Source organism: Alexandromys fortis, unplaced genomic scaffold, assembly GCF_014885135.2.
Source record: "Alexandromys fortis isolate MF-2015 unplaced genomic scaffold, M_Fortis_MF-2015_v1.1 scaffold_43, whole genome shotgun sequence".
NCBI lineage: Eukaryota > Metazoa > Chordata > Mammalia > Rodentia > Cricetidae > Alexandromys > Alexandromys fortis.
This window is the reverse complement of record NW_026067928.1, coordinates 3117287-3169938: the sequence shown is the minus strand read 5'-3', so window position 1 is coordinate 3169938 and position 52652 is coordinate 3117287. Positions and strand designations below refer to the sequence as shown.

Genomic DNA, 52652 nt, shown 5'->3' with positions numbered 1-52652 from the left:
AGGAGAAGGAGAAGAAGAAGAAGAAGAAGAAGAAGAAGAAGAAGAAGAAGAAGAAGAAGAAGAAGAAGAAGAAGAAGAAGAAGAAGAAGAAGAAGAAGAAGAAGATATCTAGGCTCCACCAGGAAGCAGAACTGACACCAAGAGAAATCCGCATCCCTCCTTGCAACTCTCCGTTCATATCACAAGACTATTGTGACGAGAAGAGACTAGTGCAGATGATGCCCACGCCCTTCTGTCCTTATGGGTGGACACACAGTTGACAGTCATCTATAAAGTCAGAGAGCTTGCTTGAGCTGGAAAGGAGGTTGAAGTAAAGGTCGGGGAGACTTACCCCAACACACAACTGAGCAAACAAGACACCAGGTAGAGGTTCTTAGATGCTCCCTCTATCCTAAACACTCCCATAAATTTGACCCCCATCGTAGAGGACAAAGAATGCTAGTCATGTGACATTGCTCGCCTCTTAAATGAAGAGTATCATCCAAAGAACACATAGTTTGCTGTAAGCCACTGGGCGATTTCAAAGTCTTCACAGAAGGCACACTGAGGATACAATAATCCCTTTTTATAATTTGGAAACTGAACCTATCTTCTTTTCAATTTTTAAAAAAAGATTTCATTTTATTTTTAACTATGTGTCAGCATGTGAGTCTGAGTGAGGCTATGTGCACATGAGAACAGGTGCCTTGGGAGGCCAGAAAAGGTCAGTGCATCCCTTGACATTGGCATCATAGGGCTTGTGAGCCATCCAACAAGAGCACCACAAAATGAACTTCAGTCCTCTGTAAGAGCCATCGTGTCTCCAGCCTGTTCCTTTCAGTTTTTCTTCTCTAGTTGGTTGTCAATCCAGTCGGGCTCCCTTATATGTCAGGTATACAGAGAGCAGCAGTTCTTCCTACAGGAGAGACCCTAAAGTTGTAAACAAACACATTAGAGCGTGTGTAGAGTGCTCTGAGGAAAGGAACTAGAAAATGATGGTGGCACAATGAGATCAGGGCAAGTAAGTGGGCTTTAAAACCTAGGCTCCTTGGATACTATTCCAGCACTTCAAACAAGAAAACATAAAGCTCAGCAAACCAGCCTCTTACTGCAATCCCTTTCCTAGAAGAGTCTCCTTTAGCTATTTGATATTTATAAAAGTCATCCTGGACCGTGACGTTGCCTCTCCTGTCTGAGCACACCCTTCAACTATCCAGATGATGAATTAATGTCTCAGTGTGTCATGTGACAATTACTTAGGCATCTACCGTGTTAGGATGATTTGTGTCTTGATTGTCACATCATGAACCAATAGTTTAATGAGCATCAAGCCATCCAGAAAAATCTCAGTCCTTGGGTAGAAATAGCTGAGCCTTTTGCTTGTTATTCCATTCTTAGCTCTTTGGAAAGAATTCTACAAGAGTTCGGGTACGACATCTAAAATAAAAATAAAAGCCACTTTACTGATCCAGGGAAATTTCACATCAGCATATCAAATTATATCCAAATAGCCTGTATGAAAATTGCTACCCAGATTTCATAGCATAATCAAACAATAACAAGAAGGGGGAAAAAGGTTCTTCAAAATATGACTGAGGTAAGATAACCAACAATGTTTATCTTCCCCTGAGCTATTGTGATGATTAATAAGATAATGTTCACAAAGACTTTGAAGGAGTAATGCAATGTTCTTTGAAGCATTATCATTTTTTTTTTATTAATGAGTTTTGACTCTGACAGCTGCCAATTGCGCTGCAGCCATGGTATGCCTACTGATGCCCCACTGATGGAAGGGAAATAAGATACAAGAGAGCAGATAACACTTGCTCTGGGGGAAAGCCAGTTCCTGCTAGATACAGAAGTCATTGGCAAATCACTCAGAAAACCACGGGCACGGCCAGATGCCACTAGGATGGGAGGGTGGCTACCACAGAAAGAAGTGCACCTCAAAAAAAATGTCCACAAAGAATCAGTACAAGCAGAGAGCCCAGAACTACCTACACCAAATTTACTTCACTTGCACTGACACATTCAGTCCTGGACCATGTATACCAAATATCAACACCTCTATCTCCTAGGTGTTGTGGAATAATATTCTTGAACACTGTGAAGATGCACCTTTGCCAAGGTGCCTTCTGATTGACTGAATAAAGAGTTAAATAACCAGTCACTAGACAGGAAATATAGGCAGGACTTACAAGCACAGAGGGGACTCTGGGAAGAGGAGAAGCAGAGGTGCCAGCCAGACAAGGAACAAATGGGACACACAGAATGAGATAGAGGTCAAAGCCATGTGACAGAGCATAGGTTAATATAAATGGGTTGATTAAAGTTATAAGAGCTAGTCAAGAACAAGCCTAAGCTAAGGTCAAACTTTCATAGTTAATAATAAGTCTCCCTGTCATTATTTGCAGGCTGGTGATCCCGACAAAGAAGTACAGCTACACAAGGCAATGCACGGGCATCCAGTATCTTGGACATCCAAACAGATACAGCAGCTTCTGTTTTCCAGGGCTCTTCAGCATCAGTGGGAGGTGGGAGAGGGCAAAAGGGTGGAGAAGCGTAGAAACAAACATTCGACACTGGAGTTCTGTGGAGTATATGAAAGAAATAAGAAGCAGCCTAGAGATACAACTCAAAGAAGAGCCCCATTCAAGAAAGTTTGCATCATAAAGGACAGGGCAAAGACGGGCATTTCGAGCAGAAAGAACGTCCGCCACACAGATACTGAGAACAGTCCTCCATATAGTTGTACGTGGGACCACATCACACATAGTGAGATGGGGGAAGATGTAAATGACCACAGGAAAAATTAAGGCTGGGCTTTGGGGCTTAAGGTTTATTCTAAAGGCTGTGAGAAGCCTTTGAACCCAAGATGATATCCTTTGCAATGGATAGGATTTCGCTAGCATTGGCATGAAGATCAGGCGGCAGGAGTGAAGCCTAAGCGAGAACGCCATTTAAGCATCTGTCGCAATTGTCTGTGTGAAGGATTCCAAAGGATGTAGCAGAAGAGACCAAGTCACACATGCAAGGCAAGAAACATCACACCCAGAAACTGAAGAGCGGACATGGGGGACAGGCAGAGGTAACATCATGAAAGACTCTCCCAGGCTTGTGATTGGGGGTCACAGGTCAGTGCAACCACAGAGAGAAGGGAAGAGCCAGGAGGTCAGACAATGCATGGTTTTCTTCTTGTGTGTTCCACAGCTTGCTGACAGACCTCACCACTCAGTCTATCCCCAGGGACCCCGTGTACCTCAAGCTATGCTGTCTTGCGGGAAGGGAGAAATTCCAGGAGGAATAGCTGCCTCAGAAGCCCATCTTTTGCCTCCCAGGAGCCACTGCTTACTGCCTCGCCTTGGAGCAGGCTTTCCGAGGGTTAAAGTAGCTTTAGAGACAAATTCAAGCAGCGCTTCTGCCACTCCCCTCTCAAATTCCTTAATGGAACTTGAATGAAAAGCAAGGTTCACATGAAGTTCAGAAAACTTTAAAAGCACTATTTAATGGTGAGAACTTATCAGTGAGAATGTCTCTATTTCTTACTCCATTTCATGTGCTGAATATTAACTTTAATTTTGTAAGAACTGGGAATGTAGCAGGTAGTATTTATTTATATTTGCCAATTACAATATGTCAACGGGAGAAAATAACTCAAACATCTTCAAAGTAACAAATAGATTTCCTTGACATAGACATTAAAGCACGAATGTCCCAATATAGTTAGAAGACTATTTTAAACAAATGAAATACCAAGGATTTTAAATCTTTAAAACCAAATATTTGGGACACCGTAACTTAAGAATTCATCACATTTCCATGAAAAAAAAAATAGCATTTGTGGAGGAATTCAAAAGCAATTTACTAAAATTTGATTTAGTATTCTCTAAAGTAAAAGGAGATGTGAGGAAAGCGTCAAAAGCACTTATAACTGCCAAGTTCTGTTGTGTCAAAATATGATTTACAACAGTTAGGGGAAAAAATTAAAGTTGTGTAAGTTGTGGGGGTCATGTTGCAAAATATGGAAAAAAGGTTAGCCAGAAAACGCCACATAAAATAGTAGATACGGCACAGACGTGCTGTGAAGCCCCACATTCCCCCTTCGTGGCCAGATATGCAAATAATTTACTAGTCGGATGAAGCAGGGGTGCTACCGTTGCCTATGTAAACCACATAAAAAAGAAGACTCTGCCACTGAAAATAGCATAGCAAAACGATTGATCCACCCCTACCCAAATTATTATATGCTTTATTTGTCTAGTAAACAGTCTCACATCATTAAAAATCTATATGTAAAACAACTTTCTAGGCTTCATTTGTGCTGTATTAGTTGGCTATAGCTGCTATAACAAAGTTAAGGGGAGCTTAAAATCATGAATTGGTATCTTTTGGCTCTGAAAGTCCAAAGTTGAAGTGTCTGCAAGGTCATGTTCTTTCTAAGACCATAGATGTAAACCTTCCCACCACTTCCTAGTATATGGTAGGAAACATTGAATCCTTGGCAAGAGTCTCTGACTTTATACATCATACTTTCTGTGTATTCCTAGGCCTGTTTTGTTTCTCTCAGTAAGGACTCCAAGCATATCAGATTAGAGTTTCCTTTCATTGTGAGGGTGAATGTTGTTTGACAACTTGACAGAATCTACAGTCACTTAAAAGACAAACCCCTGAGCACAACTGTGAAGAAGTTTCTAGGTCAAGTCAAATGAGGTAGGAAGAGCCACCTTAAATGTTGGTATGGCTATCCCAAAGCCTGAGGTCTGGAACTGAATAAATAATGAGAAACAAGGAGAACATCACCATTTATATTTCTGCTTCATGACAGGGGCTACCGTGTGACCAGTTCTTGATGACTGCAAAAATGAAATGAGGGTATGACAATCCTAGGTACGATGGAGGAGAAGGTTTGTTGTTATAGATATGAGGGAGAACATAGCCAGAACCATCTAGAAAGGTCCAAAGTAAACACAGCCAGCAAACTGAACCAGGTCATGCAGGGAGGAGACCCAGAAGTCAAGAGGTCAGGAGACTGAGAACCAAGAGCAACGGCCAAGAGAGCAAGAGACCAGGGTAGCCAAAATGACTGGGTTATATAGGAGCAGAGAAGCTGGGGGAACGAAGCCCGGGGAAGGGGCTGAGTATGCCAGCCAGGGTGACTCTGTAATGGGTAATGAGGGATGCTGGGAGAATGTGAAGACCAAGTCCTCTCTGATGTGTTAAATAGGCACCCCAGTTACCCACTTGTCTAGAGTTTAAACCTATCACTTGCCACCATGGCTTCCTTTCTGTGTTCACCTGTGAGCCAAACCCCCCCCCCCCCGCTTCATCCCTTAAGATGCTTGAATCTGGTATTCTACTACAGCAATAAGAAACATAACTAATGCATTGATTCACTATAACTTATGTCAACTTGTCTGCTTTTGCTAAAAATCTCCCTACCCTAATAGGGTCACATTGACAAGTATTAGGGTTTAGGGTTGGCGTTACCAAGTTAACAGCATCCTTAGTGATCCCAGTCTGATTCCACAGGTTATCAGGCTTTCTGATGCATCCATTCATCTTCCTTTGGGGTTGTGAGATTTGGTCCCATTGATGTAATTATATATAATCTCTAAGCCTCTCTCACCCAGTCTATTCTGTAGCTTCCGTGATCTGGGGATGTGGAGCACACTTTGCTTTTTTACAGCCTCTTCTTTTCCCCAGAGCTTACTCCTCTGGTGCTGGGTTACAAAGGACGAGTGAGGAGAAGGAAAATGGCTTTCTTCGATGGCTGTTCATGATGACCACAGTGGCCTCCAGAATGCTCAAGTCCATAAACAGGCCCTTACACAACAGTAAGGATTCAGTGTGGCATGAAGTGAAAAACGGTGTCTTTTTCGAGAGTCAGTAATACATGGGTGACTCTAGGTCAATAAGAATGTCCATTTTCCTTTAATAGCCTGTCCTTAAGCCATTCAAGGCTCCCAGTGGAGCTGGTCAACAGCACCTGGCCATAAGGCAACAGACTAAGGAAGGACCTATCTGAAGCACACTTTGGAAAAAAAAAAAGCATCAGAGGTGGATAAGCATTGTCCTACGGGAAGACAGCATGAGTTATCTACAGGGCATATAACCTTCCCTTTTCCCTCCAGAATTGAACCCTACTTTTGAGTGATATAACAATTCAGCCAGTCAAGTATTTTTCTTCTCATTTTTCCTACAACATAGGTGAGTAAGAAATATTCAGGTGTTGGGGAAGGCCTTATGGGAGAGCTGTATATTTCCTAAAGATGAAAACCTACCTCAGAAATAGCTCTTGGACTGTCGGGGACCCGCCTCGACAAAAATACCTCTGGCCAGGGTAGAGGCATGGGGATTTAGAAATATAGTAAAGAATATGAAGACATAAATGAAAATAAAAAAAAAACAGAGAAACAAATAGGATAATATCAGGAGGGAATTCCAGTGAGTGCTAAAAATTTGCCTGCCTTTAATTTCCACTTGCTTAAAATACCCCTGACTCCAAAAGACTGCGTTAATGTGATACAAGGAAATGAACAGACCAATTGAAGGTCACGGGCAACATTCACTGTTAAACCTTCTGTTGCTAGAACAAAACAAGTTGTACACACACACACACACACACACACACACACACACACGACCAAAACATTCTGTAGGCAAATATGGCATTTAAAATGTTTTAAAAACTAAAGACTTTTCATGACAGTGAGACACATCTGCTCCTGGCAGCACCATTCTGCTTCAAGAGGATGATGGGCATTGAAGAGGTTGATCTTAAATGTTTATCAATAAACCAAGATTCAACCAAAAAAATACCAAAAAAAAAAAAAAAAACCTCATTCCGTAGGCAAACCACTCTCTTGGTGGAATCCCAAGTTATCTCCATAGAGAGGCCTGGAACTTAATTGGATCCTTAGGCTCTTGCTCAAAGTTCGAGCAATCTGCTTCCCTATTTCTGGAGCACAAGGTCTGCCTATTGGCCACACCTGTTGACAATAACCTTGAGAGAGCAGAACTCTCTGACCTACCTCTAGGACTGGACCTTTGTTTGAGTTAGAAGCATAATGACCTTGAAGGAGCTAGGGGTAAGTTCCAACTCCCTGGCCTTTGGTCGATGTGGGAAAAGGCTCACATTTCTAGGCCTCCACATGGGCCCATACACTCCTTGGCTAAAAGGCAGGACCAAAAGGGCTGTCACTACCATTATCCGCCATTGCAGCCAAGTCAGCAGACACTCATCTCCACAAGTCTTATCTACCATGTGAGAAAACTAAGTTTCTGTTTATTTAACCCGCTGTTGGCTGAGTTCTCTGTCACGTGGAATCAGGACATTCCTGACTGGAGTCTACCACACCAGAAGAGCAGACACTCTTCCTCCCTGGAGGAACCCTGACAGATCAGAAAGAGTTCTGGCTGAGAGTATGCACAGTAAGGAAGTGACTATTAGTCTCTCTTCTCCCTCTTCCAAGTTGAGACAGTACAATAAGCTAAACACTCCACAGCCCTGTATTTAACCTTTATAACCACAGACCCAATGAGACTCTCAAAGCAGACCTTTGGTGATCTGTTGTCTCCCTTCCTGAGGACTCGAATGGCTATTCGGACTGCTTGCGGCTCTTAATGATGACACTGCTCCAGGTCCCCTGGCATCTTTATTATAGCATAGGACTCAGATGAGTGAGTGTACCATTGGCTTGTCTGAACAGGAAATAAAATTACATAGACAGTATGGTCTTACCCACATAAAAGCCAAAAAATAAACAAGTAAATAAACATTTAGAAGACTTTGAGGAATCATTCTACCACGATGTCAAGGATATTTCTGTTTGGGAAATGGAGAATTTTCTGTTTAACGTATCTATAAAGTTCATGCTTCTAAACAATAATTTAAGAGTCAAAATAGAATCATATTCTACTTCCAAAATTATATAATCAAGCCCTTATGGAGTATCCTCCCTTTTAGCTCTAAAATGCGCACAATTTGAGCCCCGGTCTAGGAGGGACTAAGATGCCGCATGTTGAACTCGCTGCTCCAAGGATGGGGTTCCTGTGCTGCAGAGGGAAACCCTGGCTGCTACAAAATAACCTCTTCTGTGCCACCTGGTCACAGCTGTGACCAGTGCCCTTACAAGGTGTCAGCCAAGGTTTGGTTTACTGTATGTGTATGTGCCTGAGTGTATACTGGTGCATCGTGGTCCTGGAGGAGACCATGGGGTTAAAGATGTTGGATCCCCTGGAACTGGAGTTGCAGGCACCGTGTAGATGCTGGGAACTGAACCCAGGCTCTCCACAAGACCAGCAGGCATTCTTAACCCCTGAGCTAGTTCTCCAGCCCCCATTCTCAGTGCTTGCAAACTATGAGAAAAATCAATCATAGTCATATATTTGTAGCCAATTCATTTCCCCTATACAAACCTACAAATAGTTGTTGCTAATATTTTTTTGCATATACTTGAATGTATATACATTTACCAATTTTTCTGTGCCTTTTTTTTTTAAAGCTGGTTTAGGTGCCCACACTTTCTTCTTGGACCATTTATTCTCAACAGTTGTCACAGTCATCCCCCCCCCTCCCAGATCACCTGTATCATGAATTCAAATCCCATTTTTTTAAGTGACTGAGGCAAGATTGAAAGTTCAAAGTCGCCTTGGCTGAGTTTGAGGGCATCTGGGGCCATCTAGTGAACCCCTGTTAAGAGGGAAAATGAGAAAGAGGAAGAATAAAGAAGAGAAGGAAGAAGGGGTTTCTATATATCTGACTTAGATTTTGAGGATAAATTTACATATTGCTTCCTCGATATGTTTTATGCATTTGAGTCATATGTGAAATTTCTTTTTAAATTACATTCTAAATGCCCCCTGATAGCTAGAATATGCAAATGACCTTAATATACATCAAAAGAATACTAATTTATTTTATCCATTAAATAGATCATTGTGGAACTTTAGATCCAATGCCTAATGTTTTTATTGAAGAAATCAGAGTACAGAATGACTCTATGGTATTCTCTCATGAGTGCGTGTAACTTGTGTATCTCTGAAACCATACATACAATTTTTAAACAATCGTAGCTGTTGTTGGCCAACAGTGATTGACTCTGCAAAGCAGGTCTTGAGGACTGGACGGGGGAGTTTGTGGTTTTGACTATAAATATTTTTGGATAGTGTTTCACTCTGATCTCTCTATAATTTGAAAAAAGCCAAACTTCTCTGTACAATAAAAATGTTATGGTTCTGAACAACCGTTAAGAACTTCGCCTCTGTAAAGCAAACCAAGATCAAGAAAAGGTAACAAGGAAGTTAAAAGTCAAGTTCAACTAGCTCACAAAGTGAAGAGGTGACTTTTTAGGGTATGCTATCTACCGGGAAGGAAATGAAGTCATCGCTAGCCAAATATGGCGGACAAAGCAAGAACTTAGAGTCTGTATCTCACTAAGTTGGATGAAAGGCTGCAGTGTCTGAGTAGTGACAAGTCTTTTTGAATTGGGACTGTTGCATTTGTTAGGTCAAACATGAAAAAGGTCTTGTCAAAAAAAAAAAAAAAGGAGCTGTGAATTCCTCTGGCCTGAGGCAAGAGCCAGTCCTCAACTATCTGGTTAATTAGGTATCCTCACTCTCTGGGAAAATTGCAGAAGGCTCATTAATATCCGATGTAGGATGGCAAGGCCAAGCATTTGATGATCGCAGGCTCCGGAAGTGTGTTTATATGAATGAGTAGGTAAGTGGGCCACTGAGAGGCCATCAGCTGTATACACGCTCATAAATGTGTAAGAGGTATAGGTCACTTAGCCAAACACTGTTTTCTAACTAGGACAGGATCAGAAGCCAGAGAGCAGCAAACGTCAGACACGCTAACTGACAGCCCCAAGAAGGAGTAAATTGTATTGGAAAGTACTACAAAAAAAAAATATGGATATCTTTTTTGTTTTCATGGCCCCAAACATGTCTTAAACATCACCTCATAAAAGCATTTAAGTTCACAGGAAGGCATTGTGGATCACATGCCCCTTCGTGTCTCCAGAGCTCTAGAACTTTTTCAAATGGCATCACGGAAACTCTAGATGCACTGAAAAGCTCATCCCCCATTTCACATATCACCAGCTCACTTCCCATCTTTGTTTCTGACTTTGGTTCCTTCAGACTCTAGATGTGAATGAGTTTGTGGATTATTACCTGTCTGTAATGAGCTTATTTCATCCAGCATGTCTTGAAGGTTCCCTCACATTGCAGCCTATACCAGGGTTTTGTTTTGTTTTGTTTTTCATTTTTCAAGACAGTGCTTCTCTGTAGCTTTGGAGCCTGTTTTGAAACTCACTCTGTAGACTAAGCTGGCCTCAAACTCACAGAGATCAGCCTGCCTCTGCCTCCCAGTGCTAGGATTAAAGGGATGCGCCACCACTGACCAGCCAGGTTTTCATTTTTACGGCTGAATAATATTTCATTGCATATGCCTTCACATTTGGTCTAGCCATGCATCTGTTGGTGATGCTCATTGCTTCTGCCTCCTACCTATTGTGACTATTGCTTTAGTAACACAGGTGGGAAAATACCTCATCAACATACTGTTTTCAGCTCTTTTGGTACACACCTAGGTACATTGGTGCACTATATAAAAACTCAATTTTAAATCTTTTGAGGCACTGCCATATAGTTTTCTGTAGTCGGTATACCATTTTATACTCCTACCAACAACACACAAAGGTTCCTACCTCCCCATTTCCACCAACATTTAATATCTTAAGTCTCTGATAGCGGCTAATCTAAGATATGAGCTGATAAATCATTATGGTTTAAATTTACATTTCCTTTTTTAATCCTTTTCAAGGTCCTTTTATGTGCATGTATTCCCTCATAAGTGAATATTAACCGTAAAGGAGAACCATGCTACAACCCAGAGATCCAGAGAAGCTAAGTGACAAGGAAGGCTCAAGTGGGGGATCCATGAATCTCACCGTGAAAGGGGAAATAGAATGGGCATTGCCGGTGGACTTGGAGAGGGGCCTGGAAGCAGGATGGAAATAGGAGAGATCGGGAGGGGAGAGGATGAAGGGAGAGAACACTGGGAAAGACACCTGGGATCAAGGGCATCTCTGGGATGAGTTAGAAAGAAACCTAGAGGAATGGAAACTCCCAGGGATCTGTGTGGGGGGACCCCAGTAAGACTACTAGCAACGGGGGATGTGGAGCCTGTACTGACCATCTCCTGTGACCAGCAAGACTGCCAGGGGAGAGAATGGGACACCAACTCAGCCACATAACCTTTGGCCTACCATTTGTCCTGCCTATAAGATGTGCTGGGGTAAAGATTGGTGCACAAATTGTGGGGGTGACCTACTAATTAATGACTGGCACAGCTGGAGACCCATACCCTAAGAAGGAGCTCACCCCTGGGTGCCAAGACCCAGAGATCTAGGATACAGATCAACACAACTGACAAAAAAAAGTCAATAAAATGACTCCTAATTATATTCTGCTGCGCTCATAGACTGCTGCCTAGCCCAACTGTCATCAGAGAGGTTGTGCCCGGCAACAATAGGAACAGATGTAGAGACCCACAGCCAAACATTGGGCAAAGGTAGGGAATCCTGCAGAAAAGGGGGAGCAAGGATTATGGGAGCCAGAGGGGCTAAGACATTACAAGGAAACCCACAGAACCACTAACCTGGGCTCATAGGGACTCACAGAGACTGAACTGTCAGCCAGGGATCCTGCATGGGACCAATCTAGGTCTTCTACATACATACAGTTGTGTAACTTGGTCTTCCTATGAGACTCCTAACAGTGAGAGCAGGGCTTGTCTTTGACTCTTATGCCTGCTTTTAGACCTCATTCCTCCTACGGATTGCTTCATCCAGCCTTAGAAGAGGTACCTAGTCTCACAGCAACTTGATGTACCATGGCTGAATGATCTCCATGGAAGGGACGCCTGTATCCTCAGACAGTGGAGAAGGAGAGGAGGGGTAACGGGGAGGGGGGAGGAACTGGGAAGAAGGGAGGTACAGGAAACTTTGATTGGGATATAAAAATTTAAAAAAAACAAAAATACTTTTATTAATTTCTTTGAGCATTCCATACATGCATACGATGTATTTCTATTATATCCACTCCCAGCTCCACCTTCAACTCTTCCCAGGTCTACTGCTCACTCACTCCCAACTTTGTGTTCTTGTTTTTTCTTTTTGATTAACCCACCAGGTTGAATTTGTGCTATTCATATTTTTATTACCATCCACTGAAGCCTGGTGAACCTACCAGGGGCCACATCCTTAAGGAAACCTAACCAGACCCCCATCAACTGTCAACAGCTTCTCAAGTAACGGTGGAGTTTGTAAGCCCCTCTTCAATCCCCACTAGAATGTTGATTGCCTTGATCTGCTGCCGGCAACCCTGGTTTGTGCCAGCAACCATGGCTACCATGAGTTCATGAGTGTAGCAGTCCTGTTATGCTCAGAATACAAATTCCCTTTTCATTCATTAACTCAGCTTCTTTTCATGTTTTCGGTCCCCATTAGTGTGACTTCCTGGAAGAAATGGCTGCATCGGTTTGCTATATTTTTTTTGCTACTTATTTACTTTTTTATTTGTTGCTGTTGTTGCATTATAACAGCCTATCCTATATGCCAGACAAGACCTTATTCAATACGTGGTTGCAAATGCTTTCCCATATTCAGTAGCTTGCCTTCCTCTGTATTCTTTCCTTTGCTGCACAAAGATTCAAGTTTTCTAGAGTCCATTTGTCTATTTTTGCTGTGGTTGCCTGCGTCTTTTCCAAAAAGATTATAATGTTTTGAATCTTTTCTACTGTTTCCTCTTAGGAACTTTGTGATTCCAAGACTTGTGTTTAGTACTATAATATAGTTTGAGATACTTTTCCTGTAGTATGCACAAATATTATTCATTTGACTTCGTATTTCTAATTTTCCCAGGACTAGTTGTAAAGGAGACCATTCTTTCTACCTTGGGTAGACTGAATATCTTTGTTAAAATCGTTTAACTTGATACATAAGGGTTTATTTCTGTTGGGTTTTTTTTTTTTTTTTTTTTTTTTTTTTGCTGCTAGCTTACACGCCCACCTTTTTGCCAATATGATACTGTTTGGATTATAGTCTATTTGTAGGTTTTGAAATCAGGATGCACTGAGGTATCAGTTTTGGTTTTCTTTCTCAACATTGTTTTGGTCACTTAACATAAAGACCACTGATTCTATTTGAACTTGAGGACTGTTTCCTATGTCTTTAAACATGCACCTTGCGAGGGACTCTTTGAAAACTGGCATTAACTCGGGCTGTGTGGACATTTTAACAATGCCAACTAACTCAATCTGAGAACTTGGATTGTCTTTATCTGTTACTTCCTTGATTTCTTTCAGCGATGTTTCATCAAATGCTTCTGTCTTCTGGGCTAAGTTTATTCCTAAGTATTATATTCTTTCTCATGCTGTCTTAATGGGATCATGTTCTTGGTTTTCTTTTGATTATTCATTATTAGTGCACAAAAACACAACTGATTTTGAGTAATAGTTTTGGATACGGCAACTTTGCTAAATCTGATCATTAATTATTACATTTGAGGGATGCCTTTTTTTTTTTCTTCTTTTTTACCTACTTATCCTGAAGACTTCCAACAGCAGCAGGATAGACATGGTAAAAGTGAGAATCTTCGTCTTGATCTGACCGTAGAACTAAGTATCATGTTTGCTGTGGAATTTACAGAGGTTTAAACCATGCTCCTCTTACTCTGTGATGCCAAGAAAGTACATACTGGTTTAAAAATTCTTATTAAATGTACATTATTAAATGTACATTAAATGCCATTGGTTTATGGCATTTACTTGTATGTGCGGCATCCCCTTCTAATCTTTATCCCTTACATTAACTTGGCCCTTCCCCCTCCCGTTGTTTTGCTTCTCAGTCCTCCTGCTCTCGTGGAGTGTGTTTGTGTGTATAAAATGTAAGGTAGAACATGCAGTATTTGCCTATGCTTTTACCCTCTCACGTCTTCATTTGTTTCCCTCTCTGCTGACTTAGGTCCCCTCCTTTCCCTGCACAGTCCCCTTTCTACTTCATATCTGTTGCACACACATATTCTGAGTCTGGGTTCTGCATATGGTAGAAAACATATGTCTCTGAATCAGGCTTATTTCACGTAATGCGATGAGCTCCGGTTTCACCCCCTTTTCCTGCCAACGCCACAGTGAGAAGGAGTAACATTCACTACCTGGAGAGAGAGGTCCTCTTGATGCTAGATTCATAAACATAACCGCCTGGGCTTCTCCCCATTGTAGTGGTCCACCCTGCTGCACAGCTACTAGAAACTAGAGAATGCCACAAAAGCCAGGCTCACGGTATGTGGTTTTAAACCTGATTCATGAGAGATTAAGGCAGATGCAGATCAGAGCGCACCCCCATTCCTCGGAGAAGCACTCACTGCTCCTGACACAGTGCAGAGCTCTGGGTAACTGTCTCAAGAATCTACCTGCTCTGATCTCTGCCCTTTGCAGCCCACAGCGGTTTGTGTGCTTGTTTTAAAGAACTGAATAGAAACTACCCATTAGTACTCCCATCTACTAAACAATTGATTTTGGAACACAGAGAAAAGGAAATCTTTCGGGCCGCTAAAATGAATTCCTTTTCCTGCTCTCCGAGATTTAACATTCGTTCTGCTAATTTCTCCCAGTTTCTGTTGATGGTGTTTGCTCTTCAGTTGCTAATGTAGTCTTTGGTCTTTAAGGCTCTTAACCTTTCATCTCCGGTAATTCGAGTGGCTTTAAGAACTCTCCCCCACTTTTCCCATGTCCAAAAATTGATCTTCAATCAAATTTTCTTTCTGATGGGCCAAGCTTTTTACCTGGGGTGTACTCAGAATCAGGAGGTTTCTCTCTCTTCTTAAAGTGTGTATTAATTGTACAAAATAGATATTTTCATACATGCATTTAACCCCATTTAGATGATAATTATCTTCCAATTTCCCTCCCTTTTCTCCATCCTCCTCCTACTGGCCCCCTTCTCCTTCCCAAACAGCACCATGGAAGCCTTTAAGAGCTGCTTGGCACTTTTAGAAGTGCTGGCTAGTGTTTGTTTTTCCCTCTTTTCTCCTTTCTTCTTCCTTCTCTTTTGTCTTCATTCTGTCACTCCCTTCGGTCTCCCTCTTCCCATCTCCCTCTCCCTTTCCATCTCTTCCTCTCTTCCACACTTTCCTTCTTTTGTTCCTGTTAGACTGTTACAGGGAAAGTGGTCCTTGGGCTTGAACCCCATGCTCCTCCAGACATAGAAGAAAGGGCAGGTCACAGGCAAGTTAGAGCCTTCAGGAATCCCACTTTCTCCCCTCATGTTGGGCTTTCGCTTTTTCACGACTTTCATGGTTGACACCGACTTTTGGAAGCGTGAGATGCACGACACTCCCGCAAGGTTATTCACTGTTGTAAACCGCCAAGCTAACCTCTGCCACAAGCTGTGATGCAAATTTTAGACATGATTTTTTTTTTCTCTCCATGGCAAACAGCTTAACCAAGAGCCTCTCGGTCTTCAAAACCCTCCCGGAGTACCAAGCCTGAGTCCAGTTGAAATTCCTTTATAGGATGCAGTCCTTGGTGATGTAATAATGGCACCCTATTTCCAATGCTATAGAAGTGATGGAAGTCCTTTCTCTGTCCATCTCTCCTTTAAAATAACAGTAGCATTCTTTTCACAAAAAGTCCAGCACATTGACTCCAACACAGCATCTTCAGGTATTTCTTTCAGGTTTTAATTATAACCGTCTTTTTTATAAAGGGAATTTTGAGGTAGAGCCTGGCACATTCCATTCACGCATTGCAGTGACGAATTCTTAGTGCCATTCGGTCACTTGTGGCTTTATTTTTAGGGGTAAATTTATAGTGAGCCCGGGATCACATGTCCAGTGGTATTCGAAGCATCTACAGCTGCTTACATAGCAGAAGTTCCGGGCTGCATTCCTGCTGTGACTCCCAGATTTGTGAGGACAGTGCCATGAGTAGCAAGAAAAAGAATTCATCTCGTGGAAATGTGCACACACATACATGCAGACACACTCAAATTCCCAGAGGACTTGCAGCATGCAGTCAGGAGCATCCTGTCTTATCAGGAAGTTGCCCCCCTTCAAAGACAGCGTTAACCTCTGGTTTCATATATCCCTGAATGAAATTTAATTAATTTTCTTCATATGGATATATACATTTCATATGTATATACATGTACATGAACATATACATTTGAATGATGCGTAGACATGAATGGATGTGTGCGGGTAACCACGTCATACAGGTGATGTCATAGACTTAGGGTCCATAGCACATTATGTTCTATCACATCCCCTTATGGAAATGCCAATGTGTAGTTGGTGTTGAAGACAACCTCGCATGGTGTGCCCCCTCACAGCTGCAGAGAAGACAGTAATAGAGAATTGATCAAGGCCTTGGCCGTTATAAAGACCTGATATCATCCAAATGCCCTCAACTCCTTCAAACCACACAAATAACCGCCGCCGTCTTTAGGCAGGAACTCAGACCCCGGACTTAGATTGCTAGGCTTCCTTCTTGCTCTGCTTCATCACAGTGTGACGTCGAGCAAGTGGCTTTGTCTCTCCGAGCCTCAAGCTTCTCTTCTGGCTATTTTACCAAGCTGCTGTGGGGACGAGATGAGATGATGTACATAAAAACGCTTGGGATAGTTTGGGGCTCTAGGATAAGCTGTTAGTACATGCCGGCTATTTTTTGCTCTTTTGAAGGAGGAGGCGTGGGGCTGTGCTTAGGCTGTGCTTGAGGCTGGCTTGAGCGGAGAGGTCCCACCGCCGGAGAAACAGGTGCGCTGTGGAAATAAACATGTGTCGGTACAAGTCGTATCCAGCAGAACACTTAAAATTCCTCCAGGATGGGCTAGTCCTCTTGAGCAAAGATGGACTCCAGCTCCAGACGTCAAAGATAATTGTCTCAGATGGAGGTGGGCTAAAATAGAGGAGAAAATTATCCTGCAGCATTCTGAGAACAGATTCCGTGGATCTCCGACTCGAAAGTTAGGTAGGGCAAAGTGGATGCGTGCAAACAGAAAATTATGTGCCTCCAAATTAAAAGAAAAAAAGTCTTAATCTACTAAAATTGCTTATAAGTTCACCTTAGAAAATACAGCGTGGGTCAACTGTATTACAGAGGCCAGGAGAATGGCAAATCCTTTGTTTGTTCAGGTCGTTTGTGATACATTACTGTGTGAAATAGTTGAGCATGTGTTCAAGGAAACGGTGAGGGCTTGGTGCTTCTCACAATGAGAGGCTTCTAGATACCCGTTTTTCTTAACCTTCTTTATGAGGGTTATAGCAGTGCAGATGGGGATGGGGAGAGGTTTTTTTGGAATAAAAATGGCATAAAATGAAAATACACAGCATTCAGTTGATAAGAAGGAATTTTTCAGTCGGGTGCTCATTATCCCACGGTTGGGGTAGGAATAGGCCTCACAGGTAAAGGTTTCTTCTCATAAGGAAGTCATGGGTAAAAGCCCATGCCCCTCCACCAATTTCATGTTTCTGATTATTCTCAGAATTCAATCAAGCTTGACACTTGTTAGTACAAATGGACTGGGATTTGGGGGTGAGGGGGAAGCCTGACCAAAGCGGCAACTCTCAGAGAGGGACGTTCTGTCACCAAGAAGCAAGGCAAGACTGAACACTGCAGGGCTCTTTAGTGGTGAGACTGTCTTGAGAGACCCCAAGCATCTGGAGGGTGGGGAAGAAGCAGGAATTAGAAGAAAGCTAAACTGGTCTGTGAGATTTTTCTAGCAATCAGACATGTAAAGTTGCAAAATCACAATGTGGTTTATTCTCATTGGCACCAAGACAAAGCCTTTTGTCGGGAATATGCTTAGTAAGAATGACCGTTATATCTCAGCATCCATAGTTTTTTTTAGATAATTTGGCTCACTATAAGATAATAGACTAAAAGTCAATTTCTCGCAGTTCTCAGGGCTGAGAAACCAAAACCAAGATGCCAATAGGGGACTTAGGGAAAGCACTCACCATAGAAGTATAAGGACCTGAGTTCAGTCTCCAGTGTGCACATAGGAAGCCAGTCTTGGTGGCCCCTTCTTAGGATCCCACGGCTGGGGGAGCAGAAGCAACCAGAAACCTGGGGCTCACGGGCCACAGTGAGATGCGAGCTAATGAGAGACTGTCTCTAAAGACAAGGTGGTGGTGTCTGAAGAGAAAGAATGTCCAGTTATCCTCTGGTCTCTACATATAGTTTGTGCCTCAACAGAATTTGTAAAAAAAAAAAAAAATCATGTAAGGGTGTTATCATATAATAAAATATATTCATAGTAATCTCTCAGTGTCCATGGGGAACTGGTGCCAGCTCTCCCTGACTCCAGACATCAATACCCACAGAGACTCAGATCCCTTGTGGGTAGGCCAAATGGGTGCTTGCCTATAACCTGCACACATCCCCCTATGTGCCTCCACCTACTAAAGTCTCATGGTATATAAGCCTACGGATATTGGGTCTGGGAACATGGAAATACTCCTGGATGTAGAGAGACAGTTTTATCTAAACTCTGCAATGGTTTCATAGCAAGCTGACCCAGTCCCGGTCCTCATCAATCCTGACTCTTTCTTTGTTTTCATTCCAGTTTTGCTGTTGTTGATTTTATTGTTCTTGAGATGAGGTCTCACCCTGTAGCCCATTGTGGGTTGGAGTTCTTAATCCACCCATGTCAGCCACCTCCCACCAAGTGCTAGGATTAGAGTCATGCACCTCAATATGCAACAAGCCTTTCGCCTCTTTCAGTAACCCCCAGCCTAGCCTTCAGGATACCACACCATGCTCCCTCAGGTCCAGCCCAGCTCTCTCTGCTCTGATACCTGGCTGCTGAATTTGGGTGGGCTGCTTCTATGCACAAACCACACATCCATGAGCTACAAGAAAGACCTGGAATAAATGAGAATGTTCCCTTGGCTCCCTGCACATTACAGAGTCCTGAACTTAACAACAGAGCCTTCTGGGGGCTATGCCTTCTGTCAGAATCCTGGAACAAGGTGGAATTGATATGGGTGTTTAACTCCTGATAGGTGTCCATTCGCGAGGGCTGCCAAGTTTGAGATACAGGTATCTACCTCACGTATGGGTGTGAAAACTAATCCCACTGACACCTAGATGGACTCTTGCTGCAGGTGTTCTGCAACCTCAGATGCCAATGGGGCACTGCTGTATTTTGCAATGCAGCCTGTTCCAGACACAGCTGGCTCCCCACTGGCATCTGGTCAAACAGAAAAGAAACACAGAGCCTCCTGCTGGCTGGCCATCTGGGGCAATAATTGCTCCTTGGTTATCGATGGCATATCTCTAAGGTGACTGTTCCTTCAGCTGGTAGGGTTGTCACAAATACGCACCTGGCAACAGCTGTTGCCTAGCCTCTGCTTGTGCTGGTCACCAGCTCCTGTGCTTAGATGACAAAAGTAAAAATGTCTGGGCATTTAGGAGAATCCTGGGAGCAAGGGAGGAGGGAGTAAACAGAATAAGGCAAGAGGCTCTTCAAACAAGGGTTTCCAAGGAGTGTGGTACATGCATGCATTCTTGGTTAAAAACAAACAAAAAACAATTAACACAACGCTCTTCCAGAACAATCCAAAAAGCTGCCTCACATGGAGCTAATATCTGCACATGTACATTGTGTACACATGCATACAGCTACAGTCACACACACACACACACACACACACACACACACCTCTTCACTGCTGTGGGTCCAAGTTTGAACTAGCAGCTGCCACCCCAAAGGGCATTACTACCTCCAGGCTTTCTTACATTTCCCCTTTGACCCTGAAAGCTGCTCCCCTCTTTTGCTACTAGATTCAGGCTTCCATTACAGGTTATTAGTAGGCTTTCACAAGACATTCAGATTTTTCCAAGTGTGTTTAAATTTCACAAGGCTTGAGTGTGAGGAAATTCAAGGCATCCAACACTCTCCAACTCTTAACGCTTCTGATAAAGGCCCAAGGCTTTCGTTAGATTAACTAACAACAGTTAGCAATTATAATTCCAGGACGAGCGGGAAGCGAGTTCATTAACTAGTTAATTGTGCCCACTCAACACAGCCTCTCAAACGTACTTCTAAACAGATGCGTAGGATTGGGTGAAATATCAAATGTTTTCTTAACTAATGTCTTGTGAATTCAGTCATTTAGTTTTAGTGTATAAATAGTGATAAATGATATGGGATTCTACCTCAAAAGGATACGCATTGGGTGGATGGATGCAAAGGATTGTGAGACAGCAAATCTGAACTCCAAATGTAATGGAATATTTAATTATCATCTTTTGGGAGGTACTTTTTATGTATCTTTTTATTCTTACTGAGGATTAAATTAAAACTAAGGCCCCAATTCTTTTTGTATCTTGATGTGGGATTTCCCTCTGTAAACTGAAGAACTGCTTTGAGCCTAGAGCAGAGCAGGGTGGGGCAGAGCAGAGCTAGGTGGGGAGTACTTGATGGAATGCTGGGAGAAAGAAGGGCGGAGTCAGAGAGAAGCCATGTAGCCCCACCAGAGTCAAACATGCTGGAACTTTGCCCTTAAGCCACTGCCACCTGGCGATGCACAGATTAATGGAGATGGGTTAAATTAATATATAAGAGTTAGCTAATAAGAAGCTAGAGCTAATGGGCTAAGCAGTGATTTAATTAATACAGTTTCTGTGTGATTATTTCTGTTCTGGGTGGCCGGGACAAACAAGTGGTCTTCCATTGCAGTATCTTTATTATAAGGCAGTGTGTGAGAGACGCACATAGCGAGACAACTCAGCCTAGGTTAGTCTTGAACTCATTCTTGCCTTGAACTCCCTAAACACTTGCAGGGCTTGCACTTCTATTCTCTTGCTCAGTCTCCCCCAGGCATTGGGTCCACAGGCCTGTGCCCCCAGACCCAGCTCAAGCTTTGTCCTTTGGTAAATTATGCCAGGCACTTCTGCCTGAGCACATGTTTCAAACCTTCAGTTGGAGGCAGTGAATCAACTCACATCAAAGTAGGATGAAATTCTAATTAAAAAAAATTATTTCAGTGATTCGGTCAAAGGTTACCAGGTAGATACCAGGAATCCTTGTGTTAAATATTATTCATATCATGACAAAAAACACCTTTAATCTCAGTTTATTATGTATGAACTATTGCAGCCAAAGACCAAAGGTATAAAAATCTCAAGGCCATAAGCACTCTCACTGAACAATATGGTAAGCTATTTCTTTAATAGACTTGGCAGGCAAATACAGTAAAGCTCAAAATCCACTTACCTTCAGTCCACTTCACAGAGTGCCCAGGACCAGCACGGTTATCCAATGACTACAGTTTTAGAAATCCTCAACACAAAAGGCACCACCATGCTGTAGATACATTTCAGTTGGTAGAATGCTTGCCTAGCGAGTATGCAGCCCCAAGTCTCCAGCTTTAACACTACGAAGAAGTCTAACTGTGGGTCTAACAGTGGCAGGAGGCAATGTTAAACTACAAACTCTCCAGTTTATCTTTCTCGTGCTCCAGAGTCTGATAAATTCTTGAACCTGTTAAGCTACTTTATTCCTTTAATTTTCCCACAATTAAGTTGTAAAATAATTGCTGTGATCATTAAGCACCCATATAATGCTGTACACATTCAAAGTGTTTTGCAATCATCTATTTTACAAAGTACATTGTTCTGTGTATCAGGTTTTATCATGTCCTGTGTTGGCTTAAGAGCCATGTTCTACATGATCAGATTAAGAAGTAATATATCAATTTTAGGAGCAAAGGTGACTCTTTGTACCATGTATTTGTTTGTACGCTTTTAACCTTTGCACAGTCAATACAAGCTCTCTGGTTTATTAGGAGCCAGAAGGAGTCTGGTGCCGAGCAGGGTGCTGTCTTTTCACGGTGCCTTCAGGCAAGCACTTGAACAGGGTCTGAGCTGTGCCCCTTGTTTAAGGAACTCATGTTTGGGAGGAGGAACCCTAAATCCTCTCTGCTAGAACTTGCCAGTTATCAAAGCAGGAGAGAACCCCGTCGACCACAGTTGTGCACAGCAGGTGCAGGAGAGTCATCCTAATACTTCCAGGGGATGTGGATTATATACAGTCTTGTGCAACATAATGGTGATACGGTCAATGATTGACCGCACAGGCAACGGTGCCCTGTAATATGTCACCTTATGATGAGATAGCCATCTTCCTGGGGACACAGCATATGAAAAGCACTCAACAATAAGGTCCCCGAACAATGCATGAATTGTGTAGAAATGACAGTACCTGTCCTGTTCTTCCATCCGAAGGTATAGGTCACTAATTCTTCCAGCAGAAAAGAGGGTCAGAGGCCCAGATTTGTTTGTACCTTCAGTCACATTTGGGAAGCCTTCTTGGTCATTGTTGCCACATGAGTCTCTAGAATTTTTTTTTTCTGCTCAAGGTTGACATGGATTCTCTATTTGATCCCCAAAGGAGATGGAGGCAGGTGTGGCCTTTCTTTCTCCAGAACGTGGCCAATCCAATGACAGTCGGTGATAGTTACTGCAGAGTCAGCTCCACCTTGAAACCGTAATGGACAAGGAACCAAAACAAGATTACTATAGGGATGACATTGTTCCTTGACCTCAGAGAAAGCTCTGTTAGATTTAGGTTTGGGCAGCTACTCTGTCCCTTGAAAATGTTCTTTTTCTCCTAAGCGGTCTTGTTCCGATGCCTTGACAGGAGTCTTTAACCTGCACTGGGGGCCCCATTACAGATTTATTTTTTTTAAGATTTGCAACACTATGTATGCTGAAATGGGTCAGGTGATGAAGTGCTTGCCTGAAAATAGTGATGACTTGAGTTTTACCCCCAGGGCCCATGGGGCCAAGTCTAACAGTAAGCATTTATAAACCCAACGCTGGGAGAATGAGAATAGACAAAATTCTTGGGGCTTACTGGTCAGACAGCCCCACCCACCTGGTGAAGCCCTGGCCAGTGGAAGAAGCTCTCAGAAAAAGCCATGGAGTGGACTCTAGAGATTGCTCAGCAGTGAAGAGCACAGGCTGCTCTTGCAGGGGACCAGGGATCTATTCCCGACACTCACATGCCAGCTCACAGTCATTTGTAACTCCAGTTCTAGAAAGCCAAAACCTGCTTCTGGCATCCACAGGCACCAGGCATGCCCATGATGTGCAACATGCAAACACACAGAATGTCCACACAAAAAATAAATAAACAAAATAATTTAATTACAACCAAAACAAGCAATGTGTGGTACTAGAAAGTGGCTCTGACAGAAAAATTCTTTTCTTTCAAGCTAAAAACTCCAAGCTTCATTGCCATTAGCTGCATTTCCTTTGGGAAAAAGCCAGATGAGCCAGGCAGTAGTGGCACACGCCTTTAATCCCAGCATTCAGGAGGCAAAGACAGGAGCATCTCTGTGAGTTACAGGTCAGTTGGTCTACAAAGTAAGTCCCAGGATGGGCTCTAAAGCTACAGAGAAACCTTGTCTAGAAAAAAATAAAATAAAATAAGCAGGATGCAGACACATATGCCTGTAATGCTGCTCAGGGGAGGTAGAGGCAGGAACATCCTCGGGATTGCCAAATGCTTGATTCCAAATTTATCAAAAAACCATATTTCAAAACCTGAAATAGAGATCAAGTAAATAAGATACCCAATCCTCTACACAAACACAATGTGCACATGTGCCTATGCACACACAAAACCTGAAGGTGGGTGGTGCCGGAAGAGTGGCAGTTAAGATTGCCTTCTGACCTCTGCATAGGCACACATATTTGCCTGCATACAGTAGCATTTACATACATGCATGTACACACACACACAGAGGGTGGGAAGGGAAATAGCACAGGAGGTTCTGTTTCTAACTTTGTGCATGTTACAAAACCCAGTGACACCTCCAAGCTTAATGTCATGAAGTCTCCAAGTTACACAGCGAGAAGATGCATTGCTACCTCCCAAATGACGTGAGTAGGGAGACTCTGAGAACATCACCTATCTTCCTTCCTGAAAGTGTCAGCTAACGAGAGGGAAGTGTGCCTCACCAAGAGGAGCCATGGAGTTTTACAAGGGGAAAAAAAATACTTTGCATTGGTATGGATCTTGGTTTATTGATATAAATTTTAGGTCAATTTTGTTATATGTATTTCTGATCATGACTAAGGTATTGTGTTTATGTAGCTCATTTAAAATGTAATGTATAATTAAGAAATATAAGTTAATAGATAGTCATCTGTAGTAGTTAAGCTTGGAGTCATATTAGTTAGATTTTCTAGTTGTATAGAGATATGTTTCAGTTAGATAGGTATTCTTCAAATCTTTCAGAGACCATCAGAATATGGCATTTAAATGTTTTAAAAATTAGGACTTTTTATGATAGTGAGACACATCTGATCCTGGCAACACCAAGCTACTTCAAAAGGAAGATGGGCATCAAAGAGGCTCCTTATAGAGTTTGTTAGCCATTTGGGCAAGAAACTGCCCTTGTCATAGTATGTTGCTTTTATTGGTTAATGAATAAAGAAACTGCTCTTCCCTAGACAGTTTGATGAACTGGACATGCAGGACCCACAGAGAGATGACTGCTGAACTTGCCTAAAGGTGAGATGATCCTTCAGGGTTCCTGCTTCATGAAAGAGTCTGCTAGATATTCTGCAGGACACAGAAAAAAAGTGACTGACAAACTGCCAATATAGGTGGAACTGTCTTTGAAATTTTCTGCATCATGGAAAAGTCTGCTGGATACTATGGACCTGTGGGCTAAAGACAGATGCCCCAATGGTACAGAAGAACTTTGGGTGACTGTCCAGGCAGCGAGACACCTCTGTCAATTCTAGAGTTTTGGAAGTTGCTTACAATGCACTTCTTGTTTACTTAGGTAATGTTATATCCTTCTGGAGTCTTTGATGGAGGTGAAGAATAGATAGATAGTTATAATTATAGTTTTCCTTAGTTATGATAAAAGATAAAGTAAATAGAAATATTGTAACTGTAATTCTTGTTTGATAACTGTTTTGTTATATGTAATTTACTACATTAAAATTAAAACCTTCCTTTTTATTTAAACAGAAAACTGGAGGTGATGTGGGGTTTCCCTCTGTATGCTGTGATTACCATTAATGAATAAAGAAACTGCTTTGGACCTACAGAAGGGCAGAACTTAGGTAGGCAGGGAAGATGAAACTGAATACTGTGAGAAAGGAGAAGGAGTCAGAGGGACACCATGGAGCTGCTGCCAAAGCCAGACATGCTAAAACTTTGTTGGTAAGCCACTGTCATGTGGCAATACACAGATTAATGGAGATGGATAAAGTAATATGTGAGAGTTAGCCTATTAGAAGCTATAGCTAATGAGCTAAGCAGTGATTTAAATAATATGGTTTCTTTGTGATTATTTCAGGTCTAAGCTAGCTGGGCAGCCAGGAACCAACAAGAGGCCCTCCTCCAGCATCAGTCTAATGTCCCTGAGCCCAAGCTGCATATCCTGGTGCCTGGCTTAGCTCCTGTGCATTTCAATAAAATGAGCCTACATTTCAAGGTAGGTTTTAGGCATTCTCCCACTCCTTCAGCTCACCAAATAGCTTATTATGTCAGGCATAAATAGATTGATATATAATAGGTAGGAGTAGACAGGCATCTTCTTTATTCCTTTTCTGCTCCTCTCTCTATGCAGATCAGTCTTTCTTCCTTACAATCCATTGTGTTGGATGGATTAATCAATCAGATTAGCCCTTGATTGACCCAATGGGATCCATTCTCTTTTCCTCTCTTCCCCTCTTCTCTCCCATTCAATATTGCAGGCACGTGGATGATGTAACTGTGAACTGTCAGAGTCTGTATTTTCAAATGAGCAGAAAGTCAGGGCCTGTGGGGACTGAGGCTGTAAAGCCAGGCTGACCAAAGCAAGCATGGAAGATGGGGCGATCAAGGGATGGTAGATGGTGATTGTTTGCCTTTCTGGATAAAGCCACCGGGAAGCTGGAAATGCCCTTTTCTACGTGTCTAATCTGAGTTTCGGTCCTCGCTCTGGACAAACTTTGTTCTGGAAATGATCGTATCCAAATGTTAACAGTGTCAACTATGACGTTTGCGTTTTCTGCTTTATCGGTATTTCCTTTTTATAAAATAATAACTACATTTTACTCACGTGATAAGAAACCTACTTCTATATAAAAATGATTGGGTAGTGATGGAGAGAATGTAGACCTAAGTGGCTCAACCAAAGGCCTCTTCCTCCAGGTCCCAATGCCCGTGCTGAGAACCTCAGGGGCCTGTGCTCGGTCCTCCACGGCACTTGTACCAGCTGACTCCTTCCCTGCCTTATCTCTAGACAAAAGGTTCCCAGGGCCGTGGCCAGGATTTACTCAGTTTCAAAATCTTCAACCCAGCATTACACCTGACTCAATGGTTATCACTTCTTATGGGTTGTTGACTCTATGGTTTAGGGACTCAGATACTTATAATCTCATCAGAACAACCATGGAGCACATGGAGAAGGCATGGCCACCTCCCAGGGCGACTGAGTGACGCTGCCAGTCTGACGTTTCTAGTGCTTACAAGAAGTAGAGCAGAAGAGAAAAATCCAGTGCAAACTACCCTGCTCCTACTCAATCTGTGTCTAGAGCAGCACCATCCCACACATACAGACAAACATAATAGAAAGTTCCAAAGAAGCCTGGACAACGTAGGGAGACCCTGCCTCAAAAAGAAAACAACACTGAAAAGAAAATAAATGAAAGAGGAAGAAACAGGAGGGAGAAAGGAGAGAAGACAGAGAGAGACAGAGGCAGAAAGAGGAGAGAAAACACTTGAAAGCATATAACATTTCACTGGATATATCCAAAATACTATCATCTCCACATTCTTTTTTTTTTTGGGGGGGGGGGAATTTTTCGAGACAGGGTTTCTCTGTAGTTTTTGGTTCCTGTCCTGGAACTAGCTCTTGTAGACCAGGCTGGCCTCGAACTCACAGAGATCCGCCTGCCTCTGCCTCCCGAGTGCTGGGATTAAAGGCGTGCGCCACCATCACCCGGCCATCTCCACATTCTTGATTAAAAAAACACCAGTTTTCTCTATTTGCACACTACGTCTTTGAGACTGGTCTGTTTATTTTACATGTGAAGCACACCTCAGTGCTATCACACATTTCGTGTGCTCAATAGCTGTGTGTGACCAGCGATGTCATACCAGAGAACACGGATCTGCACACCACACACTCCCAGCAAACAGTGGGTCCTGCAGTGACCCCAAGGGACTGCCTCCCGGTGCCTTCCTGATCTCTGGGGCACACCTCTGACATCGGTGGAGTTGTGAGGTCTCAAGGAAATTGAAGTGATGCAGGTGTGACTGCTGGCTCCACACACCAAGGAATGGCCCAGAGCAAGAGCCCCAGACACTGTACTTCAACAACAAACCACTGCACCCCGCTTTCCCTAAAGAGCTTGATCTTGACCAAGCACCTCGGGGATCCATTCTTTATCGTTGTGGTTTTTTGTTCCTTTTGAAGGGAATTCTAAGAAATATAAAGAAATTAAAATTCTCTGGAGCCTAAACAGAATGAGAAATTAAACTGTCCACAGTTTCAAAGTGTCTGAAAATTAAACTTGGAAGGCCAAACTTCTCCTAAGGAAGTCCCTAGACCAAAACATGGCTTCCCTGTCAAATGGAGAATGGCCACTCCTCCACAAAAGCTTTTCTTGTTGCTGAGTCACTGGGTACCACAGATTCACAGGTGGGTGGGGGGAGGCCCTCCCTGGGCTCTTCATATGATAGCTGGCATGGGAGAAACTTGGATACTTTTAAGAAAATCTTCATGCCAGAATTGGGGGAACCACATATTCAAACAATATTCACTCTATGAATGGCCCCCATTTTTGCCAGAGCAGATCCAGGAGTGCAGACCAGCGTCTGATTTCTTCCTAAGTGTTCTATCATGTTTGTCTCTCAAATAGAGATTTACCTTGGAGGCAAATGAAGCCTGGGCCTTGTTTCAGCAAACAATCCCCAGCCTAGATGTGTCTTAGTTTTCAGGAAGGGGTAAGGTGCAGAAGTCCTAAGATGTGCTTGTCACTCTCATGTGGCTTCGAGCCAGCTGAGGGGCAGGGAAAAGAGACTAGAGAGAAATGACAGATACTGATAAATCTCATCACAGAATCAGAGCTCTGAGCTCCGGATGGAGTCCTGGGAGTTTGGCAGCTCATATGCTATGGCCACACACAAGACCATATTTAAATCATTTCAAATTGATGAGATTATGTTTTTCTTTAGAAAAAAATATTTTAAAAAAAAACAGCAAGAAAGAACAAGGAGGAAAAAAAAAGAACTAGAGAGGAGATAACGGTCCCTCGGCAAATTATTTACTGGCTGAACAACCTTGAGAAAACAGTCCTTTGCTCTGTGTGACTGAGTCCCTGCCATGGCCACTAAGAGCCCTTTTGTGTCTTCAATGCATGGCCGCTGAGCTCCTGTTAAGTGCTATGTCCTATCCCAAGGGGCTGCAAAGACGGAAAGGGTCCAGCGTATGGTTGAGCAGAGAAGATGAGCCTCCTACACAAAGAGCCACAGTCCAAAACATTAGGAGCTGAGTGAGTGGAAGAAGAAGCTGTGCTGGGACTGTTCCCAGAAGGGAACTATTTGTCCTCAGGAAAAAAATGGAGAACAGCTGGCCTCCGTCCATTTGTTTGTCCTGAGTAATCTCGCTCTTCCTCGCTCCTATTTACCCTTCCCATTATTTCATCGGGCTGTCAATATTTTGAGACATATGGAAGACACTGAATGAGGTAAGGCTCCATTCATCCGATGGCTGAATTGCGTAGGTTCGGTGACTAAATGTCACATATCCAACAGCTAGAGAACGCTGGCCAGTTGCCTGGATGGCCACCCTGCCTGCCCCAGGACTCTACTTTCTCTCTCTTGCTAACCTTGTAGGTCACTGCTACACTAAAACCGAGATCAAAGATCCAAACAAATACTTGGCTGTGTATTTTTCTGAACTCATTTGATGTCAGTTAACAGCTCTGCTCTGCTACTATTTTATGTCTTTCTCCAAACTCACAGGAGCGATCGCTTGTCACACTGGACACCGATTTTCTTATTTGAAGTTGCTTATCTTGCCTTTCGAGTTAGTAACAATGACTTCTTATCCTTCTCTGTATTCCTACATATTCTTAATGAAAAAAAATGTGTTCTATCCCAAGAAAATTGGAAATAAGACTTGGAAAAATTAAGGGACTTAGCAAGCTTCTTGTGGTGACCAGTGAGGGAGTGGCAACCTGGCTTTTCTACATGGACAGAGGGGCAGGAGTTTTCTGGAGGGTGGTTGGTGAGCCAACGGTTGAGATCCCATGCACTGCTTGTGAGACAGGGATTAGTTGGGCAACACTACTTGGATTTGACGGGTTAAAAATAAGAAAGAAAGAAAGAAAGAAAGAAAGAAAGAAAGAAAGAAAGAAAGAAAGAAAGAAAGAAAGAGAGAGAGAGAGAAAGAGAGGGAGGGAGGGAGGGAGGGAGGGAGGGAGGGAGGGAGGGAGGGAGGAAATTGGACAAGCGTGGTGAATCTTGGAGGAGGGGGGAAGGCAAATATCATCAAAACAAAGATCCCCTCTTCTTTCCATTCCAAGACTGTCCCCTGGATACCCATCAGATCTCACAAAGAGCTGTGCTGTGAGCTCTTACCCATTCTGACATAGGCCCTAGACAGTCATCCTCATGTGTGCTTACTTACATCCCATGTCTTGTGTCTTTGGTTAAAAAAAAAATAAGAGCATATGTGTATGTGTTTTAGCCCACACTGAGAAAAAAAAACTACACATATGAAAGAGAAATGGAGGAAAACAAAGAACGTTAATGTGAGTGCTGAGTCAATGCACAACCTAACGCTGGTAGCTGCTGTAACGATGTGAAAGAAGACAGTGGTGGAGGCTGTCATAGTTGTAGCAAGAATAAAGTACAGGTGGCTGTGCATGCTTATAATTCCAGTGCTGAGAAGGTGGAACCAGGAGATCAGGGTTTGAGTCTAGCCTGAGCTACACAGCGACCCCTGTCTCACCAATGCTGGCTCGCCAACCACCCTCCAGAGAACACCAGTGGCTCCATCTTCCAGAAATCATGACCAAGACTTGAGATCAGGTGAGAACCACAGATGAGGATGCGCCACAGTATGAGAGGAACAGATCTCAAACCTGTTTAGACCTCAGATCCAGCGTCAGGCTGCACAAAGAGGAAGGAGATTTCCCATTGCTCATGACTTGCGGTTTCTGGGTGTAGAAGGCAGGGCTGGCCAAGACAAGGGAAACTGGCAGCCCTGTGGGCTTTAGGAGCTCAAGGCAGACATAAAACAGTAGGTGTTAAAATAAAGAATGCAAGAAAGGCAAAGATGTGCCATAAATGAAAGAGCTCTGATTGATGCAGATGGCAGATCCTACAGTTAACTTCAAACAGTGGCTTTAATAAAATCGTGAAACTTGACGCGCTAGTTGGAAAAGATGAGAAGTCTTTGAAATTATATTATAAAACATGAATCTGGAACTAAAACCTCAGATTAATAATAGATTGGAATTGAAGCAGTACCCATTATTAATTCTTAATGTCAGTAGCGAAGTGTGAATGGCCCTAACCAAAAAAAGATAGAAGCATAGTGTATAATTATATATCACTAGAAGAAGAAGACTAAGTTTGAATATAAAAAATTATTTTAAACAATATATTTTATTAATACCTTGAAAACCTCATATGATAAATATTTTGAAGACATTTCTCCCCCCCCAAACTCCTCCAAGATCCTCCAAAACACCTCCACACCCAACCAACTTCCTGTTCTTTTTCTTTAAAACCATTAAATCCAATTAGTCTCACCCATAGTTGGAAGCAAGGCCTGCTCTTGACTACGTACCATGGGTCATATCCTTAAATAAAACTGATTCTCCCTCTCTTGACAGTTACCAATCACCAGCAGATCCTCATCTAATGGTGGGATAACACACTCTTGTCGACTCATGCTGGGAATTTGTCTGGCTTACTCTTAATCAGGTCTTATGCATGGTGTCAAAAGTACCCTAAGTTCAGACTTGCAACTGCTCCTTTGTGCCCAGAAGACACTGTTTTCTTGTAGTTATCCACCATCTCTGACTCCCAACATCTTTCTTCCCCTCTTCCATGAAGATCCCTGAACTCTGTGGGAAGGGGTCTGATTCAGATGTCCCCTTTAGGGCTGAGCACTCCAAAGTCTCCTGTTCTGCACATGTTGATTGGTTATGGGTCTCTGTGACAATGGGAATCTATGCCAAGCTTCTCTGTGGAGGGCTGAGAGATGCACTGATCTATAGGTATGCTTATAAATCATTAGGTGTTGATTTCCTGCCATGCTCATTTAGCAGAGTCACTGTGGCAAGGCTCTCCTCTAGGGTCTCTGGACTATTTAACCAGAGATTCTTGATTTTAATAACTGTGCCAGATACGGATTCCATCTCCTAAGTGGGCCTCATAACCAATCAGAAAGTGGTTGATTGCTTTCATGACACTCATGCCACAGAGGCCATGTCTTTCTGGGACAGCCACTATTATAGCTCACAACTGGTTAAGACTGAGGATTGCCGTTCTCCTTGGGAGCCTCCATCACACCTTTTAGGGCTGTGGAAACCAGCCAGTAAGCAGGTCAGGATCAGCTTGCTTTTTTCATGTATGGCACTCTCCAGCATTAGGGCCTTAGGGTCATCTTCTGGAGGGTAACCAAGAGCCATGACAATAGCTTCTAATGTTTAAGAGACTGAAGGATCTCACTGTCCAAAAATTCATAAAGAAGTACCCTGTTCCTAGTACTGGGATTTTTATTTGCTAGCATGTGTCCACATTATATGGTAACTCCATTTAACCTGTTTTTAGGTATGTAAGTGTATGTATTTTAGGGATCTTCTCTGGTAGTAAGTTTCTTTATGAATTTGTTTGAATAATTCTAGCTTTAGTTATTGTTCTCCTTATTCCCTCCTCTATGCTGCCCCTATCTCCCATTCCATTTAACATTTTCGGTTCTATTATTCTCTTTTCCTCCTTTATCCCACAGAATTCAATCTCCCTTCTCTTAAGGAAACTTCCCTCCCTCATGGGTCCTTCCTAGTCCCCTCATTCTGTGGGTATTCCCAAGAACACAGAGGCATCTAAAGATTGGAAGCTAACACTGACATATGGGAGAAAATGCACAAACTTTATCTCTCTGGTTCTGGGTTACCTCACTCAGGATGACTGTTCCCAGCTCCAATGGTAATGTCTTTTTAAAATAATGCATGGCAAACAACTTTTACATGGTTCCCCTTTTGCTTTCAATTTAAAAACAGATATAACTTCCATGATTCCTTCAGCAAATTTCTTTATGTAAGGTATATAATTTTTAAATCTTGTCCTCAAATAAGATGAGGCAAGGCATTCAAAATACTAAGAATGGGCAGTGGGGAAGAGACAGAAATCTTTAATTAATTAATAAAGAAATAAATAAATTAAAAAAAATACTAAGAATGCACCAAAGTAGCCAGGCGTGGTAGCAGACACCCTTAATCCCAGCAGAGGCAGGTAGATTTCTGAGTTCGGGGCCGGCCTGATCTATGGAACAAGTACCAGCACAGTCAGAGCTCCGCAGAGAAGTCCTGCCCTGTAAAACAAAAGCAAAGCAAACAATGCACCAGAGTATATTCAAAAGGGGAAGAGCTTTCTGCAATTTAAATTCACCTCACTTGGAAGATGTTGGCACAGAGGACAAAGTACTTCCTGGTGAAAAGGGGGCTGTGTCTCCGTTGGCAATAAGTGTAGGGAAAGACCTGGGTGTGAGCTGAGATTCAGAAGAGACACTCTGGAAGAAGCCAGGGCTTATTCAGAGAAGTGGTGCCGAGACAGGACATGGAGATGGAACTGAGACCAGAGAGAAATGAGGCGGGGTGGGGGGGCTCTAACAAAGAGGAGCACGGTTAGTACATGATGTGTGATGGTCCAGCTTTGCACCTGACACATCAATAGAAAGTAAAAGTCAGGTTTTGATTTTTTTTTTCTTAAACTATCAGTTTGTGGTGAGTCATGCAATCACAGAGAGCAACAAATGATGCTCTGAAGGTTGCCACTGCTAAGCTACAAAACTAGATGGGCTGCTGTCTTAGTTAGGTTTTCTACTGATGCTGCCATGAAACACCATGACCAAAGAGCAAGCTGGGGAGGAAAGGGTTTATCTGGCTTACACTTAAACATTGTTGTTCATCACTGAAGGAAGTCAGGACAGAAGCTCAAACAGGGCAGGATCCTGGAGGTGGGGGCTGATGCAGAAGCTATGAAGGGGTGCTGCTTATTGGTTTATTTTCCATGCCTTGCTCAGCCTGCTTTCTTAGAGCCCGGGACCATCAGTCCAGGCATGGCACCACCCGCAATGGGCTGGGCCCTTACCTATCAATCACTAATTGAGAAAATGCCCTACAGCTGGATCTCATAGAGGCATTTCCTCAACTGAGACTCCTTGCTCTCTGATGACTCTAGCTTGTGTCAAGTTAAAACAAAACCAGTCAATACAACAATGTACGGTGATTGCATTCCAAAATAATAGTAATTCAATTTATAAGTTATTGACATGTAAGCCCATTGTAAATTAAGAAGCAATTTCAATTTAGGGGACAGGATATCACTAAGTTGCCCAGGCTGGCATTGAGCTTACTATGTAGCCCAAGCTGGCCTTAAACTCTGAGCAATGCTCTTGCCTCAGCCTTCTGGGTGCTGAGATTCCAAGCACACACTCAGCTAATATATAATTAATTTTAACAACCCTAACTTTAAACTTCTTCCAACTAAACAATCCCATTGCTCTGAAACATCAGCGAGCATCTCCTTACACACAACCTTAGAGGGTGGAGAAGGACTAGGGCAATGTCCAGTGTGAGTGCATGGTGTATACAGAAAACAGCACAGGCTGTGCGAACTGGTTGGGAGAAGCAGAACCCGGGACTGGTGAATGGGACCGAGAAGCAACAACAGTGTCCTGTTTCCTCAGTTCCCTAAGACATTTGTGAAGACAGAGGGCAAACCTCCGTGGATAGGTTGATCCCAACCAGTGCCTTTCGGTTACCAAGACTATATGTTCTCATCAGAGATAGTTAGAGATCAAGTTTGGAAATACAAAGTGGTGCTTCAAGTTTCCTGTACAACAACGCTAATGCTACCAGGAAACACAATGTTTAACACGCTGAAGGGGGAATGTTCATGATTTGTATAACAAATTAACCTATAAAGAAGAGTATAAACAACCATCAACTTCTAACATAACAAAGAAGTAGGGAGCTCTTAACCCAGAAAAGCACCAGGAAAGATGAATTAATAAAGATGAGATGAAAAGGGGAAAAAAAACTCTAAGGATTATGTACTTAATAAAATAGTGGCCCTTTTATACTATTTCCTGAGAAAGGAAATCAATGAGTCAAAATAAAAGGAATTTCTGGTAACCAAGATGAAAGTTGAATATGATCCAAACAGTCAGTGAAAACATTAGGAAAGATCATGGACAAAAGATTTTGAAATCAGAATAAAACTTCTAGAAAGCCTCGAGCCACTGTGGTATCAAGAGAAAAGAGAAGAAGGAAGGAGGAAATAATGATATTCCTAATGAGAGTTCTTCCTGAAGATTAGCAGCCTCCTCAAGACTTCCCACTGTGCTGACAGAGGCCTTCTGGAGTCACTGTGGGGAGAACACTCTTCCAGCTCCATGAACCAAGGGCAACCAGAGGACGGCCTTTTCACTGGGTGCAGGATGGACCAACTCCCCCTTCCCCCGTGCAAAGGCTTGGTGTGATTCCTATGTGAGCTCCAGGCAGCTTGTTAACCCAGAAGGCTGCAGAGGACAATTCCTTTCATTTCTTGAATAACAAGCAATCACTGTTGCATCTCGAACCTCCGTGTCCAGTCTTGCTCATACCATTGCTGAGCACGTGGTTTGTAGGTGTTAAAGTGTCTGCCGACTGAATGTGGTCGGCCCTTCACATTTAGATCAGCGTGGGGTAGGCTGTGCACAGCCAGGGAATGCCAACAGGAAGATTAGCAAATCATCAGGATCATTTAGGTAAATATTTCCTTCTAGGTAAAATCAGAAAACCAAAGCCCACGTGTTCACTTGGGTTACACTTAGAGAGTCTTCTATTCCAGGCCTCGACCCCTCATCTAGATTACAGGGAAGGAGAAGCCAGTGGAATGAAGAGGGTAGAGTAGAGGAGCCCACGTACAGGCCTCAAAAGTCTAAGTTCAATCACCAGACCCACCAGGTGGCAGGAGAGAACCGATTCTTAGGTGTTGTCCTTGACCCCCAAAGACATGAACTGTGACACATATGCCACCCCCATGTATGACACATGCATGCGCATAAGCAAATAACTGTGAAAACAGATCAAGATGGAAGGGGATCCAAGCTCTAGCATTCTTGGTATGGGTTGTGCTAAGGAGCCAATGGCATCTCTGTGCCCCAAGGCTACTCCTCCAGCTCTCTGTTTACCGTCAGAAGCTAGAGGTAGGAAGGGAGGCCTTTGGGGAACGGCACAGCATAGACACGAACATTGGAGAAAACAGATCAGCTTCCTGCCCCTCGTCGCCCCACCCACCACCACCCACCTTGTTCTTCTCTCTGAACTGGCTTCTGATGCATCCCATCTCCTCTGGGCCCTGATTCTGTTCCCCTCAGACGCATCTCCAGGAGGACCTGTTTAGTGGAGCAGCCTAGCCACCGAAAGAAGCTTTCTGGGAAGAGGACTTCTGCTTCCTCCGGGGACCTTTCCCTGGTATGGGACACATTTCTACCACTGGGGTGCTTTTAGTGTCTATGAGCATGTTCAGAAACCAGACATTAAAGACATGGGATCGCTCGTCTCCGCCATTAGCCACTACCATTGTTTCATGGGAACTACCTCGGATTCATGTCTGGCTGGAAGAACGGCCGTACCTCTCTCAGGCATGATGCTGTCCTCTATGTGGAAGGCAGACGTCCATGCCTCTCTCCCACTGTCAAAGCATCCACTCAAGGACCATTGGTCCTTGATCAAAAGCTGGACGCTATGGCTCAACTACACTTTCCAGGATAGCTTTGTGACTCACATCCATGGGCCAAAAAGCTTGCAAATGACAGGACTACGGGTGACATTAGAAGTGATTTTTTTTTTTAATTATCCGGGTCAACATTGTATAATACTATGACAACGCCCTATTTAGATGCAATAAAACTATTCCCAACGGCCATTAATTGATCCCAATGGATGCCTAATAGCCTCTTAAAATAGAAGAGCGAGCTGAAACAGTCAGGAACACTGCTAACTACATTACTCTTTTGTGCAAGGTGGGATCTTTCGATGTGGGCCTCCTCTTTCTCATTCACTCTCTGCCTTCTCCACTAAAACTCAGTAAGAAAGGCTCCACTGCCCATTACATACTGGTTTAGGCAGAAGCCCCATGTTCCTAGCGCTCCCACCATAGGTCTGTTGCGGGCACTGACAAGGCGGGCAGATCTGCTCAGTAACAAAGCAGATAAAACACAACGATGAAGACAGGAACGTCAGCAACATTGACGGGTTTGTCTCCAAATGTGATCACTCCTTTTTCAGAGCTGAACAGCGTGATTGTCTCTGAAGACTTCTAAAGTCAGATAGCTCGGTAATTCTTTTCCTACATCAGTTCGCAATGCCACGTCGCCCAATCTAGTGAAACGCCATCAACAACAGGAGAGGAGTTTGAGGTCTGCTGTGACAGGAGAGGAAAATGAGAGAGAGAAAATCCTGCCCTGAGATCCCCAAAGAGGCTCCTTCCCCAAGCTAATCAAGCCACATTCTGCACGTAATTATTTCTATTGTACCTTCGGACTAAGTAACTATAGGAGGCTTTTGTTTGGGTTTTGCCAATTTACATTATGATTTTTGATGTAGATCATCTGTTGCTTTTAATAAAATCATGCTACTCATTTGAGAAAATACGTGCCATAAAAGAAGCGTTGCTGTTCTCTTAAAAACTCTTAAAGGCCAACTCCAGAGTTCCCTATTGTTCGTTCCCTTGGAATAAATTACTGCAATCAGACCACATGGGGAGAAAAGTTAACCTCTGATTACAAAAGGAATCAGTCCAAGAGGTAAACTATTAATCACAGCTCCTCTCTAGCCACCCGAGATAGAAGGCGCATTCCCATCCAACCCATTAGAGCCGCCTCTTCATTCATCATGCGCCCTTTGGTATTCGGTTTCTCCTGAAATCTAGGGCGGCCTCAGTCAGCCATCGTGGCTAACCTTACACCCATCTCCAGTGTCCCCCTGATAGCTTGATCTGACTATGATAATTTGTCACTGTCAAAGCCGGTTAAGCTTTTGGCTTTGGTCTTCCTTTCTTCTGCAGGTGTCAAAAATGCAAAGGCACCGTTTATAAAACCGAAGATGACAGCATCGCGTTTGCGGTGGTTACGGAGTGCCAGGAGGTAACTTTATTTAAAAGACCTCAGCTTTCTCTCCAGTCGAGCTGCTGAAGCTCCAGGGTGGTCTGGAGAGCTGATTCAAAAACATAAATGCCACCACAGCAACGTACAGCTCCTAAGGCCAAACATCCAGATGTGTCAATAATGTGAGAATTAGAAACAGATGTAAGCCCTTGTTGGAAAACAAATATCATAGAATTATTTCCTTTCTCTTGCCTCCTTCCGTGTTCACACACTTCGGTGTCGTCCTTCCTTGTTTTGGTTTTCTCTTTGAGAATCGGGAGTAATTTCTATTTTTCTGGCGGGCATATAGCTATGGATAAAATGCCCCCGGAAAGGGAAAGGACAGTGGATTCTGCACCTTCTTTCATCCCCAGTGGGACTAACCGAAGCTCGGTGATTGTCTGCAGTCGCCTGGGGAGCTACAGTTTAAGCAGATCTTCTGGGGTATGTTCTAGACCGCTGAGACCACTTAGAGAAACTGCCCTTGCAGAACCAACCCATCTCTTTATTTCCGGAAGGTACCCAAAGAAAGAAGAGGTGCCGCGGAGGTGTGCGCTGCTGATAGCGCCTCCTGATGGTCCTTTGGTGCAATTACAGTGTGGCTTGAACTTAAAGGCATTTGGGCATTTTGAATACATATACATGTATATATTCGTGTACTATTAGAAATAACTTTGCTTTTTAAAGCAAATTCATTTCATTTTATATGTATGGGTATTTTGCCTGCATGTATATCTGTGTGCCATGTTCATGCCTAATGCCCTCAGAAGCCAGGAAAGCATCTGATCCCTAAAGCTGGTGCTACAGTCTGTTGTGAGCCAACATGTGGGAGCTGGGAATTGAATTCAGGTCCTCTGGAAGAGCAGCCAGAACTTTGAACCACTGAGTCATCTCTCCAGCCCCACGAATGGATGTTCATAAAGTCTTTAAGTATATGTTTATTTGGGGGCAGGAAGCATATGTATATCATTTTGTGAAAAGGGAGAAAAATGATTGCCAGAAGACAGAATTTACATGGGAAGTCTGCATTTCCTGTACTGAGAAAATAGCTCAGTCAGCAAGGCCAGTACAAGGGCCCGAGTGCAATTCTTTAACTAGTGTTAAAAAGCCAAGAACCTGAGACCTGATGAGTTAAATGTTAACAAAACCAAGGCAGACCTGGTGGGTTGATACTAGTAGCCAGGGCTAGATGATGAAACCTTGCAAAGAAGAAGAAGAAGAAGAAGAAGAAGAAGAAGAAGAAGAAGAAGAAGAAGAAGAAGAAGAAGAAGAAGAAGAAGAAGAAGAAGAAGAAGAAGAAGAAGAAGAAGAAGAAGGGGAGGAGGAGGTGGAGCAGCAGCATGGTGGTGTGCTCCTGTAGTCCCCTGGTGGCAGACAAGACAGAGGATTCCTGGAGTTTACTGACTAGCCAGCCTGGTTAAACCGGCAAGCACCAGGCCGAGGAGGGATTCTGTCTCCAAAAATAAGGTGGAGGATGCCTGAGCAATTACACTGAAGGTTTCCTTTGACCACTATACTAACTCAAACTGCTACACACAGATACAGACACACACACACACATGCACAAAGTTTGTATTTCCCTACAGTACAAATGCCACAGCCAAACAACAAAGTTTAAGGCACAGTCACCATCCACTGGAAAAGCTGCAGTGACTTTGGAGAGCTAACACTCCGGAAACCCTGAGGTCACTGTGTCAGCAGAAGCAATGAGCAGCTCAGATTGGGCTGTGCTCTCTGGTAACTGGGCAGGGTTAGCCTCTGCACTTGGGTTAGTTCCACTGAGCGTGAAACAAGACCTATAATGGGATGCAGGAAGGCAGAACCAGATAGTGGAGCACTCTCTGAAAACGTCCTGTAAAGTCATGGAGCCAGCTCTGCATTCACGTCCTTGCTCTCAGACCCCATCCAAAACATAGACGACAGTGACCTTCACACCAGGACAGACCAATGAGATGGTAAGATCAGCCAGGTGCAATTCTGTAATCATTGACCATGTCTAGGCACAATGCGAAGTTCTACTGATCACTTAGTGTGCACAGCAAGCCTGCTGTCTGCTTCATATCATATGAGAAAGTCTACTAGGTCTTACTGGATAACTATTCTCCCTACTTGCCTATCAGCATAACTACGAGGGAAAGAAGCAAGTACACAATTCAGAAAATTACCTTTCTTAGCTGTGTGTGTGTGTGTGTGCGCGCGCGCGCGCACGCGCGCGTGCGTGTGTGTCTGCTGTACGTGTGTCTTAGAGTTTCTATTGCTGTGAAGAGACACCATGGCCATGGCAATTCTTATAAAGGAAAACATTTAATTGGGGCTGGCTAACAGGTTCAGAAGTTTAGTCAAGAATGTGATTACTGGCCACACCAGCAGTTGTTTGGCAACCCTAGAAATGAAAGTTGAATTGTGTGTTGGTGACACTGGGCAGACGCCAGAGAGCAGCCCAGCTTGCCTACCTCTGAACTCAAGGAGACAAACTTGAACTTTCCCCTTAGGAATAACAAATATGGTTTGATGGTTCCTGCCTGCAGCTATAGACTAAGATTTCTTCCATGCTTGGAGATTCCACTGCCACAGACTCTACCTGGGCATCGCTCACCCCAGTATTTGCTACACCGTCTATCACTTTCACTGCTGGGGAAACTGCTACACTTTCCCCCCTGTGTCTCAAAGCTTCAACACTGCCAAGCCCTTCTCCGGAAAAGAGGAAGAGACTGCTCCTGCACTATCTAAGATGGTGTAGATACATTTGCTCTTTTTTTTTTTTAAATATTTATTTATTTATTATGTATATAATATTCTGTCTGTGTGTGCGCCTGCAGGCCAGAAAAGGGCACCAGACCCTGTTACAGATGGTTGTGAGCCACCATGTGGTTGCTGGGAATTGAACTCAGGACCTTTGGAGGAGCAGGCAATGCTCTTAACCTCTGAGCCATCTCTCCAGCCCTACATTTGCTCTTTGTGCTTATCTTGGAATGTATTTACAAGCCACCTCCTGTTTAAAAGATTTATAGAAGGCAGTTTATCACTTGGCTAATCTGACTATTTAATATGGGTTGTTGGAGGGATGGAGGAGAGCACAGGAGAAAGTGGATTAAAATCCAAGGACAGTTATACACAGCCAACAATAGTGAAAGAGATGCAAATTGAATTCTTCCCAATACAAGCCTTTCCCATCCAGCACAAACTAATACACCTCTCTTTAAGTTTTGTTCACTGTGGATGATTCAGCTGGAGTGGGATTAAGGACCTGCTACAGATGAAAACGTCAGCTAGTAGCTGTTTCTTCCCAGCAAATTAGAAGTTAGGGAATTGCTCCTCTCCAACACCAAGGCTCCCTTCCTCAAAAACTCTCCCACCACTGCCTGTTGGCTGGTTCCTCTATTTGCTCTGTTTATTGTCAACAAATGGAGTGGAAAGTACTCACTAGCATGTGCCTGGGTTAAACTGCCTTTCTGCTCCCAACACTGTGCACACTGATCCCATCGGGAAGATGGACAACCTAAGCAGTCCTCTCTCCCTGGCTATTTCACAGCCCTGTTTTCAAAGCATTTTTCTGTGTGTCTGCCCATTCATCCATCCATCCATCCATCCATCCATCCATCCATCATCTATCCATCTATCCGTCCATCTATCTATTATCTATCCATCATCTATCTATCTATCATCTATCAATCATCTATCTTCCCCACTCTCACTCTCTTTTGCTCTCTCCCACTCTTGCTCTCTCTGTTTCTGTCTCTCTCTCTTCTCCTCTTTTCTTTTTTCCCTCTCTCTTCTCTCACTTTCTTTCTTTCTCTCCTTTCTCCCCCTCTCATTCTCTCTATCTGTCTTTCTTTCCAGTCTTCCTATGTGTGTGTATGTTTGCACATGTTTAACTGCAACCCACATAGTCATGAAAGTCTTAGCTTCCTCTCTGCTGTGATTCTCAGCTTAACCTCTTAGCCTGACTTGAACTTACACCAAGAAGAACACCAGGCCCCAGGTTTTTCCTTGCCGATTTCCCTAGCATTTCTGTAAGCCAGATTTCTGCCCACAACACTCTCTACAGTCCCTTCCTACTCCCCCAATTAGGAACTGATCCTCCTGGGAAGAAGGAGGTAGGAGGAGGTGGGGGAAAAGAAGGGGAAAAGTTGTGACGGAAAAGCAAATATGTTGCTATTGAGTCAGAAGGACCAAATCCAAAAGCACTGAGTCACCTGCTGAGGAACATTGTCTTGCTGAACACGGAGCGGCAAGTGGCCAGATGCACACCTGCGCACAGGTAAGGAATCCAGCTGTTCCCAGGACTGCAGACTGTTGAGTTTAGCGCACAGGGCCACACCCAGGCTTCTGCACATTCTCATGGCAATGGTGTTTCCTCTACTTGTCTTTTCACAAACTACACAAGGAAAAGCACTGGTGTTCAGGAATGGCAGGAGCAGGTGGCTCAAGACAGATCACTGTGCCGCAGCCACCTCTCTGAAAATTCCAAAGCTTCATCTGGTCAACACTCATCTGTCCTGTGCTTGGTATTGCATGTTTAACAACTACTTTAAAAAAATTGTGCTAAACAAGTCTATTCTGGTGTTTTTACGTCATGTTAATGCACCCAGAGAGGTATGTGGCTATGAAGTCTCATTGTTTTCTCAGTTTCCTCTTAAATAATCTTGGAAATTCACTAGTAGTGGTGTATCTTGTAAGCACTCTCACCTCCGCCAGCTCGTGGAGAAGTCTGTTGTGAACACTAGCTCCTTTTCTGTGGCTCTGACCACGTATCTGCCCTGAAACAACTTTAGGAAAGACGACCTACAGTTTGAGGGCTCAGTACATCATGGGGGAGGCGTGGCTTAACAGCAGGGGTGTCTATCGGGGTCTCCTCGCCACCTAATACATTGGTGAAAGGGAGATGATGGGGTGTGGAGCTGAACCATAACACCTTGAATCGCTTTCAGTTACCGCTTCCTCCAACAAGGCTCTACCTCCTGGTTCCCACAACCTCCCCAACGTATCACCATCAGCTGAAGACCAAGAGTTCACACGCGAGCCTATGGGAGAGACTTCAGATTCAAACCACAGCACTGTCGTCGAGTTTTGTTTCCTTGTCTTATTTTCAGACAGGATCATGGAACCAACAATTGACATCAAGCTGACCTCAGATATGCCATGATCCTCCTGCCTCAATTTCCCAAAGGCCAGGATTACAAGGATAAGCAATACACGTCCAGCTTCACGGAGAATTTTTTTTTCTGTTTGTGCTTCTCAGATCTCTTGCCCAAATCCCTGATCACTCTCTATGAATATGTTTTATTACCATTGGTTAATAAAGAAGTTGCTTCTGCCTATGGCAGAATAGGGTAGAATATAGCCAGGTTGGAAGAGATATAGACAGAGAGTAAGTGGAATCAGGGAGGCAACATGTACCTGCCAAAGGAGGACTCACCAGAACCTTACCTATAGGTCACAACCTAGTGGTGATATACAGATTAACAGAAATGGGTTAATTTAAGATGTAAGAGTAACTTAGTAAAAAGTCTGAGCTAATAGGCCAAGCAGTGTTGTAATTAATATAGTTTCTGTGTGATTATTTGGGTCTGGGTGGCCAGGAATGAAAGAACAGTCTGTTACTGGAATCCAAATCCCTCACATCCCCAATTTTCAGTGGATCCTACAACCTCTAGGATCAAGTTCCAAGTCCCAGACTGCTTGCTAGGGTACCAGAGTCCTGTTCATGGGTTGACTGCCAGATGTTGATCACAATTCTCGCCTTCTACCACAATCTCTCCTCAGCTGACCACCCAAAAGTCTGAGGACTGAAGTTTCTGAGCTCTTTCCCCGGCCTGAAGCCAGCATTCCCCTTTCATCTACTTCAGCCTCTCCTTCAACACTGAGATCTCGGGTAATTCTCCTCCAGGCTCCCTGTCTTCTACAAGCTTACAGAGGGCCTTTTATTGGTTCCACTTCATGGTATTTACCTTTCTACCCTATCTCTAAAGCTTCACCTATAGGCCTTTCCTAATTACAACAAGCACTCTTAGGTCATGCTTCTTGGTCCTTTTATTTAACCTTTTTCTGTCCAGCAGCCAGCCATCAGTCTGTGGTTGTTGACTGATAAAAGGAAGTCAAAAGTATGTGTGGTATTGGATGAGCGTAGATTGAGAAAACACACATTGGGGAAAGAAATTGCAAGAGTGACATCAGAAAATGTTCTAATTACCCTCACCTCCGAGTACAGCTAACAGATTGCTTTCACTGAAACACACCTTCCCCTGGTTTCCCTGTCCTAGAAAGGGCCACCACCCTAGCGAACAGTCCATGCCATAGTGCCCTCGGGCCAGGACACTGATGCTCTTTCTCCCAATATTGACACCAGTGCTCTGTCTGGGCACCTGCTAAACAGATACTGTCCTTACTCCCATTCCAAGAAATCATGTTTTAGGGCACTACCCTGGTTTTAGAGGAAAGCAGAGAACTCATTTCAGTGGCAAGGATGGGTCAAGGGGAAACCAAATCCCCAATGGACCAAAGCCTACTCATCAAAAGCTGGCCTTAGCTTTTGTTGACATGAAGGCAAAGCTTTTGCTGACACAAAAGAATGGACGAAGAGACAGATGAAAGAGTAGCAAATTGTGAAAAGAGATAGCATCCAGTCTTCAAGAAGCAGCAAATACATGATATACCATGTCTGCTTTAGAGAAGGACAAAGAAAATACAGAAGTTGCCCTCCTTGCCAACTGGCTCTCATCAGGCTTCCACTTGGTGTTTATATTCTTTTGATTATTCACAAGAAATACTGAAATAAAGTAGACCTCTAAGAAGTAGACATGGTTACTAGCCGTTATTAGAAAAAGCAAGGCAGATACACTCAATCTGCACAGTCATGATCTGGAATGGGAAATATGCTGCTCCAGTGTCTATGGTTACCTTGCAAGCTGGACCTCACTCCCAGTGCCACACCAGGGGAGATAATTAAATGAGAGGCTCCCTCTAGGATCATCCTCTAGGTCCCTACTGCAGAATTGCATTCTCAGCGAGAAGATGTTGTAACCAGTCCCTTTGGCAATTCCAGCACTAAGTGTATCCGCCCCTTGGAAAGAATCCAACACCAAACCACCACCTGCTACCTCTAGTTCTGGAGCCAGTTGTACCGAACCTGAAGCCGCACTGATAACCTTGGAAAACAAGAGTTCATTGTCCAATACTATTTTCAAGGAACAAAAAAATAAATTTCTCCTCCCTCCCCCCAGAAATAGTGAACCAGATCCTTACAACCATCATCTTCCTTGCTGGAACATTCCTAGAGCTCACCAATATTTCTCTTCTTCCTCCCATTCCTGGGTGTTTAGGATGTTGACTCTTTCCAACCTAGTGAAACGCAGCTATTCGGCTTATCTTGGATAATGAATTATGAAGCAGAAGTAGTTAGTGTTGTTGCTAAGCAGAAGCACCCAGGATCAATGTTTCTCTACTTCTCCTTCCTTGTCATCATCAGCACAGTTAACCCAAGGCCAAACGGGTCACCTAACCCACAATGGACTTCATGTGAAAATAAAAGTTTGAGTTGTTAAAACAGCATGCTCTTCACTACATAGAAGTTACAGTAACTTTGGATCTTGGGAAGTGGAGTTTGCCTTTATAAACTCTATACTGTTCACTTTTAAAAAATGACAAATCCAGAGCTCAAAAGGCATCTGAGTTTGCAGAACTCTTATCAAGAATGCACAAATCCCTGGGTTCCATTCCTTGCACCACATAAACCTGGAATAGTGGCATACACCTGTAGTTAGCATGTAGAAGTTGGAAGCAGGGGGACCAGAAGTTCAAGGTCAACTTAGGTATATAGAGAATTTGAGTCTGGTGTAGAATATGTGAGATACTATGGTGCCCAGTCTGATACATCTACAACTCAATTCCTGCCCGAAGGCTCGGGGATTGTTGCAAAAGAGGGGGGCAATAAGAACGAGGGAAACAAGGAGTTTGTTGTGAGGATGTGTCTCTTAAAAATGTCGGAGGGGCTATAGCCATGAGGTCTCATCAACATGGCTGCTTAAACAAGACCTGATCAAGGACAACACCAACAGACTTGAGAATGTGGCCGGTTAATGAGGCCTCAAGCAGATTCAAAGAACTGTAGGTCACTAAGAAATTCTGAGAGCAGGGAAAATGATCTTCCCAGGAAAGAGCTTCCAATTAGTTATCCAATACCAAGTGGTCAACCCTGAACATATATACAGTCAAAGAACCAAAGAAATGAGCAGGTTGTAGTTAAATATTCAGGACGTGTGTGTGTGTGTGTGTTATGTGTGTGTATAAATACATATAACAGTGATTAAAGAAAAAATGGCATAAATCTGAAAGAAAGGGGAACTACATGGGAGGGTTATACGGAGGAAAAGAAAGGGAAAATGATGCGATTATATTGTAATTTCAAAAAATAAAAAAGTATTATAAAAAATTGGGTTACTATATTATAGCAAAATCCCTTGCCATGGTTCATAATTTCTACACTAATTCATGTTCTGTGTGTTGTGACAAGAAAATTGAGTCTTCCCTTGGTGAGATTTGCAATTATGAAGTAAGTTTAAGGTTATAATTAATTTAAATTGCAAAACTAACTCATTATTTTTTGGCTATTGAATCATAAAAATTAGAACTGGAAGCATGTTGTGTTAAATGCATTGCCCTCACCCCTTCTCAAAGAATTTAATATCTATCACAATATCCCAACTACACAGAGGAAACTGTTTTGGTCTACAAATGTAAAAAATGATTACCTTAATATTTTGTGTGTTTTCATGGCCCTAAATAAAATAAAGTTATTTGGAAATTGTTATATTTTAGGCCTTTGGGTAAACTTTTCTCAGCAAGAAATTCCATCTACTTTTCCCCAAAATAAACAAATAATAAGTTGATGCACAGAATTTTTGAAAGACAAAGAGTACATAAGGAGGATTTATGACAAGTCACAGAAAGTATTTATCAAGTACCTTCTTTGTCTCTGGCAGGAGACTAATAAAGGGCAGATGGCATGCTCACTCCCTTCCTCAGATTTACACTCACTAACTTCTTCTCCTGTATGAACACACAGTTATTTTCCCTCCGTGTTTTGGGTTATGAAAATGACATGGCCAAATTTTATCAGAAATGAAAAATAGCATCTGTCTGTGTGCCTCAACTGTCTAGACATATCTGAGAGTTAAGAGTACAGTAACTGGGAGGAATCAAGACATTAGACCAGAGAGAAAGAAGAGAGGGTAGTAGATCCTGATTACAGAAGCGAACAGTCCTGTGCTAGGCTCTTGCCAAAACCTTTAAATCCAGTGTGCTATCATCCCAAATTCATATCCGAACATGAAGATTGTCCCTGCTTTCTAGATAAGGAAGTTGAAGTTCAAGGAGGACAAAGGACTGGGTTAGAATGGACTAGCCACTAGACCCAGGATTTGGATCTAGACCTAATTCAGATTGGAAAACCTTAACCATAAGACCACAGAACAGTGTGTAAAAGTTATGAATTGAAACCTTTAGTCTCGGTTTCAGAAGAGCCCCAGAGGGCTTGCTCCAGTTACTATACAGCGGGTCAGTTATCTGGAAAGGACCATGTAGGGACCATTATCTCCATATTGCCTAGGCCTTCAGCATGGGAAAGTCAACCCTTGGAGGGAAGGGGGTTCAGAAAGGATTCAGGGACAAATAACAAGATAATGAAGGAATCACCTGGAGGGGTGTCCAGTCATGTCGCAGAAAGTGGAGCTTGCAGCTGGAATTCAGTGAAGACATTGCCTATACATGTCCCCTCTGAGTTGCCTGGGCTCCCTCACAGTGTTAGCATCTCTGTGTAGTCAGATCTCTTACCTTATACTCCGAGATTCAAAAAAAAAAAAAAAAGAATGACAAAGCACAAATTATCCTGTCTTTCGAGACACACTGGATCACTTCCTCCATATAACAAACCAGTCCAAGAAGAAGGGGGACAAGGTGGAGAACCCACCTCTCAATACAGACCATTTCTCGGTGGGGTTTCAGATCATGGGTTAGAAGGTGACATGGGTCATGGCAGCATTGTTTGTCACAGCACAACCTGGAAACAACCTAAATGTCCCCTGACGGAAGAATGGATAAGAAAAATGTACATTTACACAATGGAGTACTACACAGCAGAAAAAATAACAACATCTTGAAATTTTCAAGCAAATGGATGGATCTAGAAAACATCATATTGAGTGAGGTAACCCAGACCCAGAAACACAAATAGTATACGTACTCACTCCTAAGTGGCTTTTATACATAAAGCAAAGTAAAACCAGCCTACAATTCACAATCCCAGAGAACCTAGACAACAATGAGGACCCTAAAAGAGACATACATGTATCTAATCTACATGGGAAGTAGAAAAAGACAAGATCTCCTGAGTAAATTGAGAGGATGGAGACCATGGGAGAGGGTAGGAGGGGAGGGGAGAGGAAGGGAGAGGAGTGGAGAAAATATATAGCTCAGTAAAAACAATAAAAAATAAATTAAAAAAAGAAAGGAAATTGGAACTTAACTCCTTCTTCATCTTCTCCCTCCAGCGTTCTAAAATGTGAAACAAAACTCTGGGAGACTTTGTGAAGGTGTCTACAAAAAATTAACAGACGATAAGCGGGGGACATCATGAATGTGGCTAGTGCCATCCTATAGGCTGGATCAAGAGAGCTGAGTACCAACATTTGTCTCTTTCCACTTCCTGATTATGGACACCAGGTAACCAGACACCTCACACTCCTATTGCTGTGCTTTTCCCACCATGACAGACTGTACCCTCAAACTGTGAAGCAAAATGAACCCTTTCTTCTTTTTATTTTTTATTTTTAAAAAAGAAAATGACATGGGATAGAAAATTGTTGTAGCTATATTTAAGAAGGGCCATCTTCCATAAGCCTTCTGTTAGCTAAATCGTTCCTCTGATCTATGTAATCTACCCTGGAAGTACTCAAATATAACCCAAGTAGAAAGAACAGGATAAGGATTGTGTAAACATTTTCTAGGCTCTATAATGGTCCACAATCTGTCATCTTGAACAGTAAATATCATGCATGGTAACTAGGAAAGGAACTAAAAATTAAAATGTCATTTTTGCCACAAGACATAAATGGGCATCAGGTAAGGAAAACCTCATAACTCTAGTCTTCAGAGTTCTTCATTAAGGACTAAAACTCCACAGGGTTCAATAACCCCATGTGCATCGTGTGTTTGTGATGAAAAGTACCGAAATGGCTAATAACAGCCCAAGCAATCTGGAAGAAGTTAAATAAACACATCTCCTATATTCCATCAAAAACAGTAGCAAAGTGTATGCTATGTTTTTATAAAAATCTGCATTAGAAGGAAAGACATTAGGGGGTATACATCAAATTACATACAGAAAACTTCAACCCTTGATGCCTATTTCTGAATCATTGCCACTGAGAAAATTGCAGCCCCAGTATGATTCGTTTCAGTGAGAAAAGAAGAAATCCCGCTGCAGGTTCTATTTTCTAGGGCTATGACCAAGTCCCCCCACAGTTAGAAGCTAGCCCTTTCCAGCAGCCTGTGTGAGTGTGCGCACATTAGTATACGGCCACCTGTTCTGTGTGTTTAATTCTCATTCTCATTTTCCAAAGCTGGTTTTTACTTTTTATTTTGCTTTATCACTGTTACGATGATGATGATGATGATGATGATGATGATGATGATTGTGTGTGTGCGTGCGCACATGCGCACACTTGCATGTCAACACACAGGGATGTGTGTGCAAATGTAGAAGTCAACGGACAACAAATTTGTTCTCTCCTGCCACCTTCACGTGGGCGCCAGAGATTAAACTCAGGTCATCAGTTGCTCAGTCCACTCACTGCCCAACCCCGACTCCTGAAAGGGTGAGGACCTTTTATGGTCTTGAGTTCCCAAAGCAGCAAAAACTAATAAAATAATTGGAGACAGCCCAAGGTCCATAGATGAAAGCAAGAGCGGTCATCACCAGTGTTGGTCTCCAAGCCCCAGGAGTCCCGCTTGTCCTCTAAACACCTGTTTCAGTGCATGGTAAAGGCCTACCGCATCTCTCGGGGATGCACTCGGCCACGGGTAGGAAGTTTGGATGCTGTTGTGGAGATTTGGCACTACAGCTCACCAACAGAGAACAGCGTTGCATTGCGGAGTCAAGAGTGTGAAAGAGGAATTTGATAAGACATCGACAGTAAGTGGATGAGCTTCAATCTCTGAATGCTTCAGCTCCAGAAAGAGTATCTGGAAAGAAATCTTTTCCCACGGCCCCTTTCCATTCACAACTTCAACCTTTCGTTCCCACAGCGAGTTCTAAAAACATGTTTCTTGGTCAGCGATGGAAAGTTTTACTGATTTCATAACCTCACTGAGCAACCCTTGACTAAGCCATGACATGGGATTCTTCAGACCAGGAATAACTGAGGTCGGGTGTGAAGCACAGTAAATAAGTAGGGAATCAAAGAACATCAGGAGATGAAGCAATAGGAAGAAGATAAGATGTACGGTGATAATGTTGGTCTCTGATGATGAAAATTCCCATAAACTTTAAAAAATCTTGACAGGTAGTGGTGGCTCATACCTTGAATTCCAGCACTTAGGCAGAGGCAGGCAGATTTCTAGGTCAAGGCCAGCCTGGTCTACAACATGAGTTCTGGGATACCCAGATACACAGAAAAACTGTCTTGAAGAGAGAAAAAAAATCTCCCTCTCCCACAGCCCACACAAGTCTCCAAACTTTGCTCTGCCTTAGTTGTTATCTATGATTTTTCAATAATTTGTTTTATTTTATGCATATGATTGCTTTGCCTGTGTGTGTATATGTGCACTGCATGCTTGCCTGGTGTCTAAGACAGTCAGAACAAGGTACCCAATCCCTGAGAACTGGAGTTACAGACAGTCGTTAGTTGCCATGTGCATGCTGGGAATTGAACACAGGTCCTCTGGGAGAGCAGCAGCAGGTACTCTTCACCACTGACCTATCTCTCCAACCCCTGAACAACTTTGCATCGTCATTTCAGTTCCTAAGGGCTATGACATTGCTGTGGCTGCTACTTCAATGCTGGTAAGAAGACAGTGATAGTGAAGTCACAGATGGGAGAGGCGGCTGTAGTCTTGCTCACAAACTGCATGCTCTCTTAACATCCAGGAGCTAATCCAAGCTTAGAGGGGAAAAAATTGCGAACAAGAAATAAAACAAACAAAAAGGCATGCAGCGGTGCTCATGTGTCATCCCAGCTGATCAAGACACTGAGACTGCAAGTTCAAATCCAGACTAGGAGGAACCACAGTGAGATGGTGCCCAAAAGAAAGGCGAGGAAACAGGTCCTCATGTCAGCTTGAGGGGAGATTACGTTTTCATAATTTAACAAACACATCATGGTACAAGGTTCTAACTACTTAAAAGCTTAGAATTTTTGCCCAGTATCTATCAGTTATTACTCATAAATGATTGTGTTCTAGCAGTAGTGTTAGAAATCAAGATGCTCCTGGAATTTGGAGCAAGACAAAGCTAGCCACAGTGACTGCTTCTATTAACACGGCTATGTGTCCTGGGCAGTAAGAAGGTGAGAGGAAGGAAAGAAGGCCACAGGAAGGATAGAAAATATGTAAATTATTAAAATTAAAAAGATTGAGCAAGGTCACGTACAAAGTCATATTCTAAAAATTGATGAGTAGATCAATAAAAAACTGATTTGATTTCTACAAACCAGAAATAAAGATTCAAGTTGGTTTTGTTTATATTTGTGTTCCAAACAGTCAAATTCCTAAAAATAAACCTAGTGAACTAAAACTCCTATTGTAAAAGTATAAAACATCCTGAAGTCAAGAAGCCCAGCGTAGTGACACAGATGCGAAATCCCAGCACTCAGAAAGCTGAACCAAGGGAATTGCCATGAATTCAAAGTCAGCCTGCGCTATATACTGAGTTCAAAGCTAGCCTGGGCTACACGGTGAGAGCCTGTCAGAAAATAAAAATGAAAATATACACAAGGCATGTGTTGTAGCTTATCAACAGTGTAATATTTAAACACAGTTGTCTAGTCATGTGATAAAGTGTTACAAAGCAATGAAAACAAAGGTAAAACTATTGTTGGAGTAGTATGGACCGAGCTCATGAGTGCTCCATCTGATGCCAGAGAACCTAGCCCCATCTTCTAAGCTGGAGTAAGAACGACTTTGGGGAAGGAAGGTACAACTGGAGTAGCAGAGAATGCTGGGTGCCAGCAATGTTTGCTTTCTTGAGCTAAAGGGTCTTTATATAAGCTGTTCAATTAATTGAAACTCATATACTTACAATAGATACAGTTTGATCTAGCGCTATCACATAGCAATTAAAGTTTTTGCTAAAGAAACCATCAGGACTTCAATTGTATTGTTCTTGTTGATGATAATGATAATGATGTTAGATTTGTCAATGCATTTTGGCATCACAATCACAATGGCATATTAAAACTTATTAAAATATAAATATGGAGGGAGTCTGGAGAGATGACTCAGCACTTAATAGCATGATCTTCTCTAGCAGAGGACTTGAGTTCTGTTCCCAGCACCCATATCAAAGTGCTCACAGCTGTCTGTAGCTCCACCTCCAGGGGCTCTGACACATCTGGCCTCTATGGGCATCACCCAAACCCATACACATACATAACATTTGAAAATTATCCTTCAAAACATAAAAATTATTATCTTTTAAAAATATAGAAATTTTCAAGTGATATTACCAAAAGAATAAAAGTAGAATATGAAAAAATTAATTATATGTAAAAGCAGAAGGGTAAGAAAAAGATAAAATATGTCTCCAAATCACACAGCATATATATTTTTAAAAAAGGAAAAGTACTGAACTCACCCATTGAAAGGCAAAGATTATCTGATCTTTTGATCCGTTGTTATAAAAACATTCTCCACAAGAGTCCCATCTGCACAAGACAGAGATATAAAAAGACCAAAAGTGAGAACTATGTAGACAATGCTACCCAACCCGAAAAACACAGGGCCGTAAAATTAGTGTGAGATAAAATAGACTTTAAAGAAAGCAGCTGGTTAAAGTACTTCCCTCTAATCCCAACACTCCACTCTACTGCCAGGCAGGAAGCTCTCCCATCGGAGGTCGGACTGGGCTATATGGAGAGACCCTGTGTCATGAACAGACAAAAGAAGAAGAGAAGGAGAAGGAGGAGTTCATTACTGAAAGTAAAGATGGAGTCTACTATATCATGGAT

The 52652-nt window shown here is 42.9% G+C and overlaps 1 long non-coding RNA gene across 2 annotated transcripts; it reads right to left on the bottom strand.

Annotated features, from left to right (window-relative positions):
* Positions 1-16162: 16162 nt before the first annotated feature.
* Positions 16163-47654, bottom strand: LOC126503167 (uncharacterized). Of its 2 annotated transcripts, none has more exons than XR_007592195.1 (4): positions 47399-47654; positions 21267-22529; positions 18004-18181; positions 16163-16942 (listed from the first exon to the last, which is right to left on the bottom strand). It is a non-coding gene; the product is annotated as an uncharacterized lncRNA (long non-coding RNA). The 2 variants fall into 2 exon arrangements; XR_007592196.1 differs by lacking the exon at positions 47399-47654 and adding an exon at positions 30152-30253.
* Between the last annotated feature and the right edge of the window lie 4998 nt (positions 47655-52652).